The 60,948-nt window shown below is 43.2% G+C and overlaps 1 protein-coding gene and 1 long non-coding RNA gene across 2 annotated transcripts; one reads left to right on the top strand and one right to left on the bottom strand.

Annotated features, from left to right (window-relative positions):
- Positions 1-370: 370 nt before the first annotated feature.
- On the bottom strand, positions 371-24,580 carry LOC143752277 (uncharacterized). The gene is made up of 16 exons (XM_077245415.1): positions 24,366-24,580; positions 22,324-22,722; positions 21,975-22,157; positions 19,224-19,295; positions 19,024-19,114; positions 12,229-12,280; positions 11,834-12,010; positions 3,964-3,982; positions 3,874-3,922; positions 3,529-3,611; positions 2,754-3,152; positions 2,268-2,585; positions 1,857-2,120; positions 1,649-1,763; positions 1,376-1,433; positions 371-755 (listed from the first exon to the last, which is right to left on the bottom strand). Exons 1-16 carry the CDS (start codon positions 24,451-24,453, stop codon positions 483-485), a joined length of 2,640 nt encoding a protein of 879 aa, XP_077101530.1. The 5' UTR covers positions 24,454-24,580; the 3' UTR covers positions 371-482.
- A 33,264-nt stretch (positions 24,581-57,844) lies between these two features.
- Positions 57,845-58,925, top strand: LOC143751479 (uncharacterized). The gene is made up of 2 exons (XR_013207245.1): positions 57,845-58,673; positions 58,749-58,925. It is a non-coding gene; the product is annotated as an uncharacterized LOC143751479 (long non-coding RNA).
- Positions 58,926-60,948: the final 2,023 nt, after the last annotated feature.

Genomic DNA, 60,948 nt, shown 5'->3' with positions numbered 1-60,948 from the left:
CTCTTTTTCCATCATGAATCAGTCACTTTAATTCATATCACAAAAGACTGTGATAAGGTAATGGCGCTCAAGAGTGCTGCAAAAATGTTTCTTAAGTCCTCAAATCTCGATTAGTTATCACTATTCAATTATTAATTTATTTTGGAATATTGTACAGACATTTTTAATAATTCAAATGTTGTATGTAAAAAAAAATTGCAACAAAGTAACAGAAAAATAGGCATATGCCCACTGACAAAAAGTTTATACATTTTTCAGTTACTTTTCATTATTAAAAAAACAAAAATAAACAGGCAAACAAACAATGAAAATAGAGGGAAATGCAGTCACTCATTGTTTTTAATGAAATACTTTTACTCATCAGAAAATATAATGCTAAAAGAGGAATATATTTGTTCACATAAGAAGACATATAGCCTAGCAATATATTAGCATACAGAAATAAAACATTTGTCTTTTTTTTTGCTGTGAGATGTAAACAATTATTTTTTCAACTGAGCATAAATGTCCTCAGGCACAACACGGATGGCTTTTGGTTTTTTGTGTATCATGTGGACCTGAGCATATACTACATCTGAACCTTTTTCATGGTTGTCTTCTTCGGTTTGGTCTTTTCCTGTATTGTGGCCGGTCTGAGTCATGAACTCAGTCTTACGCTCACACACACTATAATCATCAGAGAGCTTGTGGTCCTGGGTGGTTACGGTGTGGACATCATCATATGTGGAATTCCTGTAAATAGTTTCGTCCTGTGCCTGAAAATGAAAACAAACATTTTTGGTGTATATATACTAGCATTTCAAACATGACAACTCTAGGAATAGTTAATGGATATGACTATGTTAATGTATTTGGTTTTAACTGACTAGAACTGCTAAGCATGCAGCTGCTGCTGTAGAGTATGTATGGACTTGCTACTGCTAATAGATACAGACATGCTATATATGAATAAAAAAAGTTACCCGTTTACTGCACTTTGTTATTCTTCTAGCTATTAATGAATTAGAAGTCTTGCACATTCACAGAAAATAGCTTACATCCACATTGCAAAATAAGGTGTATACCAGACTATTTAAATGTTGAGCAAGCTCATTGGCTGCAGAATCTGCAGAGGCCAATCAGTTTGTGCTACTGTAGTAATTGATGTGTTTGCTAGGAATTGCATGTAAAGGACCTATCAGCCTGCACCATCCAGAGTTTCAGTTCTGAACTATGCGATTTAATTTGAAAATTAATAGAATTTAGTTCTATGAAATGTGTATTAGAAAGTACTTATTAAGAGAGGCATACAAAATGGACTTTATAGCAATGACAATGATATATAAAAATGGTTTTGTGGTTGTTTGTGCAGTGGTGTTTGAGGAAGTTCACAAACCTGATTCAAGGAATCTTTGTTTCCAACAGTGTCTCCCCTGAGTGTCTTTGTCCTGGTCCTGTGAGAGGAAATTAAACTGAAAACTTGACTTGTGCATGAATGAAGTGCTTTAATGGCTGATCTGATCACTGTATGAAGTCAAACACTAGCAACTCTCATACCAGTGAATGAGACTTAAACTAAGACAAGCCCAATGCTGAGTACATCTTAAAACTGGCTCTTTCAAAATGACATCAGCGATGATTAAGTAACTGAAAGTGTTACTAAATTTACCTTGCCCAAAACCCAAGAGCAGAGAGCGTAAGCACTGCCACAATTCCTCCCACACAACCAGCAATCAGAGGCATAAAGTGTCCATCTAGTCCAGGATATTGTAGGATGGGAAACACTGATTCACCAGAATGTTGTATTTCAATGTAATCTTCATTGCCTTAAATCTGTAAATGACTTTGTTCTTTACATTTAGACTGCGTAAACTCACCTTCAGCTGTGAGCTGGATCTCTGCTGATGACTGTTTCCCAAGTTTATTCTGTGCCGTGCAGGAATACCATCCTGCATTATTTTGAGTTCCATTGAAGGTAATCTGCTTTCCCTGAGCTATTGGCATCTCTTGTCCACGTTTGTACCAGGTGTAGTTCATTTCTCTTGATGGACTGCCTTTGCTTTTGCAGGTCAAAGTCACATTAGTGTTAACAGAGACTGAAGCAGATGGATCGATGGTGATACGAGTTTCTTTTGGAGAAACTTTGATAGAAACAAAAACATATAAATAGGGAAAAATACCTGTGCATTAGACATTTCTAGGAAGCTAAAGACCAAATTCTGTTTAAGCAACACTTTGTGCATTTAAGCACACAAGGGCTAAAGGAAGTAAGCAGTCAAATCTCTTACACAGGACTCGTAGCATCACGGTGGTCTCCACAGTTGAGTCATTAGATGTTTTTCTTGGATATGTAGCAGTGCAGGAGATGTTCTTTCTGTGATCCATGTATGAAGCTTTGAAGGTCATGTGTGAAAACACTGACTGGGTTTTATCAGGTTTCTCCTGTAACTGTGCTGTAATGTGTGCAGATTCAGGGATGTAAGACCAGGATATTGTAGGAGGTTGTTTGGGGCAGGGGGCTTCAGCAGAGCAGCTCAGATTGACTGTTGTGTTCTCCATCACTTCTTTCAGATCAGTGGGTTTAAGTTCAGGAGGTTGTGGTGAATCTACAGATATAAACGATTGTAGTTCATCACAAGTTCTTAGTGGTGTTAGTTAATTATGTAAATACTATTTACACTTAAATGTATTTATATATTATATTTATCAAGTGATTTACAAGTAAAGAAAAGCATAAGAACCTGTATGGTAAAGACAGTGGAGATGATATTTACCTTTGACAGTGATCCTCACAGTCTTTCTTGAAACGTCTGTATCGGGGTTAAATGTTGCTCTGAACACATGTGGCTCCATTTCCAGTCTGAAGTAATAGAAACCTGAATGATTCATCATGATGTTATAGAAGACAGTTGTGCAGTTCCTCTCACTGAGATTTCCTGTCATCTGTATGTTACTAAATCCTCTTATGATGTTTTTGCTGCTATTAAAAGCTATAAAACTGTCTTCATGACCAAACTGTGATTTATTTTTTAGCCAGATCCCATTAATAGATTTAGCCTTGTAACGTTTTTCCTCAAAATTGGAGATGTTGAATGTACAAGGAATCTGCACACAAGAGCCTGTCAGAGCTGTTACTGTCTGAGGCATCACGGCATAGTAGATATCAACATCAGCTGAAACATAAAAACATATTAGATCATTATAATTTAAACCTTAGAGAGGTAAAATATTTATATTTTCTTAAAATAAAGGTTTTAAAGATCCTTTTCATACTGTTCTTGCATACAACAAAAGAGTACACTGACATATTAAAGTCAAGCAATTATGACATATATGACTTTTGCCCGTAAGTCTACTGTAGTCATATGATAGCTTTAAGGGTCTTTGCTCGATACATGTTCTTGTCCTTTGCCAATTACATGCTTGCACACTATTTTTAATCTTGTATCAGTAGAGGCTTTGCTGGTAAATGTGATTAAGAAAATAATAATAATAATAATAATAATAATAATAATAATAATAATAATAAACTGTGTAATATGGACCAACCTGAGTGAGTGTGTAGAAACACAGAGCTGATGATGATGATGATGATGAAGGACATGATCTGGAACACAGACATCACTGGAGATCTGACACAAACAGGAAATAACCTAAATATACTTGTGTGCCATAAAAACCCCACAACATTTTTTTTACTCTGTCCACAACTGTAATCAATGAATTGTACCTTCAGCTTGTGTGTTATTACTGTGTTTAACTAAAGAGATTTAATCACTGCAGACTCTTCGATTAATATTAATAAGTTTTGTCTTATTATGAACTTAATGTTTACAATATATTTCTTGTGATTTATAGTTTTAAAAATGCCAGTTCACAAGAGACAAGCCTTACCTCAGAGCAGTGCAGTCAAAGAAAAGCAGAAGTTTTTGAAAATGTCTTCCTTTATGCAAGATCTCTTAAACACTTAGTGACGTGATGTACTCTTGACGATCTCCCAGCACTACAGGACGAGATATCACCAATCAGCCTTTGTTCATTCTGTGCTTAAATGTTTGTCACTCATTCAAAGAGGATGGAAGCCATAACACAAAAATATGCAGATAAACTCAAATACAATAATAATGTTTATAGGGTCACATCAAACAAGGAAAGGCAATGCATGAATGTTTGTTTGATATTATTGATCAATGTTAGCATTTGCACACTCATTCATTGCTTATTGTGTACTCTGTTTTTCAGACAAAAAAAACGTATTTTTCAGTGCTCACCAACAAAACTAACCATAACTATACTAACCAACCATGACACGTGTATTGAATGCAGGGGAGCTTCTATGATCAATGTGACTGGTGCAAAAGACTGTGTGAAAGATTCAGTTAAGTGATTGACAGTTGTGGTGTCCTATCAGAGAAGAGTATGTGCTATTTAATGCTGGTTGGCTGTACCCTGAGCCACGTCACGTCTTGTCCCTCTTTGTGCGTCATCCACTAGTGCCTCAGATTTTAGCGCGTACATGATGGGTGCTTCTCATTTCTTATTTGTGCATCCTCGTTTCCTTCCCTCGCTTCCTTTCCTAGCGCCTCAGCTCCTCCCCCTGTAGGTTGTGAGGGAAGGACGCAAGGAAAGAAAATGAGGATAGAGGAATCGAATGAAAGCTTTTTTTATACATTGGAATACTTGATCACTCAAGCGTCACTTCATAGCATCATCAGTAGCGCTCAAGGGATCTGCCCTTATGTTGTTGAAGTTTGTTTATTTAAGAAATTCATAATGAATAATAATAAAGCAAGATACCCTGTTGAAATATGTGAGATGTGTGGTTTATATAAACTGCAAGGGTAAAGAATAAATTCGAATTATTGTGAACGATGTGAAGGGGGAGGAGAATGTATACGTGTGTCAAGTTTAGTCAATAAAACACTTCCGCATAGGATACACCTGTGTATCCTCGCTCATAACTCCTCTGAAAGCCTCCTCACTCCTCCACATAGACATCATATAGATAGACCATAGACGCCCTATCGACCGCTACTGCCAATTGGCGCGGACAAGCCGTGGGGCCGCCATCTTAAACCGGTCACCCGCTCAGCTCAGTGTAATCTGTTTGGCAGGTGCAATGAGCTGTCCGCGCATTTAATTAATCATATCTTCACTGCCACACATGAATGTTTATATATAGGCCTATATATGTCTGATATCCAAAAAATAATACAACTACAATCTGCCATCGTTAAAACATCATGCCAAATGATGCAGATCTGAATTAATTGGGGAAACTAATTAACATTTGCAGGTATGAGAAAAAAGTAGGCTAGGTTAGTCTGAGACATGCAAGTTTGACTATGCCTACTAATAGCCTGTTCAACGGCTTAGGGAAGGTGTAGAAACAGAGATAGTAGCATGTTATTTAGTGCAGGAAAATATAGTGTAAAGGCAGAATTAAAAGATTTGAGAACAGTTCAATTCACAAATGGGAAATAATAAAATATCTATATTGAGGAAGTATCAACATTAAAAAGGCAAGTAATTTCTGCAACATTTACAATTATACACTGAGAATACATCTCAATTTATTCAATAATAAACTGTGCTTGCCTTTCTCTTTTGAGGTGTAACTGTTTTATATAAATCTGTTGACTGTCAGATCGACTGTCAATCAAACTACGGCGAAACTCTAAAATTAAACATTACAAATATTACAAATTACAAATATTATTTATGGTAGTTAAATAACCCCAAATGTTTACAACTACGTTATTTTGTGTTGGTCAAGAGACTCCTAGTGCTGAATATACATACATGCTAGAACAACTTTTTATGATTTCTTCATAAGTATCTGTGGATATGTTGATAAGAAACAATGGCAAACAAAAATTTTAACATGATCATTTGTGTAAATTCATATTTACTATTTGGAATAAAAAGCTATACATGAGCAAGGTAAAATCACTTATTGCTAATAAAATTCAACTGAAGATCAGTGGGGAATAATAATAAAGAATGAATAAGTGTGTGAAATGTGCTGGAAACCCCCTTGCTGCAGACGTTCTGCAGACGCAGACGTCAGGTTCGGCAGACGCAGACGTCACGTTCGGCACACGAACGAGTGTATGGCGAGTGGATAGTGCCACAGATAACCTAACAAAGGAGACTGTCGTGTGACAGCTACGTGTGTGGATGTGGATAGGGTACTCCGTCAGTGCACAACGTCGTCGATAAGCCCATCGCCGTCAGCCTTGATTTTTTTTTCCTCAAATTTCGACTTCTTCTTCATTTTTATTGTCGGTTGGCAAACTAGCTGAGAGGTGCATTAGCGCCACCTACTGGACTGGAGTGTGTACAGGCCTACATGCTCCAGCCTTCATTAAAAGTGTTGCTGTAAAATTTAATGTTACATAGAAATTTAAAAGGACGGTAATCTAATGGATATTTATTCGAAGATATTAATGAGCTTAAATTTGTAAGTTATGTCAGCTGAGAAGTTTGTACTTTAAAAAAACACTAGGCTACTTTAGCTTTGTTGATATGATGTCTATGTCCAAATTTGTAAAAGGCTCTTTTGTAAATCAAACTAAAAGGAAGTGTGAAAATATTCTAGAAATATGACCACTGTTCAATGAACTCCCTGAGGCAAAACACTTTTACATAGTTTTAACCTCCCCTCTAGAAAGTAACCATCAAATCTTCTCTTTTTCATCTTTCCTATTTGCAGTTTGTATTTTTATGCGTTGTAAGCATAGACTATATGTATTCCTGTATGTTGCATTGTTAATACTGTTATACTAATATAGAGGAAAATATTTCCTATTTGTTCTCTTCAGTGGAGTGATTCAATATGTCTTGCTGTTTTGTTATTTCATCACATGATGGCACTGTTGCTTTTTTTTGTCAATTGCACAATTTAATAATGCATTTTAGGCTGAAAAAGTCGATAATATCTCGTGAGTTAATGTTTGAATATCATAAGATTGCAATTGGCATCTAGGGTGCACATTGTTAAATAATGCACAAGTGGTAATTTATTAAAAATATGACATAACGTCACTTTTGGTGATGGGCCAGCGGGAGATTTCATGCATTTAGACAATCACCATCGAGAGAGGACCACACTTTTTGCAAACAATTTATACAGTTTACAACAAATGAAGAAAAAATGTTGCCACTAGTAGGGCCTACATCTTGTAGATTTTTATCAGTAAGGTTGTCCAAATTACTTTTTTCGGTGTTCTGTCTATTTATGCTACCGGGTTCTGCGCATGTGCGTGTTCCACAAGCGTTGTCCATTTCCCTGCCTATAAATCTGTGCAACTTTGCTGTTGGTCATGCCGTCAGGACACTGGCTGATCGTCAAAAATCATAATTAGTCTATCAGAATGCTACCCCTGATAAATTAAATAAAGATGGCATAATATAGTTTATATTTCAACGTGCTCCCCATCTTCAAAAAAAGCATTTTTTCTTTATTGATTTAGGTAACATCAAGAATAATACTACAAATGACAATGGCAGTGACAAGGTGATTTACTTCAAATTTGCAAACAGAATTATAACACTTAATTTTGACACAGGGCTAGTCAGAACTCAGTAACCATTTCTGGTCACACTCAATTCAAACAGTCAGAATGCTGGTGGTGGCTCCACAGCCTCTGTATATTATGTAAAAAATAATTTGAAATGTTACTCTTTTATTGGTTGTGAATAATCAGATATTCAGTGTTACATCAAAGCCTTATCAGAAATAGTATCTATTTTTGGAACACAGACACATGTTTTGTCAAGTGTAAATAGGGTGTGTCCATGAAATGAATTGTTCTGTTTAAACGTAGACATGACTGTGAGGCAAGTAGCCTATAATAGGCCTATTACGCTATAGTCCAGTCATTTTAAGCCAAAATGGGGGTCAACCTTGAACCTTAAACCTTAACCTCTTAAATGAACCGAAACTTAGTAGTCCAGTCATTTTATGAAAAAGGTTGAACAAATTGCAACAGAAGCAAACTCAACTGATTTTGTATCCTCAATATGTCCTGAGTAAGGGAAAAAAGCCCAGAAGAATAAATTGCAATAGCATAGATTATCCAAAATAAGTATACATTTGCTAATACAATTTCTAATAAAAAAATAAAAAACGTTTCATGAAAATGAGCAGCAGCAATTGTTCAGCCAGATGGCAGCTATCACTGTTTCTGTTGGTCTGCTGTGTGAAACTGATACAGGAGGTTGAGACGAGATGGAACAGCACATTCGACATGCTACAACGCTTGTATGAGCAACGTGAGCCAGTGGGTGCTGCGCTTTCCAATTTAAACAGTGATACTGCTCCCCTGACAAGTCTTGAGTATGACATTATTCAACAATTATTGTCACTACTGCAACCATTCAAACTAGCAACAACAGAGATGTCAGAGGAACAGAGAGTGTCTGCTTCAAAGCTTATACCACTGTACAGGATGTTGCAGCACAAGCTTGCACAGACAAAAGGACATGCAACGCAGGCCAATTAGGTAGGCCACAATAACCATATTACCCATGTAATTGGCCATAACTGTCATATTGTTGTCATTATTATAATTAATATGGTTTTCTCCTGTTTTGGCTCATAGGCTCACATCTGCAAGAAGGTCTGCACTCCAGATGTGGAGGGTATGAGACTTTTAGAGCCTTGGCACTGGCTACACTGCTGGACCCAATGTTCAAAAATGTGGCATTTGGAAATCCTGCCAAAGCCCAGGACGCTGAAAAGCACATCACACTGGAGTGTGCTTCGCTGATGCGTTCAAACACAACTCCTGGTGAGCAGTTTCAGTCTATGTTATGTTATGTAATCTGATTCATGTAATTTATACTTATATGCCGTCAGTTTAGGATTAGTTACTAATTGCTGTTTTCATTTTCATTCAGAGCCACAAATGTCAACATCAGGCCCATCATCATCATCATCAACACCAGTAGAAACAAAGGACAGTTTATGGGAACTTTTTGATAATCGTATCCGTGAAACCCAGATGATACACAATGCTGCAGCTGATGCCACAGTGGAAGTGAAAAAATACCTCAACGTTGCGTTTTTGCCCAGAACTCATGATCCCCTACTGGAAAGAGAGCAGTAATCTTTCCTCATTTGTATGTCCTTCCTAAAAAAAATATTTGCATGCCAGCAACAAGTGTCCCTTGTGAGAGGATTTTTTCAAAGGCTGTAGAAATTATCTGTATAAGTAGTCTAAGTCTTTCGACAAAATAAATATATATTTTTGAATAAAAATCTATAAAAAAGTGAGACATTGTGGCTTGATTTCTTTTATTAATATTCATTTTTCATGACCAAAATAACATTAAGCGCAGTGAGGAGCCTACAGGTTACAAGCTTCACATATTAGAAAAATACAATAAAAAAAATATAAATGTTTTTTTAATGGCTCGTTGTCAAGGTTGTTTCAGATCAACACCTGCAAGTGACCACTAGGTGTCACCGTTGAGAAGGGTGTCGGATTGTTTCGAAGCCTCAACAAAATATGGCACATTTGCTTCAACTGTTTCATTGTTTCACGAAGCTTCGATCTGCCCACCATTACCAATAGGTGCGACAGCGTGCAACGCACAAACAGTATGCACTTGACACAAACAATACCAGACACTGAACTGAAGACAAGCAGGAACTTAAATACACAGATGAACAATGAAAATGATATGATAACAGCTGAACACGGTGAGTGATGATCGCTGGCAGGTGCAGGTAATGTAAGGGCGGATTGAGTGCAGATGTGAGCCGGAGAGGATGATGGGATATGTAGTGCAGACAGTGATTAAAATGTGAGAGTGACAGTGACAATAAATTATTTTTTAGAGGCATTTTAGTTACATATTTGCAAATATATGTGGCATTATTGAAAATACAGACACTTCAAAACACTTAAACGAAATAAAAAATAAAATAATATTATATAATATAAAATACTGATTTTAATGTATTTTATGTTTAAAAAAAAAAAAAATATATATATATATATATATATATATATATATATATACACTCACCTAAAGGATTATTAGGAACACCTGTTCAATTTTTCATTAATGCAATTATCTAATCAACCAATCACATGGCAGTTGCTTCAATCCATTTAGGGGTGTGGTCCTGGTCAAGGCAATCTCCTGAACTCCAAACTGAATGTCAGAATCGGAAAGAAAGGTGATTTAAGCAATTTTGAGCGTGGCATGGTTGTTGATGCCAGGCGGGCCAGTCTGAGTATTTCACAATCTGCTCAGTTACTGGGATTTTCACGTACAACCCTTTCTAGGGTTTACAAAAAATGGTGTGAAAAGGGAAAAACAACCAGTATGCGGCAGTCCTGTGGGCGAAAATGCCTTGTTGATGCTAGAGGTCAGAGGAGAATGGGCCGACTGATTCAAGCTGATAGAAGAGCAACTTTGACTGAAATAACCACTCGTTACAACCGAGGTATGCAGAAAAGCATTTGTGAAGCCACAACACGCACAACCTTGAGGCGGATGGGCTACAACAGCAGAAGACCCCACCGGGTACCACTCATCTCCATTACAAATAGGAAAAAGAGTCTACAATTTGAAGAGCTTCCCAAAATTGGACAGTTGAAGACTGGAAAAATGTTTCCTGGTCTGATGAGTCTCGATTTCTGTTGAGACATTCAGATGGTAGAGTCAGAATTTGGCGTAAACAGAATGAGAACATGGATCCATCATGCCTTGTTACCACTGTGCAGGCTGGTGGTGGTGGTGTAATGGTGTGGGGGATGTTTTCTTGGCACACTTTAGGCCCCTAAGTGCCAATTGGGCATCTTATGCCACGGCCTACCTGAGCATTGTTTCTGACCATGTCCATCCCTTTATGGTCACCATGTACCCATCCTCTGATGGCTACTTCCAGCAGGATAATGCACCATGTCACAAAGCTTGAATCATTTCAAATTGGTTTCTTGAACATGACAATGAGTTCATTGTACTAAAATGGCCCGCACAGTCACCGGATCTAAACCCAATAGAGCATCTTTGGGATGTGGTGGAACGGGAGCTTCGTGCCCTGGATGTGCATCCCACAAATCTCCATCAACTGCAAGATGCTATCCTATCAATATGGGCCAACATTTCTAAAGAATGCTTTCAGCACCTTGTTGAATCAACGCCACGTAGAATTAAGGCAGTTCTGAAGGCGAAAGGGGGTCAAACACAGTATTAGTATGGTGTTCCTAATAATCCTTTAGGTGAGTGTATATATATATATATATATATATATATATATATATATATATATATATATATTAAAAAAAAAATTCACAAAATATATAAAAAAAGTTGTGATAGGAGCAGTTAATCAGAAAAAATAATGTTGAGTAATGTTGTGGTAAAAAAGTACCACAAATCCCCCAAAACACAGCACAAATGTATGTATAGTTTAGAAGTAAACAAAAAAATTACATATAAAAAGCTTTGTAAATGTGTGGGGCCCAAAGACCCTCTATGTAAAGTGGAAATGAGGACCGTATGAAGGTAAAAAATATATTTAAAACATCATAAGAGCTTCCTAAAAAACAATTTCTTTTTTCTTTTACTTGGATTAATTTTTCAAAAATGTAAAAAATCTGCTATTTTATCAGAGGTGTGTAGACATTTTATACCCAATGTATATAGGACAACTCACACTGCTCCGACAGACAGCTTCCATCACAGACAATCACCAGATTACAGTACATCACTTCACAAGACATTCCACGACTCACAAACACTGATTGTATGATTGAAAACAAGTGCCGAACAGTAACAGTAACTGTGTCTGTCGGTGAATTGGCTTTAAGTGGACCTACAAACCCTAAGGTACTCTGTACTCTATTTCTGTGTATTCATAATACGTGAAGAGTGTCTCTGTGATGCAGTAGTTCTGCTGCTCTGAGATCTCTGTCTTTTCATAGTAGATGATCAGTGTTTCATCATCAGAAATTTCATTGGTTGTGATGTCACTGGTTGTCTTGACATAATCCACCTCTGTGATTTTAACCTGTTCACAATGAAAACAGATTACAATCATGTTTTATGTGCAAAATATTTTCATATGTAACATCTTTCATATAATTAGCTGGAAAAAATAATTATTGCATTTTTAATAAATTAATGGTCATAAATACAAACAAGCTGATGGATCAATAAATAAAAAATGTCTAGAAATTATACTTTAATGAATCTACACAAAACTATACAAAAATAAACTAAACTTACCTGACCAGAACGATTCTTTTCATTGGCCCTGGGTTTATTGAAAATCTTTCTCCTAATAAAGAACGTCGAAATGTTTTTGAAATGGTTATTTTTGCAGTGGCAAAAATTATATTTAAACGGATCAAGTTTAAATTGGCAATGACAACAGATATATGTTGCAAAACAATGTGTGATTCTTAATACATGTAAAAAAGGATCATCTCATTTCTGAAGAGCAGAAAAAAACATGTTAGGAAAAATACCATATGTTGATGATTATAAGTCATATCTTTACATTTGCCTCAATATTGACATTGAATATTATACACTTGACAATAAACAAAATAATTTGAACATTTGAACTTAATTTTTCACCGTACATGAATCCACTATATTCTCACTAAAGGAAACAATTTTCTATATTCAGGAAGATGAGAAGAAATTAAGAATAATGTAGTATTAATATATTGCATGTGCATGACTGAAGCGCTTTATAGTTTGTTTGTTTGATCAATAAATGAATTCAAACACAAGTGAATCAGTTTTTAACTGACTGATGCTTAAACACAAGTAAAATGCAGAGTACATCTTAAAACAGGATTGTTAGAGACCGCCCTCGCGATCGGAGACATAAATCGACGAGGAAATCCCAGTTGAGGTGAATTTATTGCACAGACAGTGCAATTCCCACAGCAAAAACCAAAAACAAAGAAAAAAATAATAATTTACACGTTTTTGTGGGGACGTAGCCACAACAGCAGTTTTAATAGTTTGGTTAACAAACTTTATTGAACACAAGCTTCTATTGGTTTGCTTCCACTTCACACAACAAACCTGACCCTTTACTCACCGTGTACTAACTCTGGCAGCCATTTATAGTCTAGGCCAAACCCCTGGAGTGTACCATTCTACAGGTAAGTTTTGCTTTCTTACATATGCCCTTCTTATCACCTTATACAAATAAAACAACATCTATCCATGGTTAAATTACACAATAACACAATAAAACAATGCAACTAATGAATTAACAAATTTAAACCTTGTTTTACAGGAATATTGGAAACCCCCAGTTCCCTTTCAGTCGATAACGTCAGACGTAGTCGACGGTCGACTGAATTGGGATCTCGCTAGAGAGCCTGTCTTCTTCGAGTACTATTGAACGAGCCAATGTAATTGGCGTGCGTGATTCGCATCACACACTCCGCCCCCGCGGCGCGGGTATAAATACGGAAGTGGATGCACGCACTAGTTGCCTTTCGCTTCGGAGCCGATCGTTTGATGTCTCTGAGAGTGCTGTTGTCTACAACGAGCGAGTGTGTCGGTGTTCTTCAGGAAGACTCTCCCAGTGCTGGTGTTCTACAGCGCGAGTGCAGCGGTGATCGCGAGCTTTGAGCTCTCAACTGCTGTTTTAACAGCAACAAATTTCTAAATGTTTGTGTGTGTTGATGGCTGGTTAGAGGGTGGAAAAGTGAGTGCTTCACTGTTTCAGTTCTCTGTTCAGTGTTGCCGCGGTCATTCCCCTGTGTGCTCCGGCACTGGTGACGGTCCTATTTTCTGAAAGAGCAACACGGGTGCGTTTGCGTCTTTTTCAAGATGTCATTCCGCCCGTGCGTTTCTGGGTGCGGTCGTTCCCTGTCTCTCTCTGATGGTCACAACTGTTGTGTCACGTGTTTGGCTTACAGCACGCTGAGACAGCTTTTGTGGACAGCTCATGTTTTCACTGTGGGAACATGACTGTCGCAGTGTTGAGGGCGAGACTCGCCTTCGTTCGCGGAGAGCGAGTCCCCATTACCATGCCCCACCCTCGGGTGCTGTGTGGGATGGGTGACCGGAGGATAGTGTTGGATGTCCCGCCCGGTAACCATTCCCTGTGGGCTCCTCACTCCTCCCTTCCACTGCAACCACTGGAGCCTCCTGTGTTGTCTGCTGGTCCATCTGTAATGGGTGGGCCAGCGGTTTCACTCGGGGCTCCCCTGGAGGACAGGACGCCGATTGCAGCATCGGAGGGTGAGCTGACTTCTAGAGATGATGACTCGGCTGCATTGTCTCCCTCCGGGAGTTCAATGTTGCCCGAGCCGGATCCAGAATTATCAGCTATGCTGAAACGGGCCGCCGAGGCTGCCGGGCTCGAGTGGAACCTCCACCGTGTCCCGTTCAGTCTCGGTTGGAATCTGGAGTTTGGTATCTTGGGGCGGGCCGCGCTGGTTCTCAGCTCGCCGCCCCAGTGCCTTTCTTTCCCGAAATGCATGGAGAGCTTATCAGGTGGTGAACAGCATCTTTCTCTGCCAGAAACTGCCTGAATAGCTTTTCCCCCTCATTACCCTTGATGGAAGAACGGTGAAGGGTTGCGAGGTGTCCCTCCATTGGAGCGGTCTGTCGACACAGGTGCACCTGTGTCCGGCGGCCGCTGCCTTTTGGGGGGATCCTCGTCTCCCCCCTAAGGCCTGTGAGTTTTCGTCTGTTCCGACGGGCAGAGCTTACAAAGCCTGTGGGCAAGCCCCTTCCTCTTGCGTGCCATGGCGTTGCTGCAGGCTAGGGCACCCATGCCATGCACGAGGGTAATCCAGACCGTGCGCTCATCAGTGAGCACCGCACTGCATCCGACCTCACCCTCCGGGGTACGGGTGTCGTAGCGTGCATGATCGGTCTGGCGATGTCCACCTTGGTGGTCCAGTAGTGCCTTCGTTGGCTCAGCCTGGTTGGTATGGCGGATGCGGACAAGGTTCGGTTCCTGGTCTCCCCAATTTCCCAGGTTGGGCTGGTCGGCGACGCGGTGGAGAACTGCATCAAACAGTTCTCTGCCGCTCAAGCGCAGACGGAGGTCATCCGGCACATCCTGCCCCGGTGGCCAGCTGCTGCCTCCACCCGCCGCCGGTGGCAGCTCCTCCGCCTGCTCGTCGGCGTGAGCGTTCCCCGGCCGCCGCTCCTGCTGGCCCTCCGCAGCAGCCTCCACCCAGGCCTCAGCATGGAGCCGGCCGCAGTAGAGACGCCCAGCCCGCTCCAGGCGCTGCCAAGCCAGGTGGCAAGCGACAGCGAAAGCATTCCGGAGCGGGCCGCCCAGGAATGGATGAGATGCTCTTGGAGTGGCACGATCACTCCCTCCCCCCGGGTGAGGGCCGGGTGGAGCCTTTGTTTGTGTGTGTGTCTGTTCCGCCGCTGGCTCCCAAAAAAAAAAAAAAAAAGCGGAGCAAGCGGTACCCACACTTCAAAGAGAGAGCAATTTCATCTGTTCCTGGGTCCCAAGAGGGCCAGTCTGGCGGGTGTGACCCTGTATAGCCTTACACCCCTCAGCTCCCCCTTGGTCGCCAGCAGGCAGCCTGGTGCGTTCGAGGACCCGGTCATCCGCCTTCTCACGCGCCCCCTGCCGCTTGTGGAGACAGGTAAGTGTTGCACAGCACACTAACACCACTCTCTCTACTTTGCTGCCCCACCTCAGGCTCGGCTACCCCGCTCAAGTCAGTGATAGTCATCACATTAGGTGTTGAGCAGACGTGCTCCTGAAAATTCAGTGATATTCATCACACCGAGTGTTGAGCAGTGCTCCTGACTTGTGCGTGCTTATCTTATCCTGCTGGCGAAGGATTTGATATAGCCGCTCCTCCAGCCGGTACGAAGGCCAGTTGTAAACTCGTTCTTCGTGCTACTAGGTGGTGGGTCGTGACCATCTTGGCCCAAGATTGGTCTGCAGCTCCGACCTGAAAGACATGTGCTTAAGAACAGATCTCTACCTTCCGCACCGCAGGCCATCCTGTGGGTTGCGTTTAAGGGTGGAGTATCAGTACAGTGTCCTTCCCTTCGAGTGCTCCAGAGCCCGTTGGGTCTTCAGGTCAACTGGAAGAGAGTAATCTCGCCCACGGGCTTAGTATCTCTTTTTCAGTTTTGGAGATGGACTCGGTCTAACACGTTTCTCCAATGAGAATGTGTTCAGCTGGTGTTTGAAGTGAGAAAGGGTCCTACTGGAAGAACTTTCAGAGGCTCCTGGGGTATATGGTAGTTGCAGCCATTGGCTTCCTCCATATGTGACCGCTTCAGCGCTAGCTTCATGATCGAGTCCCTAGGTGACCGTGGCAGAGCAGCTCACCCTGTGTGACTATAGTTCATCCCGGTCTGCTGCCAAACCCTCTTCAACAGAGGGGCCATGTACAAGGGCGTGTTTTAACAGGGGCCTGGGCGACCCCCGACTACACGGGAATTCGTGCCTCGAGTTGTTAGACATTGCGACCGCTGCTGTCACAACTCACCCGTCACCTCCTCCTTGGAGTCAGAAGCTTCTGAGGACGCTTTGTTCCACTCTTCCCGCTTTACTCAATCGTGCCGCCATCGAGCCTCACGACAGTTATAGCCAGGGCAAGTGGAGACTCCATCCCCTGGGTCCAGCTGGGTCATGACCATTCCGGGGCCGCTCAGTTGCCCCCCCGGTTTCATCTTTCCGCCAGTGTTTGTGTAAACCGAGCGGACTACCCTTGGACAAACACTTGGTCTCAGCTGCCCCAGGGGCCCGCAGAAATGCGTTTAACCCCAGTGAGCCTTCTAAAAGTGACTGCGACTCATGGTCGCCTTGCGCCTGCTCAAGTCAGTGAAATCGTCACACTTCATGTTGAGCAGAATTGCTCCTGAAACTCAGTGAAGTTCATCGCACTCAGGTGTTGAGCAGCAATGCTCCTGTAGCTCAGTGAGTTCATCAAACTCAGGTGTTGAGCAGAAATGCTCCTGTAGCTCAGTGAGTTCATCACACTCAGGTGTTGAGCAGAAATGCTCCTGTAGCTCAGTGAATTCGTCACACGCAGTGCTGAGCAGGAATGCTCCTGGTGCTCAGTGAAGTTCTTCGCACTCAAGTGTTGAGCAGAAATGCTCCTGAAGCTCAGTGAGTTTATCACACTCAGGTGTTGAGCAGGAATGCTCCTGAAGCTCAGTGAACTTGTCACACTCAAGTGCTGAGCAGAAATGCTCCTGTCGCTCAGTGAAGTTCTTCGCACTCAAGTGTTGAGCAGAAATGCTCCTGAAGCTCGGTGAGTTTATCACACTCAGGTGTTGAGCAGGAATGCTCCTGAAGCTCAGTGAACTTGTCACACCCAAGTGCTGAGCAGAAAATGCTCCTGAAGCCCAGTGATCTTCTCATGTTGTGTTGAGCAATGCTCCTGTCTTTTGCGTCCGTCGCTTGCACCTACGTGCCAAGTCAGGAGAGGAACAGGTCTTCATAGTTGCCCCTTATTGGCCCAACTAGACCTGGTTCCCATCAACAGCCTTCCTGACTTCCCCTGAAAACTCTTTCGGGGACGGGGCACGATGGCACACGCGTTCTTCCCCCGGAGATTCCGGGCGGTCTTACATCTGAACACGGAGGTTCAGGTGGCTATCACAAGAACATGTGATAGTTACCATCACTTCTGCGAGCACCCCCTAGAATTGGGTAGCGTGCTTACGCCTTTAGAAGTGGAACCTAGTCGTTGAGTGCGTCTTCTCTCCAGAGGAGATCCTGAAAGCTTTCGATCACTTCAGTGCTCTCTTTCCTGCAAAATGGGTTGCAGTAGGCTGTTTTCCTTCACCCTCAAAATGATGTTGCCTCGGTGTTTAAACGACGCTCATCGTGTTGCAGAAGTATGCAGAAGCACGTTCTGATCGTCAGGTTCCTGAGGAGCAAGGTCTTGTAAATCCTTGTGTCCCTCTTTATCCTCTTGGGCCTTGTCCCTGGTGCGACTGCACTGCAGAGACCGCCCCTGAGCCACTGCAGGCAGTGAGTTAAAAAATCTGTTATATCAGTTCTCCTGCTCGCGTGGTCTCTACTAGAGGGTAGGGACTTGCTCGCTTTCGGTCAACGTATTGTGCCTGGAGTCTGGGCCGGCTAACTCTCACAAGTTGAGACCCCGGCTCGGATTGTGCCCAAGGTTCCTACCTCTTCCGTAATAGGAGCAGGTGGTGAGCCTGCAAGCGCTGCCCTGGAGGAGGCAGATCCAGCCCTGGCTTCTCTGTTCGTTCGCTTGGACGTGTACAGAATGCAAGTCATAGACCTCAGACCAGCTCTACAAATATCTGTTGGAATTCAGCAGAGAGGGAAGGCTGTTTCCATGCAAAGTTGCACTTAGTGCTTGCCTTCATTTCGGTGAAAATCCGAGATGCAACTAGTCCACTTAGATGTTGAGCTCCTCTATGATGAGTGTAAAGTGCTTCGCCTGGGTGTTGACGATATGCTTTGCTAAACAGATTCTAGAGTTGGGGGCTGGACGACACCTAGTTGAACCGCTGCTTCCCGTGGGCTCCCTTCTCATGAAGCCAGTTTCACCGTGAGCCCGGTTCAAGTGTCGGCTTGCTGCGCCATTCCCCTCCTACGGACTGGATACGTGCGCCTTTCTACTCCAGTTGAGTTCCCTTAAAATTGAACCCTGTTGAGTTCCTCCACACCCCTTGCGATGCGAATCACGCACGCCAATTACATTGGCTCGTTCAATAGTACTCGAAGAAGACAGGCTCTCTAGCGAGATCCCAATTCAGTCGACCGTAGACTACGTCCTCCGTTCCCTCCTTCAGGGAACGGTGGGTTGCAAACGCAACCAGGACGTTACGTCATACATATATGTCATACTGTGTAACCCAATCTTAAATAAAGATTTCAAATCAAACAAGTCTGAGTATGCATGATATCGGTGTCAGTAAACAGACTGTGTTAATGCTCCGACAATGTGTGTGTGTGTTTGATATGGTGTACGTGCATACAGTCCATTCATAATAACGGGGTTGCACCATGACAAGGATGTTTCAAAAAAGGCATAACAGGAATACAACTACTGTTTAATTCACAATGAAAGTGAATAGTTTTACCTTGCACAGAACCCAAGAGCAGAGAGCGTGAGCACTGTTACAATTCCTCCCACACAACCAACAATCAGAGGCATAAAGTGTCCATCATGTCCTATAGGATGTGAAACACTTGTAATCGACCAGAATGTTGTATTTCAATGTAATCTTCATTGCCTTAAATCTATTATAAAAACCTTTACATTTAGACTGCGTAAACTCACCTTCAGCTGTGAGCTGGATCTCTGCTGATGACTGTTTCCCAAGTTTATTCTGTGCCGTGCAGGAATACCATCCTGCATTATTTTGAGTTCCATTGAAGGTAATCTGCTTTCCCTGAGCTATTGGCATCTCTTGTCCACGTTTGTACCAGGTGTAGTTCATTTCTCTTGATGGACTGCCTTTGCTTTTGCAGGTCAAAGTCACATTAGTGTTAACAGAGACTGAAGCAGATGGATCGATGGTGATACGAGTTTCTTTTGGAGAAACTTTGATAGAAACACAAGCATATAAATAGGGAAAAATACCTGTGCATTAGACATTTTTAGTAAGCTAAACACCAATTTCTGTTTAAGCAACACTTTGTGCATTTAAGCACACACATGTAGCGTTTATACGCCCGTATAAATATAACTAATCATTATTCATAACGGATTATGATCAATAATTAATAATTTAATTATTTTCAGAATTTACTGTAGCAGAATCAATAGTATGATCATTTTATCAGTTCATCCAATGAACAGAAAGCATAAACAATTATTAATTCTAGGAAATATAATATCTTCCTGGCCAAGAAAGACTAATTCCCAGCTAACAGCTAAATTAAGAAATAATCAAGGGTAAAAGCATAGGTAGCTTTAGATCGCAGTTCAAGACAATAAATCTGTAAGCACACAAGACAAGTAATGCTTCTCTTTTCAAATACAAACAATACTTTATTGATTATAAGACTAACACATAAAATAATTGTAATAATAGTAATGGTAATAAAACTAACACACACACATGCACACGCATTCATACAAGTTGAAGAAAGAAAGAGAGTGAGGAAGAATGGGTTTTAGGAGTCAGATGGTGAGATCCCAAGTTTCTATATGCACTTATAAGAGACAACCTGAACGAACCATCAATAATTAATTTCGCCCTTTTGTTTCTTAGGTTACTAAATCTTTATCAAAATACACCAGTTCAGTTTAAGAGTCTGGAGGCAGTACTTGCTTGTTTGCGTTCCTTCTTTTTCTCTTGGGATTCCCTTTCCTCGTAAAAGGGGGTTTCCCGAGCTAGTTCCTTGGCTGGTCTCCTCATGTGCCTGGATAGATCTTGGACAGCCAGTCACGTGGTGTGTTGGCGCGGATGAATGAAAGTCTTTGAAGTTGGAAGCTGGTTTTGCAGTTGAAACGTTAAAACGAAACTTTGCAGCAAAACTTAACTTAGAACCGAGACTTTTAACGAGAAAATAAAACAAAGGAAAAGAAAGGAAGGTGAAACGAGTTAGATGGCTTGAATAAATCTGTTTGAGCCCATGTTCTTCTGATCTTAATTTGGGTTCTTTGTCTCTACGCGTCTACATGGTTACTATAACCATCGTCTGCTCCACCCGACTTGTTGTTCTGCCGAGACCTTTTTCGAGAGAGAGAGCCCGCCCGACTTCTGTTCTATTCTTCTAGCGCATTATTCTACTAAAGTCTTCTCCCTTAACTCTGTTCGGGTTTGAGGATTTAAACTCAAGTGTTTTGTCCTGCCTCCTGGAGGAATTTGGAATTCGGACAATAAGATACTATATGGTTATTTGAGAAGGGGGTCTTTTCTATCCCACCCCCTTTCTCTCATCGTGAATCATGTGTTATCTGTGGTCTGCTTACTCATCAGCTCGAACAGAGGATTCAGTTTAGACATAATTTCCATTTTAAGAACATAAACATTTTTACACAGATTTCAATCAAGCCACCTTCTGAATTAATAATATATGAGCATAATGATAGGAAACATGATACACTTTCATTCACACAGGTAATAGTTACAACAATTAGATGACTTATATGTGATTAAGCATAATAGACACATACAGGGGTCATAGACACAATATAGAATTATGTAGTTGAACGATGTTTGATTATAAGTTCGTCAAGAATTGTTTTGTGATGATTGTATGCATTTTTATATGAAAAGTCTCTTGTCTCTGTGGTTTTTAAGAGGTCTCAACAATGAGGTCATTCAAAGGTCTTCAAGGAGGGGGAAGTCTGTTTTACATCTCTGTCATGGGACCTTGTTCCTTAAGAAAGACGTAGTCTGTTAGTCGCAGGGGTCCGGTGAACTCTTGTTAGGGCCTCTTGTTTCACCATTTCTGAACAGATCTGTTTTGCCAAATTATAAAACATTGACAACGTTCTTCCTTTAGTTAAACAATAAAAGGTCCTTTCGGTTGCAGATTCTCTGGAGCCTATGGCTCTGGGTCTGGTGATTTGATTCTGGAATGTGAAGACTCTTTGTGGGATTATGTATGAACAGTCACCTAAAAGCTTCAATTGTGTTTGGTTCATTCTCATTGTCGCTACACACATGTCATGAAGGTAAGAGGACCAGACAGCAGATGCAGAGAAATAGTATCACTTTAATAGAGAGCTTGCCAGAGAGTTCAATAACCAATCGAAAAAAGCTTCACAAAGGGAAACTTAGCGCTACTAGTAGCAGTGTAATGTTCAAATAAAGTCTTAGCTTGTAGATAACAAAACAGCTGTCAGCCCAGAGGAAACGAAATACTCAGATGAAAGTTCCGTATGACAGGGAAGTGGAGCGGGCTATGTTATGTTAAAGGAGGTAAGCTGTCAAATCTCTTACACAAGACTTGTAGCATCACGGTGGTCTCCACAGTTGAGTCATTAGATGTTTTTCTTGGATATGTAGCAGTGCAGGAGATGTTCTTTCTGTGATCCATGTATGAAGCTTTGAAGGTCATGTGTGAAAACACTGACTGGGTATATCAGGTTTCTCCTGTAACTGTGCTGTAATGTGTGCAGATTCAGGGATGTAAGACCAGGATATTGTAGGAGCTTGTTTGGGGCAGGGGGCTTCAGCAGAGCAGCTCAGATTGACTATTGTGTTCTCCATCACTTCTTTCAGATCAGTGGGTTTAAGTTCAGGAGGTTGTGGTGAATCTATAAATGATTGTAGCTCATCACACGTTCTTAGTGATGTTAGTTAATTATGTAAATAATATTTAAATTTAAATGTATTTATTTATTTATTAAATTGATCAAGTGACTTACAAGTAAAGGAAAGCATAAGAACCTGTATGGTAAAGACAGTGGAGATGATATTTACCTTTGACAGTGATCCTCGCAGTCTTTCTTGAAACGTCTGTATCGGGGTTAAACGTTGCTCTGAACACATGTGGCTCCATTTCCAGTCTGAAGTAATAGAAATCTGAATGATTCATCATAATGTTATAGAAGACAGTTGTGCAGTTCCTCTCACTGAGATTTCCTGTCATCTGTATGTTACTAAATCCTCTTATGATGTTTTTGCTGCTATTAAAAGCTATAAAACTGTCTTCATCAGCAAACTGTAATTTATTTTTTAGCCAGATTCCGTTAATAGATTCAGCCTTGTAACCTTTGTCCTCAAAATTGGAGATGTTGAATGTACAAGGAATCTGAATACAAGAGCCTGTCAGAGCTGTTACTGTCTGAGGCATCACGGCATAGTAGATATCAACATCAGCTGAAACATAAAAACACATTATGCATTATAATTTAAACCATAGAGAGGTAAAATATTTATATTTTCTTAAAATAAAGGTTTTAAAGATATTTTTCATACTGCTCTTGCATACAACAAAAGAGTACACTGACATAGGAAAGTCAAGCTCCAAAAAGGACAAAACAGCACCATAAATGTAATTATTACATATATGATTTGTGCCCTGTATTTAAAGTGTACTGTAGTGATATGATAGCTTTAAAGGTGCTTTGTGTCATATGCGCCAAAAAATCAATTCATACTCCACATTTCATAACAGATGGGGCAGTATACCCCCAGAAAGTGAGTTGGTCTACTCTAGAGTAACAAACGAGAAACGGCATAGTCTCTATGCTATGGCCCTACCTTCACAACGACCCTAGAGCCATAGCCGCAGCCGAGCCAACTCCTAATAGAGGACGTTTTGACTCCAGAGGAACGTTGGTTGATGTCAAGTGATTTTTAAATATGACATCTTCAAGCTACTCCCCTTCACCTTTACCAGTGAATATGTTCATATTCGTTTTGTTCATAGTACATTTTTATTGTTAGTTTGAATTACATTAATTTGACAGACAGCGTTCACTGATGTAGACCAAGCTAGCGGCATTCAGAGCAGCCAACTCTCACGAATTCACCGTGAGACACACACAATTGACACTTTTCACACGCTCTCAGTCACGCCACACATCAATTTTGTCACACACAGAAAAATCGCAAAGCAAAGAGGACACGGAGACCGACAGACTAGACAGAGCAGGTTAGTTATGATATAAAAAAATCTCTGCTCTCAGATTCTGTCAATTTTATCATGCAATTCAAACAATAAATACCGTTTTGGCGTTTGTAAATGTTACACGATAGATCCCTAGCGCACGTGAACCGATCTTCTCTTTACTAGCTAATAGTAAAAAAACACGAACGAACACTGTTGAAAGATACAGTAGGCCACAACTTACCAAAATGTATTCCTCATACATAATATCGACCAATATTTTTTTTAATCAGCGTGGAGAGGTCAATAACATAGCTGGAGAACAAATATGTCAGATTTACCTCAGGAAAGCAATTTAAAAAACATATAATTAGCTAATGTTACATTTTATCATCAGCTTGGTAGAGACGGGTTCTGGTAGATATCAGGTGAAAACCGGATCGGAACTGTGGGTAGAGCTAACTATCAAACACATCAGGTTCAAGTACGCCCACAAGCCGTGCGAGTTAAACTGCAATATTCATATTGCAGTATGGCTGGTGGTTATGTTGCCCTTATACCGCCTCCCATGGCCGAAACTGGTATTATGACACCTGTCGGGCCGTGGCTAGTAATTTAGCATGCTAATTCATGTTGATATCTCTGCAGCACAATAACTTGTCATTTTTTTAATGACATAATCGCCCTTATTTCTTCTCATTCTTTTGATGCGTGTAGCTCATTTTTTGGATATTTTTACCTCAATTCTTACACATGGCACCTTTAAGGGACTTTGCTCGATACATGTGCTTGTCCTTTGCCAATTACATGACTGCACACTATTTTATCTCTTGTGTATCATATCAGTTGTGGTTCTGCTGAATGTGATTGTTTAAAATAAAAAATAAATTTGAGTGTAATATGGACCAACCTGAGTGAGTGTGTAGAAACACAGAGCTGATGATGATGATGATGATGATGATGATGATGATGAAGGACATGATCTGGGACACAGACATCACTGGAGCTCTGACACAAACAGGAAATAACCTAAATATACTTTACTCTAAATATATTTGTACACAACAAATTGTTTTTACTCTGTCCACAACTGTAATCAATCAATTGTACCTTCAGCTTGTGTGTTATTACTGTGTTTAACTAAAGAGATTTAAAGAGTGTTAACTGTCACTGCAGACTCTTCCATGGTTAATATCTTAATAATGTTCAGTTATAAGTTACTTGTAGTTATTAGTTAATGATGAACTATTCATTTACAAAATATGAATAAACGTTCATAAATGATTAATAAGTGATATGCTGAAATGTATTGATTGTTTGTTAATTCAGTTATAAGTCATTTATAAATTCTTAGTTAATGATGAGCTAATCATTTACAAAATGACTACATTCATAAATTATTTATAAGTGGTACTTTATCGATTTACAAATGTGTCATAAGTAATCTTAAAAGATTTTAAATGATTAAGTAAATCAAACAGATCATTAGTAGATGGTTATTAAGTCATTAGTTGATAAATTATAAATCACTTATAAATGTCAACATTGTTTTAGTATCATTATCTCAATAAACAATGGTTAATCATTAACAAATGATAAACGAACCATTAGTAATTGATTAGTATATAATTTATTGATGTATCGTGAAGTTGTAACCTGGTCTGTGTTCAAAAGCACAAACATGCAGGTATGCTAAAGCAATATTTTGAAGAAGGGTCATTTATTTGTTTTGAAGTGGATAAACATTTATAAATGACGTAAGTTATTTAAAATCTTTTCACTCTGTGTGGAGTGTGTGGATCTAGTGATAATGTGAACCTCAGAACCGGCTTTACCTTCAACTGATGCTCACATCATGTGCACAGTGGTTAAAGAGTCCATGTGTGTCAGAGAAGACCGCTGTCTATACCCTCACCAGTCAACATTTACACTGCAGTACACACTACAAAGTGTTCAACACCTGTTACAAATGATGTGTGAACGCATTAATAATGCGTGTGTTTGTTTGGTTTTCTGACATTTTTGATTGAAACATTTTGAGAATAGTTTTAAACTATTTTTGTGTGTTAGTAAACTTAACTTGTGTTCCATTTTTTGAAATTGTAGTAGCAGGACGGAGCACTTGTTTGTTTGTGGATTCTTATGATTTGTACTAATTACCTTTTTTTTCTCTGTTGTTTATAGGGAGTTGGGGAGTAGATTTAGAGCTACCCCGGGGTATACATACATCCCCCGTAGGTATACTTCTCTGTCTAGAAACACCAGCTAGACCTGGGCGGACCACCAGCTGTAAGTTTGGTTAGGGCGCCTTGATCGTGTGCCAGATAGGGATTGTATTTATTTTATTTTTATTTATTTATTTATTTATTTTGTTGGGGATTAGTATAGGTTAGGGGTGTTTTTTTTATTTCTTTGTTTTGGTCTGCCCAGCCCTCCCCTTTTCCCAGAAAATTGTTATTGTTTATTATTGTTTATTATTTTCAATATTTCCGTGGCTAAATAAAAGCTTTGTTTTTATTACGGTATTTGGTGTTGTGTCCTTTTCTCGCACCACGACTCCATACCTCCTTTGCTGGCATTGATGGCCCCGAGCAGTGGGTTGTCAGGCTCTCCTCCCTTTGGGGAGCTAGAACGTAACAAAAGTGTAAACCATTCATCACACGGAAAGCATGTTATAGTCATGTTTTGTAAATAATTAGCTCACCATTAACTAATAATTTATAAATGCCTTTTAACTGAATTAACAAAACTTTCATAAAATGTTACCACTTAATAATCAATTATGAATGCATACTCATGTTTTGTAAATTATTAGTTCATCATTTACTTATTATTTATAAATGACATAACTGAATTAACAAAACATTCATAAAATGTTAGCATGTCACTTATTAATCAATTATGAATGTATAATCATGTTTTGTAATTGATTAGTTGATCATTAAACTTATAACTGAACGTTATTATAAAGGGTTATCCTTTATCAAATAAATAAGTGTTGTCATTATTTTTATGATTTATACTTTTAAAAATTCACAAGAGACAAGCCTTACCTCAGAGCAGTGCAGTCAAAGAGAAGCAGAAGTTTTTGAAAATGTCTTCCTTTATGCAAGATCTCTTAAACACTTAGTGACGTGATGTACTCTTGACGATCTCCCAGCACTACAGGACGAGATATCACCAATCAGCCTTTGTTCATTCTGTGCTTAAATGTTTTTCATTCGTTCAAAGAGGATGGAAGACATAACACAAAAATATGCAGATAAACTCAAATACAATAATAATGTTTATAGGGTCGTATCAAACAAGGAAAGGCAATGCATGAATCTTTGTTTGATAGTATTGATAAATGTTAGCATTTGCACACTCATTCATTGCTTATTGTGTATTCTTGTGTACCTTTTGCTAACTTTTTTTCAGTGCTCATCAACAAAACTAACTATAATACTAACTAACCATGACACATCTATTGAATGCAGAGGAGCTTCTGTGATCAATGTGACTGGTCCAAAAGACTGCAACACCTAACCCTAACCCTAACCCTAACCCTAACCCTAACCCTAACCCTAACCCTATGAGATATGGATGTTGTGTAAAACTAAAACTCGTCACTTCAGTTTCCCGCTAGTGAGGAGCTTTTGGAGGTGCTCACTCGAGCTGTTGAAAAATTAAGTATTCAGTGGCCAGCTGATAGGCAGGAGTCTAGATCTACGAGCAAACTAGACGAAAGATTTTTGGCTTCCTGTACTTTGCCTCCACGCCGGTGTCTGCCTTTCCTCCCAGACCTCCACACTGAGGTGTCGAAGTCCTGGAAAAGACCGGTTTCTTCCCGTATATTTATTCAGCAGACTTCTATATATTCTAATATTGCTGGGGCTAAAATTTATGGGTATGGGGCGATGCCTAAGGCTGAAGAGACACTCGCGAGCCATCTCTCTCCTGAGTTGGTATCGCTTTTAAGACACCAGCATTGCCCACCAAGCCTTTAAGAAATACTTCGGCACTGGTGGGCAAAGCTTATTCAGGCGGCAGTTTAAGCAGCATCATGCCTGCATACTATTCCTATACTTCAGGCTTATCAGGCTGATCTGCTGAAAGATGAGAGTGAAGGGGAGGAGATAAGTGCTGGCGTTATCTGAGAGCTTCGTCAGGCAGCAGATTTGTCTCTCCGTGCCACCAAGGAAACGGCCAAGTCAGTGGGCCGCTCTATGGGTGACTCAGTAAATTCAGCCATCGAGAGGTTCCAGGAAGAAAAAAAGCAGGTGGCGGCACTCCAAAAAAATTTTCCCCTTCGTGTTCACGTCTCCGGGGCTGCTGGGCGGGGGCAGCCTCGGCCGTCGATCAGCTCCTCACACCGGGCGCAACAGAAACAGAGTATAGCGTCTCGTGCTCCTCCTCAGCAAAACTGGGACGAGATGCGGCGCACTCAGGCGAAGTCCTCGAGGGGTAAGACTGATCTGAGGACAGTCATTATCGCCAAGAAGGCTTCGTTGAAGAAGTCCTGACGCCACTGAGGGTAGTCCCCACTGTCAGAGAAAGGAGTTCACCGCATTACACGGTGCTCATTCTCTCTCGGCGCCCTCAGGGGTCCATTCTGCCAACCCCGCCTTCATGCCGGGGCGTAGACGGTCCCAGCGAGTGTTTCCCAGAGGGGCGCTCACTCCCTCTGAAGAGGGATCCGGAACTGTCAGACCAGTTGTTCCCTTCCGGTGTGCCGTTACAGGGCACTGTGTCTGCAGTTCCAAATATTCCAGAGGCCAGCCTCGAGAGGCTGGTACCCTTACTAGATTTTTTGGCAGAGTGGAAAAGCCTTCCAAATGTATCTCAGTGGGTTCTACAGACAATCGAAAAAGGTTACACCATTCAGTTCAGGTCTCGTCCGCCTCGATTCAGGGGGGTCCTGCCTACAGTGGTGGGCCCCGAGCAGGCTCTGGTTATGGAACAGGAGGTAAAAACTCTTTTGCTGAAGGAGGCTATAGAACGAGTTCTCCCTCCCAACAGGAAGTCAGGTTATTACAGCCGGTCCGAAGAAGGATGTGGGGTTGAGTCCAATTTTAGATCTGCGCCTGTTAAATCGTACAGTAGGGAAAGTCAAATTCAAGATGCTCCCTCTCAAACAGATCGTGTCACAAATCAGATCCGAGGACTAGTTTGTCACAATAGATCTAAAGGACGCTTACTTCCATGTGTCTATCCTTCCGCAACACAGGAAGCTCCTAAGGTTTGCTTTCGGGGGCGAAGCATACCAATATCGGGTACTTCCGGTCGGCCTAGCTCTCTCTCCCCGAACATTCACAAAATGTATGGATGCAGCTTCTGCTCTGTTGCGACTCCAGGGCATCCGCATTTTGAATTATATCGACGATTGGCGGATTCTTGCTCAATCGGAGCATTAGGCGGCTCGGCATCAAGATGTCGTTCTCGCTCACATCAAGAAACTGGGGCTGAGGCTCAACGCCAAGAAAAGTGTGTTATCTCTACTACAGAGTACCACCTTTCTGGGTGTAATTTGGGATTCAACGTCAATGCAGGCATGTCTGTCTCCTGCTCGTATCGCTTCGATCCTCATGACCGTCAAACAAGCAAAGCTAGGCCAGTCACTCACTTTGAAACAGTTTCAGAGACTATTAGGTCTGATGTCAGCAGCGTCCAACGTTATTCCTTGTGGCCTGTTGTACATCAGACCGCTGCAGTGGTGGCTCAGGGCCAAGGGGTTCTCCCCGAGGGGAAACCCGCTCCGCATGATCAGGGTCAAGCGATGTTGTCTTCGCGCCCTGGCCATGTGGAAAGAACCTTGGTTCCTATCCCATGGGCCCGTGCTGGGAGCTCCTTGTCGTCGTGTAACGCTAACGATGGATGCCTCCCTCACGGGCTAGGGGGGCGATCATGAGTGGTTGCCCTGCTCAGGGTCTGTGGCAGGACCATCATCTCTCGTGGCACATAAAATTGTCTAGAAATGTTGGCAGTGGTGAAAACACTTCCTCCCAGACCTGAGAGGCCATCATGTTCTTGTCCGGTCAGACAACACATCGGTGGTCTCCGGTGAGTGGGTCGATCTTTCACCCCCGCCCAGAACTGTGGAAACTGTGGGCTTGGCCTCTGAGGGGTCCCAGCTCATAGAATCTGGTCTCTCGACTGTGGGATCCTTCACTCCCAGACCTGAGAGGCCATCATGTTCTTGTCCGGTCGGACAACACATCGGTGGTCTCCTACATAAATCACCAGGGAGGATTGCGTTCGCGCCCGTTATACAAGCTGGCTCGCCAGATCCTTCTATGGTCCCAGGGGAAGCTTCTTTCATTGAGGGCATTAATATCCCAGGGTATCTAAATCAGGGGGCAGACATCCTGTTGAGGCAGGGGCCGAGGCCCGGGGAATGGAGACTCCACCCCGAGGTGTTGGAGCTCCTATGGAAACATTTCGGTCGTGCCGAGGTAGATCTGTTTGCATCCAAGGAGACATCACACTGTCCACTGTGGTTCTCTCTAAGCCATCCAGCCCCTCTGGGGTTGGACGCTATGGTACAGGTGTGGCCTAGGTCGCGTCTGTACGCATTTACCCCGATTGCTCTGCTCCAATGGAGTTCTGGAGAGGGTTCGTCGGGACGAGGTAAGTCTACTGTTGGTAGCCCTAGTATCTCTCCTCGTCGGCTCTCCTCTGGAGATTCCGATCAGGAGGGACCTTCTCTCTCAAGTGAGTGGGTCGATCTTTCACCCCCGCCCAGAACTGTGGAAACTGTGGGCTTGGCCTCTGAGGGGGCCCAGCTCATAGAATCTGGTCTCTCGACTGTGGTCGTGGAGACCATCCTTCACTCCAGAGGTCTGACCACTAGGAAATTATATGCCTTGAGGTGGAGACTTTTCACCTCCTGGTGTTGAGAACACCAGTTGGACCCAGTTAACTGCCCTGTGGGTGCAGTGCTGGAATTCCTGCAGGAACATTTCTCCACAGGGAATCTGCTATCTGCTTACCATGTCCCTTTATGTGGAGCCTCTTTAGGGAGACACCCACTTACATCACGTTGAGGCTGAGGCCAGCATCTCGCACGAGGGTACCAAATATCTGTATGAATGGGAGCATATAAAAACATGGATAAATTAACTCATCAACTTACAAGTGTGTAAGTCTCCTTGTCTTCCATTGTCAATTGCACTCGCTCCTGTTGTGTGTCCTCAATCTGGCAACCTGAGTCGAGTCTGAGGAGGAGTTGGCGGGGAAACATTTTTTTTAATTTGGACTGCAGTACACACTTCAACCGTTAGCTGTCAATATTACATACTGCACCTTTAAGGGATAATTCACAGCTAGGCGTTCATTACACAATTTTAGTAAATGACTTGGAAGCAAAACCCCACCCCGACGCGAAGTGCATTAAAACCATGTAATGCATACCTAGCTGTGGACTGGTTACTTGCCAACGCTTGCTAAATTTTACCAAAAACATTAAAATTATGATTATTTTTGTCAGCCATATGACTCTTTTGTCATGATCGGTAAAGGAGAACAGGAAGCAAATGCAGTACTCAACAATTTAATAAGGAACAGTAAACAGGCTCAGGATAGACACGGGTGTGGACAGGTAACGCAAGGACTTAGAGGTCAGAGTGCGGTGAATCCTCGTGCAGTGAAGTGCCAAGACGAGACGAAACGATCCAACACCAAGACGACAATCCACAGGAACACGATGACGGGAAAACCAGGAACAAGACTCAACACCGACACCCAGGACATCAAACAACGATCTGATAAAGGGAATGAGATGACGGTGAGTATTTAACGAGTGAGGGAGATTAACAGCAGCTGGTGATGAATGATGATGATCAGCTGGAGGGGATCAAGGAATGACAACACAATCACGCCCACTACACACGCGCTTTCATACCACAACATAAACACGAGACGAGAAGGAAACATTGGATCAGTATACCGTGACAGTACCCCTCTCCTAAGAACGCCTCCTGGCGTTCTCAGACCTCCTTACCTGTCGATTGTAATCATCGATCAAGGAGTGATCCAGAATGTCTCTGGCAGGTACCCAACTTCTCTCCTCCGGACCGTAACCTTCCCAGTCCACCAAGTACTGGAATCCGCGCCCCCTCCGCCTAGAATCCAGAATCCGATTTACCGAATAGGTGGTCTCCCCATCTACGAGACGCGGCGGGGGAGGAACCGGGACAGGCGGATTAATGTGAGCATGAAACACGGGATTAATCTTGGAAACGAGAAATACGGGGTGAATTCTCCTATACGCAGGAGGTAAACTAATGCGGACTGCCACCGGACTAATGATCTTGGTGACAGTGAACGGGCCAATAAATTTTGGAGCCAGCTTATTAGATACGGAGCGGAGAGGAATGTTCTTGGTAGAAAGCCACACTTTTTGACCGACGACGTATACGGGAGGCTTCGACCGGTGGCGATCGGCCTTAGCCTTGGTGCGCGCCCCCACTTGGAGCAAAGTCTCACAGGCTTTAGTCCAACTGCGGTGACACCTCTGGATGAAGATGTGAGCAGAGGGGACCGCGACCTCGGATTCCAGACTGGGAAAAATTGGTGGCTGGTAACCTACACTACACTCAAACGGAGAGAGGCCCATGGCCGACACTGGTAAGGTATTGTGGGCGTACTCCACCATGGACAGTTGTTGGCTCCATGAGGAAGGATTCTTGGATACCAAACATCGTAACACTCTCTCCAGATCTTGGTTGGCTCTCTCGGTCTGACCATTGCTCTGAGGGTGAAACCCTGAAGACAGACTAACCGTCGCCCCCAGTAATTTATAAAATTCCTGCCTAAATTTGGACACAAATTGGGGTCCTCTGTCAGAGACCAAGTCCATCGGGAGGCCATGTAAGCGAAAGACGTGGTCAACGACTGTCAACGCTGTCTCCTTAGCTGAGGGTAATTTGGGTAAGGGAATAAAGTGAGCCGCCTTCGAGAACCGGTCCACCACTGTCAAAACGACAGTGTTACCCTGGGAGGGTGGGAGGGCGGTGATAAAATCTAGAGCGATATGGGACCAGGGTCTCGAAGGGACTGGCAGCGGTTGGAGGAGCCCATCTGGGGGTCGATTGGAAGTCTTACCAGTGGCACAAACCGAGCAAGCCAAAACAAAACTGTGAATGTCACGGGCCATAAGTGGCCACCAGAATCGTTTCTTAACTAAAAACTTAGTACGATTAACTCCTGGATGACAAGCTATGTTGGAACAATGGCCCCACCGGATAACGTCTGACCTTAATCTCTCCGGCACAAATAACCGGCTCAGTGGACATTCGGGCGGAGGCGTTACCCCTTCTAAGGCCTTCTTGACCTTCGATTCGATCTCCCATACAAGTGTGGAAACAAATAGGGTCTCCGGTAAAATGCACTCGGGAGTAGACGGGCGTTCGGAGCGATCAAAAATACGAGACAAAGAATCGGGTTTGATGTTTTTAGAACCCGGGCGGTACGAGAGAGAAAAATCAAAACGACCGAAAACAAGTGCCCACCGAGCCTGCCTAGAGTTCAATCTTTTGGCGGTTCTGATGTACTCTAAGTTCTTGTGGTCGGTCCAGACGATAAAAGGTACCCCCGAACCCTCTAATCAATGTCGCCATTCTTCCAACGCTAACTTGACTGCCAACAACTCCCTGTTACAATGTCGTAATTGCGTTCGGCTGGGGATAAACTAAGAAAAAAAAGCGCTAGGATGCATCTTATCGTCTGTGGGAGAGCGCTGGGACAGAACTGCTCCTACCCCCACCTCTGACGCATCGACCTCCACCACGAACTGCCGTGAATAGTCAGGGGCAACGAGGATGGGAGCTGAAACAAAGCGGCTCTTGAGGTTAGCAAACACAGCCTCGGCTGTGTCTGACCACCTGAACGGAGTTCCGGGGGAGGTCAAGGCAGTCAGAGGCGCGGCTAGCTGGCTGAAGTTGCGAATGAACCGCCGATAGAAATTGGCAAATCCCAGAAACCTCTGTAGGGCCTTACGGGAATCTGGACTTGGCCATTCTACCACAGCCTTAACCTTCTCAGGGTCCACACGCATTCCCTCAGACGAGATGATGTGTCCTAGAAAAGGAACAGACTGTGCATGAAATTCGCATTTCTCCGCCTTGACAAAAAGCCCATTCTCTAACAACCTCTGAAGCACTTGTCGTACGTGTTGCACGTGTTCCTGGAGAGACGAGGAAAATATCAATATTTCGTCCAGGTAAACATATATGAATTGATCTATCATGTCTCGCAACACGTCATTGACAAGTGCCTGGAAGACTGCTGGGGAGTTGGACAGCCCGAACGGCATGACCAAATATTCAAAGTGACCCCTGGGGGTATTGAACGCAGTCTTCCATTCATCCCCCTCCCTGATGCGGACCAAATGATAAGCATTACGTAAGTCCAATTTCGTGAAGATGGATGCTCCCTGCAACCTCTCAAAGGCTGAAGACATCAACGGCAAAGGATAAGTATTCTTTACCGTGATGTTATTCAACCCTCGGTAATCAATACAAGGTCGCAGAGATCCATCCTTCTTCCCCACAAAAAAGAACCCCGCCCCCGCTGGTGAAGAGGAAGGCCGGATGAATTTGGTTGCCAGAGAATCAGAAATATATTTCTCCATAGCCTCCCTTTCTGGAATAGAAAGCGAGTATAACTTGCCTTTAGGCAGAGACTTACCTGGCATTAACTCTATAGCACAGTCATAGGGACGATGAGCAGGGAGGGAAGCAGCCCTAGACTTACTGAACACTTCCTTCAGGTCATGATACTCCTCAGGCACGTTAGACAGATCCCCTGCTTCCTCCTGAAACACAAAAACAGGCACAGACGGACACGCAGACACAAGACAAGACTTATGACATTCCTTGCTCCACTCCAGTATAGCCTTGTGCTGCCAGTCCACTCGGGGGTTGTGACACCTATTCGGTTGAATCTAGCTATGGCAAGCAGATAGTTTTGAACACTGGCTGAAGATGTTTTTTTTTAAATAATTATTTTGGATTATTTTTAACTTAAAAAAGTTAAGGACAGCAGCTTTAATATAACTTTGGTTAAAGGAACTTTGAATTTGGACTAACCGTTATATTGTGAAATGATTGATTAAAATATTAACCCCTCACAGTTTTTTGATGATAACGTTACAGGATATCTTTGCTTATGTTACTAACAAAAGGTAATGAAAGGGGGGACTTGCAGAGCGTGATATGTTAGTCATGATGATTCTGTTTTGAGATGTCTGGGTTTAAGAACTTGTGGTTATGAATCATGTTACATTATAAAAACTGTTGTGTTCGTGTTGACTGGTGCGATTCTCAATGGGATTTGTCTGAGATCCACCGGCCTTGCTTCTTCTAGGGAGATTCTCTGAGAACTGCTCGAGAACTCTCCTGGCCGTTATTAAAGCATTTAAAAGACATTTGCTGGAGTCTGTCTGTTATTTTCTGCTGCGCAGCAGGCTAGTTTAGGGTAAGTTAGAAAACAAGTTAGAATTAATACAATGTAAACTCGGCTGTAGTCGACTGTAGACTCGCTGGAGTATAGGACTAGATGAATGCTGTAGTCGACTGGAGACTCGCCGAAATATAGTTGTAGGTAAAATGCTGTAGTCGACTGTAGACTCGCTGAAGTGTAAGTTAGAGTAGTTAGGTTTAGGGAAGAATCCACTACAATGTTCATCAAGTTGTACTGGTTATTGATGCTTCATAGGCGAATTTGCACTGTGCCGGAAAGGTATGGTTTAAACTAAAGAATAGAAAACGTTTTCTTGTGCTGAGAGATAAGCAGGCTATGTGTGGAAATATCATATATTGTGTTAAAATATTAACAGTCCAATATTAACTGTAATATTGTGTCAATAATTGTATCCCTTAACAATTCATCTTTGATCACCAAAACGACATATTTAAACGTTTTTCCTCTGAAACAAAATTCTTCATTCCTTAAAGGGGTGGTAAAACACATTTTTTCGAAGGATTGATTGTGTTTGTGGGGTGCACTGTAACATGTGTTCATGCTTCGTTTAAAAAAAATTCATTATTTTTCATATATTTTACCTTTATTCTACACTGCTCTGTCCCTCCTTGTAAAAACGGTCTGATGGTTTCCGGGTTCTATGAAGCCAGTCCCTCAAAAATACGCAATGGGCTCAGATTGGTTAGCTGGCCCAGTGTGTTGTGATTCGCTAACCGCCCAGTGCACGTTTTGCGAAAACGTCACACCCCGTACCTTTACCGGTACTTTGGTGTATTATAAACAATGGCGTCAATAAAACCTATCGCACCACCGGGGAAACATTAGTGAAGATGATCGAGCAGAACCTGTTCAAGAATGGCTGTTAAACGACGTTTCAGAAAGGTTTGTTTTTTGTTGTTGATGTTGTTGTCTCATTACTGTTTAGATACGCTGTTATTTAATTGTAGCTACTAATTATTATAGTATTACAAAAAATAAGCTTCATAAACAAGAATTTCATATAATCGTTCTAACAAATTATACTACAGTCCTCAAAGAGATTTTTTTGAGTAAAGACTGCGGATCTATAGTGATCGTTACTGATATGGCACCGTTACTTTTGTATTTTTAGAACGAGTGTAGCCAAATATCTGTTGCCAGAACTATTAACCCAAAAAGAACACTATACATTGGCTTTACTACAGTATCCAAATCAAACACAGAACCATGTTTAGCATGCCTGTAGATAATCAATACATAAAAGCTCTAATCAAAGAATAATTTACACTAATTTCAAGTTCGCGGTTGAGATTAAAAACAAGTTTGTAACGTTAGGTGTTTGTCGGATAACGTTAAGTATGAATGAGCTTTTAACAAACTGGTTTGCAGAGCCAAACAGCGTTGTCATTTGTTTACTTGCTTGCTACAATACGAACTAGGCCTATTACAGGAAAACACATCGATAAAAAATAAATCATACTGTTCTTAAAGTTGGAACTGCTCCATCTTTCAGAACAAGCCGATGTGCGAATCCTGCATTGAACTCGCGAAAAAATTAAATTTTTGCTTTTCTCCGTAAAATGTGCAGCACAGAGAGCGAGATTTGGGTAATAATTATGCGGGGTCGAGTTAAAAATAAATTTTAACCATTGATCCCTAACTCCCCCGACCCTAAGTGGCAACAACACTCAACTCTTCTCCAAAGCAATATAAAATGGCCTCGCCCCCCTTATTTAGTATTCTCGGAGGAGGGGTTTATGTAAATTCAATTCAATTCAATTCAATTAAAATGTATTTGTATAGCGCTTTTCAAAATACATATTGTTTCAAAGCAGCTTTACAGAAAGTGCATTTCAGAAATGTACATAGAAAAATACAGTTAGTTAATCATGTATTAATTTAGGGCATAACATATCGCCGACGTTGAGTCGTCTCTTCACAGGTGTCGAGTCATCTCTTCACAGGCATTTAGTCATCTCATCGCAGGTGTTGGGGCATCTGAAGTCTCTGTGAGAGGCTGGATACAAACTGGAGCTGACGAACGCTATTTACCTCGGGACTAGCGTCCCGAGATAACAGCAGAAAAGCAAATGGGAAATAATTAGCATAGCTGCTGTTCATAATATTAATGCATTCGATCTGATTCAACAGTGGTATAAAAGGTAAGCATTATGTGAATGCTTGGCTAAGGAGATGCGTCTTTACTCTGAGCCTCGAACAATATCCGGGTTTACAATATCAACTATTCCAGAGTTTAGGAGCTAAATGTGAGAACGCCCTTCCTCCTTTAGTGGACTTAGATATCCTAGGAATGACCAGAAGCCTTAAATTTAGTAATCTTAAGGAACGCGATGGATTGCATGGCGATAGAAGGTCCATTAAATACACAGGAGCTAAACCATTTAGGGCTTTATAGGTCGGTAGTAGTACTTTGTAATTGATATGGAACTTAATAGGTAACCAGTGTAGAGATAATAAAATTGGTGTTATATGATCATATTTTCTTGACCTAGTAAGAGCTCTAGCAGCTGCATTTTGCACTAACTGTAGCTTGTTTATTGAGGATGCAGGACAACCAGCTAATAAAGCATTACAGTAATCTAGTCTTGAGGTCATTAATGCATGAACTATCTTTTCTGCATCAGAAACAGATACCATGTTACGTAGCTTAGAAATGTTTCGAAGGTGGAAAAAGGCTGTTCTTGTAACATGAAATTTTGATTTTCGAAAGACAAGTTGCGGTCTAGTATAACACCCAGGTCTTTTACTGTAGTGGATAAAGTAACAGGACATCCTTCTAAATTAAAGTTGTATTGTACAAGGTTTTGAGGGTAGTTTTTTTGGACCAATTAGTAATACCTCCGTTTTATCTGAATTTAATAGCAGGAAATTACACGTCATCCAGCATTTTATACCTTTGAGACACTCTGGCAATTTAGATAAGTTAGTGTTTTCATCTGGTCGTGATGAAATATATAATTGAGTGTCATCAGCATAACAGTGGAAATTAATTCCATGTTTTCTTATAATATTACCAAGTGGCAGCACATATATATTGAGAATAGCAGAGGGCCTATCCTTGCGGCACTCCATAGTCTACTGACGTTATCTTCGATTTTTCCCCATTTAGACAGACAAAATGTTAACGGTCTGATAAGTACGATCTAAATGAGCTTAATGCCTGTCCCTGAACACCAGTGTAGTTTTGTAGTCGATCCAAGAGTATTTTTTTATCTATAGTGTCGAACGCAGCGCTAAGATTGAGTAGAACTAGTATTGAGATACAGCCTTGGTCAGAAGCTAAAAGTAATCATTTGTAATTTTAACTAGCGCAGTTTCTGTGCTATGATGCGGTCTGAATCCTGACTGAAATTTTTCAAAGATATCATTTTCTTGCAAGAAAGAGCACAACTGACCCTTCGCAAAGACCTGCCCCCCTTAGTTACTGTCGCTATGTGCGACAAGCTACGCCGCTCTCACGCACACACCATGTTCTCACGCAGTGAAAAATACATCGCGGATCAGAGAGGAGACTGACAATACAGTGACAGACAGGGCAGACCAGGTTACTTCTCGGTTACTTTTGATATTAAACATATTAAACAAAGACTCACCTTTCAAATTTGCTAATTTTTAAAAAGAAATTTAAACAATAAATACCGTTTTGTGGCCCTTTAGGAAACACTTTAGAATACGGTTCCTTCGTTAATGAATAACTACACAAGAACCAATGAGTAACACAATATTAACAATCTAGTAACTATTATTAACTAACAAGAAACTCTGATTAACGAACTAGTAAGTAATAGCGCACAGATGAAAGTGGTAGTTCACTATTAACTAATCAATAACTACTATTTTTTTAATGATTCCCAGAGAACTACTGAAAAAGTTTATTAACAATCTAGTAACTACTATTAACTAAAAAGAAACTCTGATTAACAAATTAGGAAGTAATAGTGCACAGATGAAAGTCATACTTCATACTTTTATGGGGATTACTAATTATTTGGATCCGTATTCTAAAGTGAAATCATGGGAACTAACTAGTAATGAGTTAGTGTTACTACATGATCTAGTCATGATTTGTGCAACCATACACAAAAGTAATTTCAAGCGTTTGAGATTTTTGGTGAACTTTAGTATACTTTTAGAAAATTTCTTTAGAAGTATAGTAACACTTGAGTCATTAGTTAGTTACCATGATCTTCACTTTAGAATACGGATCGAAATAATTAGTAATTCCTTTAGAACTATGTAGTAACACTTGAGTCATTACTAGTTTGTTCCCATGATTCTTACAGTAGTTACTAATGAAAAGCCAATAAAGTGTAGAATCTTCTCACTCACAAGACACACACACACACACACACACACACACACACACACACACACACACACACACACACACACACACACACACACACACACACACACACACACACACACACACACACACACACACACACACACACACACCAGTGGCGGAGCCAGGGGGTGGCCAGGGGTGGCCATGGCCACCCTTGGCTTAAGCTTGGCCACCCCTTTGGCCACCCCTCTCACAACTGCTGTTTCTGTCTCGCTCTTATTTTTACAAGAATTTTGTTTTTAAAACACAGAACTGTCGCTTTAAGACCACAAAAAACGTGAGACTTTTCAGACGCGCACTCCACTCCAATGTACGGGTGCCGAATGAGCTTCAGCAATGATCGGAGCATAGTAAATATAGATTCGATGTTCCTCAACTGGTGGGTTGCGAGACGGTTTTGAGTGAGTCGCATATGTCCAGTCAAAGAAACAACAATCTAATTCTCTTTTTTTTTTCTGATTCTACTTTTATTTTGAAAGATCTGTGTGAAAGCTTATGACACTTCTGTCAGATGCGGAGAAAAGCGCGATGTCCTGAATCAGTAACGTTAAGCCTGGTTCAGACGCCAGGATAATTAGGCCGATTTTAGACCCGATTTACCCCTTCCGACAATCTTAAGGATGCTCCGATTATCGTAAAATAATCTGATGAGATATTCCTGCCGTGTGTGGTGTGTTAAGAGTGCTCTCGTCTGCTCGGAAGGACGTCGGGACCGCTCCGATCTCAAATCGGGGATATCCAACATGTTGGATTTTTTTGGCCCGTTTCTCCTTGTGTGTGGTGTCCCCCGGGGACGAACGAGCACGCAGACTGTGGACTGTGGCGTGTAGCCAATCAGACAGCGAGGTGACGAGGTGCAGAGGAAGCACCGTGAAACAAAATCAAAACAGCCGTCCATGCTCGCGTTGTCTCCACTTCTTTGACCATCGCCTTTTCTTTTGATAACGTTTTTTTTTGTTTTTACAAACTATCGCTGCATCCTCTTCGTCCGCCATGATCGTTTACTCTGAAGTCACGTTTGATCTCGAGGGATTTTGCGAGATTTTCCGTCTGACCTGGGAATGCTCGGGAGTCAAATCGGTTTGTGTGTGATGTGTTGATTTTGGCGTGTGGCTGTGCACCACACACTGTACGACCAAAACTGTTAGACCCGTGATTTTTTATCGCCGTGTGTGGGGTCTCTCAGGTTTGGAAAATCAGCCGACAATTTTAAAATCGTCCCGTGTGAACCAGGCTTTAGGCTATCTGCGGTAAGATGAGATGTTGTAAGGTCAACAAATGTCAGTAAAACTAACTTTCCTGTCCTGACAGCCGTTCTACTGTAAGTTACTTGCACATCACGTGCAATGTGGCGTGCTGTAGCAGTAATTCTGTAGTCAATTAGCTAACTCATGAAATAATCAAAAAGGCGATAAAATCTGTGTCAAAACTGCATGCATGCATGTATTTGTTATATATGCGTCACATATGTCTCGACTAAAACATTCTGCCATGTGAAATCACAATATAAGGCACAAACTGATAGCCTATGTTATTTTTTTTAATGTTCAAATAAATGTGAGCATTGTGGATTTGTAGGCTACTAGAAGATAGGCGGTAATTTTGCGTTAATTTGTAAAGGAAAAACAAAAATATATCATTTTTAAATCCATAAAATAACTAATTTTACATTCTGGTATTTATGTGCTGTTTACTTCCGCCTTGTTCACTTTCTTGCACATAGGGATTCAAAAGAGATGTCCCCCCCCTTTTTAATTTCGGTATGATAGAACGGTTTAGATTCTTTATTTTGACAACTAATATAGAAAGTTGAAGAGTTAATTGATTATATAAAATTCAATGAAGGTTAAATACTCTTCGAACTACAGTAGCTATCTGCATGTCTCATCCATGAAGGTGCAACAATGTTGGGGGTTTTGAGAACCAGAACCAAGCTAACTGAGCAAGTTGAACTTTAGCTATAGTGTGTGTACTCTTTATTAATATGCCTGGAGGTAGTAAGTAGCTAATAATAATAAAAAAGATCAAATTCACTCAGTATTCCATGATTCCTAATTCACTACTATCTCAATTACAATTACAATACTGTATTCAGTTGTGTAGTAAGGCACTAAAACAGTCCAATACATTATTTAAACTAATTTTTATGTTAAAATAATTAAAGGGTCACTCCACCCATTTGCATGAAGAGGTCCATTGTTAGACAACCAGTCATACTATTGAATGGTCGTGCAACATTCTTTCATTTTCCCCTGAGACGAGAGAAATCTACTATTTACCTTTTTCACTTCCTCCTACAATGACGCAAAAATCGTCATTTGACGTCATTGTAGGAGGAAGTGTAAAAAGGGGGGATTTCTGTGTAGACTACAAGCACAAATTCCCACCCTTTCAAACCCGCCCATAGGGGGTTGTGCCTAATGCGCTAACAGAGCTATCACAGATCAGTGGGTGGGACTTCACTTGCAGATACTGAAAGCAATATCAGCCATCTTGTTTATAAGCTAAGCTAACAAGCGCTGTGGATATAGGAAGTTACGACAATGACGGAAGAAACTAAACATGATATGGAAGTAGAGGATTTTGAAATTCTGCTGCTCGAATCCGCTGTTCGTGGCTATCTTTACGAGCCGCAATATAGTGAAGAGCAGCTGAGGCTGATGGAGGATCAGGAGGCGGCTGCCTGTCGCGGACGAGGAGCCCGGACTGGGTCGAGCTGAGGCGGGCTGCTGGTGCGTGTGCTCTCGCTGTGCGCTACGGACACAGATAGAGTCCGTCTGCTGCAGAGAATTTCAACGATCGCAATTTCTCCTTGACGAAATCTCTGAATCAGACGACCACACGGACGTTTGTGTTGTGATGTGAACCATCCTAGTTTCGCCTGACTGAACATCCAGGTATCATGCAATAATTCACCATATAGAAAGAAATACAAACGAGTAATTCACTAATGTTTGCCAATGTAACGGGGTTCGTTGTTGTGGGAAGAAGGAGGCTGGAACCGGCGAACATTTGAACGTTTTAATAGTAAAATAAACAAATACAAAACAAAAGTATAAGCCAGCTGGCCACACACAACAGAAACAAAACATAAAATCAGGCCTGTTCCTTTTGTGCTTCCGCTCCTCCGTGAGAGATATGAGACCGCTGCACAGGTGTCATTCATTATCACTCGCGTCGTCCTCTCACGTCCCTCGCCCTCGTCCTGCTCGCCACAGCCAACTAACTAGACATTTTTTGTGAAATGAATTTCAAACTCATTTGGCAGCTAGCCTTCTTGTAGACGGAAGAGTGATTTCTCTGATGTTTGCGCTGTTCTGGATTAGTGGGAGTGGCTTGCGGAGCTGCATTGTGGGAGTTGTTGTCTTACATACAAATGCGCCCCAAAGTTATTTTCTGTCTTTTCTCGGTCAAGAGGGCACCAAATTCAAACTTTCTTTTACATTTCGACTACATATATAACCCACTTTCAATAAAGATTAATGTTGAAATGGGTGGAGTGACCCTTTAAGATTGATATGCCACCCCGGACTGTTTGCTGGCCCTTGCCTGGCCACCCCTATGAAAAAATCCTGGCTCCGCCACTGACACACACACACACACACACACACACACACACACACACACACACACACACACACACACACACACACACACACACACACACACACACACACACACACACACACAAACACACATATATGTATATATGTATAAATTTTTTTGTGAGGTAAGTTAAATAATAAATTCAATCTATATGGTACTTGGATGGCTGATGACTCAATATGTTCCAGTCATCACCGTGACTCTAGTGATTCAATGCAGGTCCAAAGGAATGCCAGAAAATTGGTCACAGGACAAGTAAGGTCCCGAGTCCCGACAACTGCATTTAAAAATCCATTTCTTTAAAATTATTCAGTTGATAAATAGACAGCATAGGCCAATTATTAACAGCTTACATATTGATCATTTAAACAACCTTGTGTATTCGTTTACGGTAGCAGTTCAAATGTTAATGTAGTGCTAGTCATTTATCCTGCATTGGTTACTGATTAGTTTTGTATGAATTATGAAAATTTTCAGTAGTTCTCTGGGAAGCATAAAAGAATATAGTAGTTATTGAAGTACCACTTTCATCTGTGCACTATTACTTCCTAATTCGTTAATCAGAGTTTCTTTTTAGTTAATAGTAGTTACTAGATTGTTAATAAACTTCTTCAGTAGTTCTCTGGGAAGCATAAAAAAATAGTAGTTATTGATTAGTTAATAGTGAACTACCACTTTCATCTGTGCGCTATTACTTACTAGTTCGTTAATCAGAGTTTCTTGCTAGTTAATAATAGTTACTAGATTATTAATATTGTGTTACTCATTGGTTCTTGTGTAGTTATTCATTAACGAAGGAACCGTATTCTAAAGTGTTACCGCTCTTTAATGTGTCGTGACAGATCGTTGTAGAGCCTCAGTTAAAGCTGCTCGTGAACCGATCATCTCTTCCTTCTAGTTCATTTATAGCATCAAATAAACATGAATGAACATAAAAAGGAATGTTGTTTTAACCTTGGAAAGGCGTCAGTATATTCAGTTTTTCAAGTTCAAATCCTCCCATGTTAATCTACTAACTCTCCTGACTGCTTTGTCGGACAAAATGGCGGATGGCGAAGTATGATTGGTCAGATCACCTGTCAATCAAGCTCCCTGCGAATAATCAATTGAGCGGACAAAACTTTTTCTAGTATTTTAGACATAAATGGAAGATTTGAAATGGGTCTGTAATTTGCTAGGTTATTTGGATCTAATTGTGGTTTCTTAATGAGAGGTTTTATTACCGCCAGCTTGAATATTCTTGGAACATGACCTAAACATAAAGACGAGTTAATAAAATTGAGAAGAGGCTCTTCCACTACAGGTAACACTTCTTTCAGTAGTTTAGTGGGTATTGGATCTAATAAACATGTTGTTGGTTTAGATGCAATGATAAGTTTATTTAGCTCTTCCTGTCCTATAGTTGTAAAGCGGTGTAATTGTTCTTGAGGGGCGATAATTGATGCTGAATCATAAGACACCATAAAAGATTGTACATTTACAATTGTGTTTCTTATGCTTTCTATTTTCTCAGTGAAGAAATTCATAAAATCATTACTACTATACTGTAACGGAATATTTTGCTCTGGTGATGTCTGTTTATTTGTTAGTCTAGCCACGGTGTTAAATAAAAACCTTGGATTATTTTGGTTATTTTCTATTAGTTTGCGGAGATGCCCAGCCCTGGCTGCTTTTAGAGCCTTTTTATAACGTGACATACTGTCTTTCCACGCGATTCTAAAGACCTCTAAATTAAATATTGGGGTTAGTGATGTCAGCAACCCTGGAGGAATGTCGTGTAGTCCCTACCGGCCGTTTGCTGTAGTCCTTAGAAATTGATTTCTTTAAAAGCAAATATCTCCCTTTGCTTTGAACTTCGAGCCCTGTAACTTTGCAGATGTTGTTTATGCTCAAACAGCTACATTACACACTAGCTAAAGTTAGAAAAGTGAAATTGTGTTTTACCACCCCCTTAAAATTGCTAGGAATGTAACTCTACACCCTTGCATCATTTAGTGTATTCATATCCAGTTGGGAGAAATATTTACTTTTTTTAAATAATTTTGGAAAGAATTCTTAGACATCACTATTTTGGCTGTTTACGGCTGCCTCGATGGAAATGTAAAACTGTTCTAAAAAGTATTGTTCTGAGACTTTTTTTGTAAATTGAAATCATTTACACAACAACAATGTATTAAAAACTGAAAAGTTTTTCCTTTGTATTTTTCGTGTACAGACAACAACGTTGTCAAATTGATCCCTGTTCACACGGATCCGCGAAAATTACGGATTTTCCGTAAACGTTGTATTATGCATGTCAGACCATAGTTGCCAATGTTACTTTTAGAGAAACACTATAGACTAAACACATAATACGCATGCACATGACGTCACCATTTTTACAAATTCGTGATATTGTGAATCATCTGTTCATACAAAATTTTACCTCATGGGTTTGACAACATTAGATGGGCTCATATGTTTTTTTTATATATATATATTTGATGTTTGATATTTTTGTTAGATATTCCTGAAGGTCCTTTAATGTTACTGTAAGTCTCTTGGCAGCCTCCTTGATAAGTTTTCATCTTGTTTGTGAATTTGTCATTGTGAAATTGTGACCCTTCTCCTGATTGATACCTCTTCACAATGAGATCCTGCACATCCTTTGTAAGCTCATTGTGGGCCATGGCTTCAGCAATAAGGCCAAGAAGATTTTACAGCACCCAGAAAGAGATGATTGTATTCAGGGTTAATCAGCATCATTAAAGCTGCTGTAGGTAACTTTTGTAAAAAAAAAAAAAAAAAAAGTTTTACATATTTCTTAAAATGTCCTGTTACATCCTCAGGGACGTTTATATTGTTTTTGTTTGTTTTCTTTTTTTGGTCTTCTCGCTCTCTCTCTCTCCCTCTCACTTTCCCTTTCGCAGGTAGTAGATGATTGGCTGTTTCTCTTGTCAGTCATCCATAAGGAGTTGAGTTGGTGGGAGGCGGGATCTTCATCAGCGGGATGCTTGACACCTTGAGAAGCCCTATTTAAGATACATGTTACCGCCAGCAAGGAAGAGAGATTTTTGTTTTTGCTTTGAGATGTTTTTGTTTTCTCTCCGGTTGATGTAGTTCTGGTAAATGTTTGTTTTGTCTGTCATGTTAAGCTTGCCTTTTGTTTCAAGTGCTCCCATCTCATTTGTGAGCTCTGATTCGGTTGAACAGCTTTGCAAAGCTGGGTTAAGCGGGAAGGAGGAAGGCAATAGGGAAGATTGTCACGTGACATACATTTTGCACATGTAGTCGTTTTTGTGTGTCTAGATTCATTAGGTTAGGGATTTGTGCCACCCCCTGTATTTTTGTTTTCATTACTCAGTGTAGTTTATTTACGACGGCGCGGACGTTGAAGACTTTTTCTTTTTGTCTTTTTGTTTTAGTCTAGGTTTAGATTGAAATGGTTTAGTTAGTTTCATTTTGCTTATGTTATTTTCGTTTGTTTGGCACAAATCCTGTTTTCCCTTTCTTCCTTTTTGCCTTGTTCACATGTAATGTAAATTACTTTATCCTTATTAAATTAATTCTTATTCTATCTTGGTTGTGTCTCTCGTGATTCTCAACTCGCACAGTGTTCAATAGAGGCAGATGTCTGAACTGGTTTTGTGTTCACCTGTGGGGGAGGAGCTGTGGAGGGAGAGGCTGTGGGGGAGGAGCTGTGGGGGAGGAGCTGTGGAGGGAGAGGCTGTGGGGGAGGAGCTGTGGAGGGAGGAGCTGTGGGGGAGGAGCTGTGGGGGAGGAGCTGTGGAGGGAGGAGCTGTGGGGGAGGAGCTGTGGAGGGAGGAGCTGTGGGGGAGGAGCTGTGGAGGGAGGAGCTGTGGGGGAGGAGCTGTGGGGGAGGAGCTGTGGAGGGAGGAGCTGTGGGGGAGGAGCTGTGGGGGAGGAGCTGTGGGGGAGGAGCTGTGGAGGGAGGAGCTGTGGGGGAGGAGCTGTGGAGGGATGGCTGTAGCACAGCAGAGAGCAAGGGGGTGGGACCTGTAAGTTGTGCTTGTTAAAATTTTCAGGCTAAGTCAACGTTTTCTCAAAACTCCCTACTGAACTTTGAATGTATTCAGTTAATCGCAAACAGTTTGCACATTTATGCAACCAGGTAATTTTAGGTTTGTGTAGTTTTTGAAGGACAGAAACACAGAAACCGTCTTGCTCCGTACACTTAGTTTACTGAACTACCCGCTCTACCTCCGTGCTCCCTGTAACACGTCGTGGGAGGAGGGGCTGGCCTTAAGGGGACATACACAATAACTCTACATCCCCCCTCTTTTAGTAGAAGCAAAAGACAAAAAAAACTATAACCAAAAAATAACATTGGATGACAAAACCATGTGCAATATGTGCAATAAGAAAGAAAATCTGACTGTACAAAAATCACACATAACATGCGTACCACGCATGAAGAAATATGCGAATGAATAGCACGTTTCAATCACGTCATAACATAGTCTTTGTAACATTGTTCAGGACGACTGACTCTTCTAGAAAAAGTCACCACTGAATGTTTGCCCTATGTGTCAGTGTAACAATCCACTTTAGGGGACTGTGGTTGCTGCATGGGCTCCTCGGTATCGGATGGTGTTGCGAGTGTCTCAGCATTAGTCACCACTGGGAGATCATCGTCAAAGTCCTCAAAGGGGATTCTGAGACGTGGAGTAGATGCCGTCTGTTCCTGATGTACTTGACACCTTGTGATGTCACAACGTAGCTATTTGGTTGCTGGGCAGGGGAATTCACAATTGCTAGCCTGTCAAACCTACGTGCTGTCTGCATTCTGACAGTTTGCCCTGGCTTGAGTCAATGGAGCTGATGAGCTTTTCTGTCATAATAGTCTTTTCCCCTCAGTCTTTGTTTTGTGATGGTGTCCTTTACGTTTGTGTGAAAAACAGGCTGAAGCATTGTCTTGGTCACTGGGAGGAAGGTCCTTGTTTGTCTGGAGAGAAGGTGTTGTGCAGGGTATGGTAAGCCATCTTGGGGAAGATTACGAACATGGAGAAGTGCAGCACGGATGTCAGTATGATCGCGGTAGCATTTTTCCAGAAGATGCTTGGCAGATCTAACTGCACGCACAGCCAGTCCATTGGATTGGGGATAGTGAGGGCTGCTGAGAATATGCTTAAAGTCCCATGTGCGTGCAAAATCTTCAAAATCCTTGCAAACAAACTGAGTAGCATTATATTTCATGGAAACGCAGTGCTTCTTTTGTCTGATTAGGTTTGAGTGCATTGCAGGATGCGCAACGAGAGAGTTCAGCGTCAATATCAGTGTACATCAATAGCCAATACATAATTTCCTTTGCCCTGCATTTGTCCGGGTTGAGATTCATGTTAATGGCACGAATTTTGTTTAGTACCTGTCGCAAACGATCATCATGCGTCCGGCCCCAGAAAATAATGTTGTCAACTACAATTTCACAAGGCTCTCCAGCAAACAATTGCTCCATTGATCTCTGAAAGACCTCACTGCAACCATGTTTTTGTTGGCTGCAACCATGGCTGATACCCACTCCGTTGCCTCAGTTACAGGTGTAATCACACCCAGCTCAGTCATGTGATTCAGTTCTGCTTTTACTTTTTCTTTCATGGCTATTGGTATTTTACGGGGTGCACAGACTACAGGGGTCACTGTGTTCCCTTTCGTAGTCACTCCGAGTTACGTCGGATGACGACGAATGGGGGTTTCGCCTAGAAAGCCAAACATCTTCGTGTATTATAAAACGAGCCAATGGCGATGAAATGCCATGGGTCTGCGGAATTTGCAAAGCGTAACTCCACCCCACCTCGTGGGTATAAAAAGGAGGACGCTCGGCAACATGCAGATATGTTTTCGCTTCGGAGCCAAGAGCTTCTCTTCACTCCACAAGCCAATCCTGACTTCATCTTTGTGACGAGCGAACTCTCCGGTGTTGGTGTTACGGCGGTACCCAGCGAGTTCACATTGCCTGCGATCTGAGCAGTGATCTGCCAGTCTGTGTGTTTCTCCCTGGTCGCCTCAGCATCGCTGAGTTTTTTCTCTAAAAGAGCTGCACGTGGCACGTCTTTTTAAAGATGTCTCGCCCGTGTTCTTCTGGGTGCGGTCGTTTCCTGTCTTCCTTTGATGGGCACAATCGCTGCTTTGCGTGTTTGGGCTTAGAACACGCTAAAGCAGCGCTTGTGGATGACTCATGTTCCTTCTCTGGGAACATGGCCATCGCAAACACTGAGGTCTAGACTCAATGATCTCATTCGAGAGAGAGTCCCCTCATTCACACCCCGATCTACATCCTCCACGAGAGGCTGTACTTCGGCTGGTGGACAGGGTGACTTGAGGGTCACGGTGTGGGACAATCCGACGATGCGTCCTCGGACCACGCCCCCCTCTACAGTGTTGCAACCCGCGAGTGCTGCGGTGATTCTACCGGGTTCATCCTTCGATGCCCCGCGTATTTCATTCGGCGCTCCAGAGGAAGACTCGATGTCGATCGCGGCATCACAAGGCGGGCAAGAGTCATCGGGAAGTGACGATGCGGCTGCGTTGCCTCCTTCTGGAGCTCCAGCGTTGCCCGTATCAGATCCCGAGATGACGGCCATGCTCTCCCGGGCCGCCGCGAGCATCGGGCTTGAGTGGAACCCTCCACCCTGCCCTGAGCGCTCGCGGTTGGATGATTGGTTTTTGGGTACGGCTGCCGCCTCACGGCCACAGCCAACCCCAATGCCATTCTTCCCGGAGGTGCATGAGGAGTTGACGAAATCATGGAAGGCTCCTTTGACCTCCCGTGTACGTTCGTCAGCTTTCTCCGCCTTTCCTCCCCTCGGGTGGGCGGCCGCTCATGGGTACACTGGGATTCCCCCGGTTGAACGCTCTGTTGCCATGCAACTATGTCCTCAGAGTGCTTCATCTCGTGGTAATCCTAAGCACCCGTCCAAAGCCTGTAGATTTTCGTCCACCCTAGTGGCGAGGTCTCACAGAGCTGCAGGACAGGCGGCTGCCGCTCTGCATGCGATGAGCACCTTGCAGGTCTACCAGGCCCAGCTGCTCAGAGATATGCACGAGTCGGGGACTGACCCAGGGCTCTTCAATGAGCTGCGTGCCGCCACTGACCTCGCTCTCCGAGCGACGAAAGTGGCCTCACGCTCCCTGGGTCAGGTGATGGCCACCTCTGTGGTCCAGGAGCGTCACCTGTGGCTGAACTTGGCTGATATGCGGGACGCCGAGCGAACCCGTCTGCTCGACGCCCCCATATCCCAGGCCGGCCTCTTCGGCGGAGCGGTTGAGGACTTTGCCCAGCAGTTCTCAACCGCACAGAAGCAGTCTGAGGCAATTAAACATATTCTGCCCCGACGGCCTGCTGCTGCCTCCACCCAGCCGTCGGTACAGACACCTCAGACTACTCGCCGCCGAGGGCGCCCTCCTGTGGCTCCCTCCCCTCCCGCACGGCCCCAGCAGCAGCCTTCACCCGGGCCGCGTCGTGGAGGAGGCCGCAGGAAGGCGCCACAGCCCTCTCCAGCCCCGCGCCCCGCTATACGCCAGGCTAAGCGGCGCTCCTGAGACGGGCTGCTCAGTGATGGTGTCGGTTTTTTCCCAGGAGGTGGTTGCAGGCCCCCTCCTTCCCCCGGCGGAGGGCCGGGGGAGAATCTTTGGTTCTCCCGCTGCCCACCCACGGGTGGGCAGTACCCTATTATGGTCAAAGAAAGAACCAATACACCCATCACTGAGCACACAGAGCCGGTTGACAGTGCGCGACGCCCCCGGGCCTCGCCGCTCTCATCCCCCTCTGTCACAGAGTTCTCGGAAAGCAGTGTGTGCCGCCTCCGGGCCTCGCCACTCCTGTCCCCCTCTGTCCCGGAGGGTGCGGACGACAGTGTGTGCCGTCCCCGGACCTCACCACTCTCGCCCCCCTCTATCGCCAGACCCCTGGCAGAGCAGACCCCCGTGGAACGCTGGTCCTTCCCTGGTCTCCTCTGTCAGGACGCGGAGCATGACCGCGCCCCCGCACCGGGCCGCTTTGCCACCCTCGCCTGGGCCGGTCACTCCGCTTCGCTGCCCCTCCGGGGGGACGCCTGTGGTTCGTATGACCCCGCTGGTTCAGTATCTGACAGCTTGGTTGGAGCTTCCCAGCCTTTCTCGCTGGGTCGCCCGAACTATCAGGCTCGGCTATGCGATTCAGTTCGCACGGTCTCCTCCCCGCTTCAGGGGAGTTCGCTTCACTATGGTCGGTGGCAATGCCCCTATCATGAGAGCGGAGGTTGCCACCCTGCTGGCGAAGGGTGCAATCGAGACTTTCCCTCCAGCCGAGATGAAGTCAGGGTTTTACAGCCCGTACTTCATTGTCCCCAAGAAGTCCGGTGGGTTACGGCCGATCCTGGATCTACGCGTCTTGAGCCGCTCCCTTCACAGGCTGCCGTTCAAGATGCTCACGGCCAAACGCATTTTCGAATGTGTGCGGTCACGGGATTGGTTTGCAGCGATAGACCTGAAGGACGCCTACTTTCATGTCTCCATCTTACCTCGACACAGACCGTTCCTACGGTTTGCTTTCGAGGGGCAGGCATACCAGTACGCGGTTCTCCCCTTCGGGCTAGCCCTGTCTCCTCGCGTCTTCACGAAGGTTCACGAAGGTCTCGAGACCAGGTTTGCGAACACAGGGATCTTGTGCTCCGGCACCTAGCCCGTCTGGGCCTTCGGGTCAACTGGGAGAAGAGCAAACTCTGCCCCGTGCAGAGGATCTCTTTTCTCGGTATGGAGATCGACTCGGTCGCCATGTCCGCGCAGCTTACGAGCGAGCGCGCACACTCGCTGCTGACTTGCCTTCGACAGTTCGATGGCAAGAGTGCGGTCCCACTGAAATTATTTCAGAGGCTCCTGGGGCATATGGCATCTGCAGCCGCGGCAACGTCGCTCGGATTGCTTCATATGAGACCGCTTCAGCTGTGGCTTTGCGATCGAGTCCCGAGGTGGGCATGGCATCACGGCACGTTCCGAGTTCCAGTGACTCCGACCTGCCGTCAGTCCTTCACTCCGTGGAGGAACCTCGGCTTTCTACGGGCCGGAGTTCCCCTAGAACGAGTTTCCAGGCATGTTGTTGTCTCCACAGATGCCTCTTCCACGGGTTGGGGCGCCATGTGCAATGGACATGCTGCCGCGGGCTCCTGGACAGGACCCCAGCGCCTTTTGCATGTCAATTGCCTCGAGTTGCTGGCAGTACGCCTTGCCCTGCACCGTTTCCTCACGTTGCTCAGGGGTCAACACGTACTAGTCCGTTCAGACAATACCGCGACTGTAGCATACATCAACCGTCAGGGTGGTCTACGCTCCCGCCGTATGTCGCAACTCGCACGTCACCTCCTCTTATGGAGTCAGAAGCACCTGAGGTCCCTTAGTGCTATCTACATTCCGGGAGATCGGAACTTTGCAGCCGACGAGCTGTCACGGTTTCGGCCCATCTCCGGCGAATGGCGACTCCATCCCCAGTCGGTTCAGCTGATTTGGGACCAGTTCGGGGACGCACAGATAGATCTGTTTGCCTCTCACGACTCGACCCATTGCGCCCTGTTCTATTCCCTGACCGAGGGCTCCCTCGGCACGGGTGCACTGGCGCACAGCTGGCCGCGGGGCCTACGCAAATATGCGTTTCCCCCAGTGAGCCTTCTCGCACAGACCTTGTGCAAGATCAAGGAGGACGAGGAGCAACTCATTCTGGTTGCGCCATATTGGCCCACCCGGACCTGGTTCTCCGAACTGGTACTCCTCGCGACAGCACCTCCTTGGCCAATTCCTCTGAGGAAGGATCTCCTTTCTCAGAGACGGGGCACCCTTTGGCACCCTCGACCCGATCTCTGGAGGCTCCACGTGTGGCTCCTGGACGGGACGAGGCAGGTTTGAGTACCCTGCCACCTGCGGTGGCGGCTACCATCACTTCCGCTAGAGCATCGTCCACGAGACATGTCTATGCGTTGAAGTGGAACCTCTTCGTCAACTGGTGCTCTTCTCGTCGAGAAGACCCCAGGAGATGCTCGATCTCAGTCGTGCTTTCCTTCCTGCAAGATGGGTTGGAGCGAAGGCTGTCTCCCTCCACCCTGAAGGTGTATGTGGCCGCTATCGCTGCATTTCACGAAGCAGTTCAAGGTAAGTCTTTGGGGAAGCACGACCTGATCGTCAGATTCCTGAGAGGGGCGAGGAGACTGAATCCTCCTCGCCCTCCTCTCGTTCCCTCTTGGGACCTCTCAGTGGTCTTAAATGCCCTGCAGAGGGCTCCCTTTGAGCCTCTGCATTCAGTTGAGCTTAAGTTTCTGTCTATGAAGACAGCGCTCCTGGTTGCTTTGGCCTCTATCAAGAGGGTAGGGGACCTGCACGCATTCTCCGTTGACGAAGCGTGTCTAGAATTCGGGCCCGGTCACTCTCACGTGATCCTGAGACCCCGGCCTGGATATGTGCCCAAGGTTCCCACCACTCCCTTCCGGGACCAGGTGGTGAACCTGCAAGCGCTGCCCCGGGAGGAGGCAGACCCAGCCTTGGCACTGCTCTGTCCAGTACGCGCTCTCCGTGCTTACGTTGACAGAACGCAGTGTTTCAGGACCTCAGACCAGCTCTTTGTCTGTTATGGTGGGAGACTGAAGGGAAAGGCTCTCTCAAAGCAGAGGTTGTCTCACTGGATAGTGGACGCCATTGCTTTGGCTTACCAACAGCAAGGCCGACCGTGCCCCCTTGGTGTGACAGCCCACTCCACCCGGAGTGTGGCTTCCACTTGAGCGCTAGCGCATGGCGCCTCGCTGGCAGACATTTGTAGAGCTGCAGGCTGGGCGACACCCAACACATTCGCCAGATTCTATAATCTCCGAGTGGAGCCTGTGTCCTCTCGTGTACTCACTTCAGTTAGCTAGTACTGGACCCGCTCAGGTGTCTTCGCTTGCTCGCCATTCCACTCCACGGACTGGATACGTGCGATTATTCCTCAGGTGAGCCTTCCTCTCTGAAGCCCTGAGTTCCTCCAGCACTGTTGACGCTGGCGCCAGTGTCTATTGCCTGGGCGTCGGCTAGGTGCCTCCGTGTGCATGGTTCCTCCCTTAGTAACCCCCACATGTGTATTTCCACTGTAAGCCTCCTTGAGCATGCGTCTTTCCCTTGGCAAGCCACCTTGCCCTCCTGGAGTTGAAAGTTGCCACCCCTCGGGCTGGTTACTCCAGTGTTCCTCCATATGTAGCCCTCCGGCCATATGTGTTTCTTAAGTCCTCCCTACGGGTAGGCATGCTGCGGCATATCTCCTCTGAGATATGCTTCCCAGTGTACCTTGGTATTCCTGTGTTAAGTAGGACTCCTTCGTCCGTGCCAGTATCACGACAGGGGGATCAGACTTTCGCAGGGCACTGGAAGACAGCTGTGAAGGTGGCGTGATTTCACGGGGACCCCCATTCGTCGTCATCCGACGTAACTCGGAGTGACTACGAAAGGGAACGTCTCGGTTACATATGTAACCCTCGTTCCCTGAGTAGGGAACGGAGAAATTACGTCTCCCTGCCACTTCCGCTGTACCGCTGGGTAGACGCCTGAGTTCAGTCTCGGCTCCTCAGCGAAGACATATCTGCATGTTGCCGAGCGTCCTCCTTTTATACCCACGAGGTGGGGTGGAGTTACGCTATGCAAATTCCGCAGACCCATGGCATTTCATCGCCATTGGCTTGTTTTATAATACACGAAGATGATTGGCTTTCTAGGCAAAACCCCCATTCGTCGTCATCCGACTTAACGTCTCCGTTCCCTACTCAGGGAACGAGGGTTACATATGTAACCGAGACGTTTTCCAGTCTCATATGATATACAACTGGCAAGCTGCCAATGACATCACAATTAAAAAGATATCTTCACGTACCTCCGGTGCCTCATTATGCAGCATGTGTGCATCAGGTCCCAGTTGGATGGGTCCCATAGCGATGCTATCCTGTAGACCGAGAAGGGGTTTACTTCACGATCCACTACATGAAATTTAAATTCCCCACGGACACACTGCAACACTGTTGTTTCCTCAGTGTCGATTGTCCCTCCTCCATAAGCCACCAGATTGACTTTCTCTGCTATGTTGGTAGGGGTGGTGTCATTCAAACCTTTCAGCATTCGTTCTGATATTACATTACACTTGGTGCTTGTATCAACCTTACTTTCAGTTGACCATTTCCATTTTTTAATTTCAGAGTTGTGAAAATCTCACACTTCTGACTGGTGAGCTCAACAGGGTCACAGAAAAAGAGTGCCCTGCATACAGTGTTGGGCGTAACTTATTACAAGTAACTTGAGTTACGTAATCAGATTACTTTTTCAAGTAACTAGTAAAGTAACGCATTACTTTTTCAATTTACAACAAAATATCTGAGTTACTTTTTCAAATAAGTAACGCTAGTTACTTTTTCACATTTATTGACTGACAGCTCTCCTGTCCCCATGTTGAGGGAAATAAAGGGCGGTGTTGTGTGCATTTGCATTGAACATGCATTTACTCATCTCACTTGCACTAAAACATTCAGTATTCCTCAAAATGAATAAAAACAGTCAAATGCAATCTCAGAATTTTGTGCAAAAGTTTTATAATTAACTATGTTAAATTACACAAATATACTTTATGTATTTAATCTCACTTTATTAACCAATGTCTTTGCTGCTGACCTACAATGATCTTATCCAACCATACTAATAAGCAAAAATGACTTTAGATTAGGTTTAGAAATAAGAGTGTTGAACTTCCTTCTCCTGTATCCTATTGTTATTTAATCAAGAACAGCAGCAGCTGAAAGGTTTGTTTGAGCGGCGCCCTCTACTGTACAGTAGTAAATATGCATTTTCTTCAGCCTGAGGCTTATTCATTTAACTTTTGATGTGAAAGGGCCTTAACAATTGGCAAAAATAGATTGTTTTAGCTGTTATTAAAAAACAAACAAACAAGCCCATGCAGGTGAGAAAAAGTAACGCAAAAGTAATGTAACGCATTACTTTCCATAAAAAGTAACTAAGTAACGTACTTAGTTACTTTTTTGGGGAGTAACGCAATATTGTAATGCATTACTTTTAAAAGTAACTTTCCCCAACACTGCCTGCATATTGTCATCAGATTGTGCATCCAGCTCATGTACTCTATCCCTTTGCTGGGTTCAAGACTGATAGAATGTTTTAGCACCTAGTTGCTGTGTTTGGTCTGACCTGCAGCATCTCGCATGTGGTTTAGTTTACCACAGTTGTTGCAGCGTTTGTTTTATGCATAGCATTTGTTTTTTTCTGAAGGATGTTAGCCATTACAGTTTGAGCAACGTCTGTTCATTTGTGCTTATTGCAATATTGCTTTTGTTTGCATATTTTTAAACTAATTTATTATTCTAAAGTTAGTGATTTTTTACATTTGGTTTTTAAGAAATATTTTTTTTTGTGAATACAATCGAACTTTTTCTTTTAAAGGCACTTTAGTTATATATTTGCAAATATATGTGGCATTATTGCAAAAACAGACCCTTCAAAACAATTCAAACAACTACAACAAAAAATCAAAAATTTACAAAAATACTGATTTAAATGTATTTTATCATGTTTAAATATATATATTCACAAAATAAATCAACAAAGTTGTAATAAGAGCAGTTGAACAGAAATACTAATGTTGAGTAATCTTGTGGTAAATTGGCAAAAAAGTACCACAAATCCCCCAAAACAAAGCATAAATTTAGGCCTATAGTTTAAAAGTAAAAATAAACCTGCAAAAAACAAACAAACACTTTTTTTTAAGACATTTATTTTTAAGAATGTAAATGCAATTGCTAAACACACTCTTGCATGTTGCACAAATCTAGCCTATTTCTAAGCCAAATGAATGCAGGGCTATTTCTAATGTGCACATAAACTGAAAGCTAAAATTGAATTGACACAAAAATTGTGTTTTAAGCAAAGAACCTCAGCTGAGAAAACAGTTACTACAGACTCTCACAAAAGCTGGCCGTGAAGCCATTACAATAAATATAATATATTTTACCGTGGTGTAGAATTACTGTAGAATGTAGGCTATAGCATGAAAGATGTTTACTACAGAGATTTTTTTTTACAGATAACTTTTATAAAAAATTTATAAAGTAGAGAAACAAATCCTTACCACACAACAGTGCAGTTAAGCAGAATTTACTTTCCATTGCAACACATTTTATACATGATTTTAATGAACATGATATGAAGTAACACTGACTACACCCCAAGTGGCTCTAAAAAATAATCTAAAGCGTCCCGCTCCCTATGCTAGAAATACCACCTGGCCAAAGTGACCGTTGACACGTCACCGAGCAATGTGGGTTGGAGATGTGTGTTCTGACGAGTTGTGTTCAGTAAGTTTTTTTTCGACTGCACGTTGAATGAAATGGCTAGAATTTATTGACATCTCCACTATTGATCCAACGTATCATCAGTGCTCGGATTCGCTTTCATGGTGCTGTCAAAAATGAATGGCCTACAAAAAATAGCTTAGAAATCACTTGTTATGCTATATTATCACCCAATATTGGATTCAATCTTTTTGTCAACCTGTTCACTTTCAATTAGGAATGGTATTATATTTCTATTTGCATCTAATTAATAGTAGGCTTCATTTATCTGAGAGTCGGCATCTCATTTTTTGCTAAATTGTTTTTGTTTGTTTTTTGTTTTTTTACAAATGTTGTCATTTTTTAACTAAATAAAATCATTTTAAAACAAACTTCCCGGTGAAACATTAAAGTAGATTAGTGTGATCAACAGTGCAATTTTTTTCATATATTTTCATATTTCCACAATTATTCGAAAATAATGTTTTTTTTTTACTTAATTAGATGCTTATTCTCAGATAAATGAGCGCTACGATCAATCAGATGCAAATAGAAATATAAAACCCGTCCTAATTGAAAGAGAACAGGTTGACAAAAAGATTGAATCCAATATTGGGTGATAATATAGCATAACAAGAGATTTATATGCTATTTTTATAGGCCGGTCATTTTTGACTGGGAACATCCCAAGTGTTATAGGGTTTTGAACACAACCTGAGGGTTAAAACAGACAGACCAGCACACTGTAAAAACGAGTGTAACCCAGTTTCAAAATGTATGTTCATCTTTCTACCTAACAGTGTCAATGAAAAACAAGGTGACCGGAGAGGTCAGCCCGAGGGCAGTCTGTCATAGATCCATGAGGAAAAATTAAAAGACACGAATTGAGAGTTGGGTGACTAGGGTCAATGTTAGGGTAATGGTTAGGCCTGCTGATAAGTTGCCCATATCAGCTGATAAGTAACATTATCTAAATGTATATGGCTTAGATTCTGTCTACTGTTTATGGACGTGAATGGGTAGGCCTACATTTTAACATAATTATGTGGCTCTCATCTAGAATACAACTGTATGCATTGATTAGTTATATTTTCCTCTTGTTAACAGTTTAGCTCTTAGGAGGTACTTCTCATCTAAGCTTCTATTTCTCCCTATCGTGTTAAAACACTCGAAACCTGTCATTTTGGCGAGCACCCACTGCTCCTGTGTGGTGGGGTGTGCCTTATGCAACCATTTGGTTGCACTGTATCAAACAACAGACTTCTCACAATTAAGCATCCCTGCACAATTGCACAGACACTGGGCAGATCTGGCATAAAGCGAGGACCTTGGCAAGTCATCTGTCTGTCATGTGAATTGTACCTTTGCACATGTAGCTATTGTGATGCCATGTCAAAATGCATCTTTGCTGTCAGGATGTTAGGCCAGGTCCGGTGGGAAACATGGAGGTCCGCAAACCTCAAAATGTAACCGCTGTTTTTGTGAGGTGAGATTATATTACCTTTAGTTTATGTGTTTATTATGTACCCTGAGGTTTTTTAAAAACTTTTTTTCACTTCAGAAGTTCTCTCTACAAAGCACTGGATGGGGTCATGCCAGATCTAGCCACATTGAGAGTGGGAGAGGTATATAAGGACTTTCCCCCTTTTCATGCACCTCTGGTGACCACCATGGGCATGTTAGTGGAAGTCCCATTAGTTCAGTCAGCTTTTGGGGCTGTCCAGGCAGGGAGTGTGCTGTCATTTCAGCTAAAACAACCAGAAATGCGGGAAATCATCAACATCCCAGACACCCATGGCCAACCTTCCATTCCCATCCAAAGCTATAGGCTTGAGCCAACAACATGCGCCTGTGTTATCAGAGGAGGAACATGAACATATGAAATCGCTACAGGTTTCATTCAACATGGCCCAAAGGGTTGAAGCTGCAACACAGGAGCAGAGCTCATGCCAGGAATGGTATCAACTGAGAAAGATGCGAGTCACATCTACACGCTTTCACGAGGCATGCCATGTTCGCTGTCAAACATCAGCTGAAAATCTGGCACACAGAATTTTGAGGGGGAGAGTCATGACGAAGGACATGAGGAGAGGAATCGATATGGAGCCTGTTGCCGTGACAGAGTACTGCAGTTTAAAAAATCTGAATTATTCACAATGCGGGTTCATTATACACTCTGATGCTCCATCGCTGGGATGTTCTCCCGATGGAGTCGTTTTATCAAATCAATATTCAAATCAAAAGTTGTGTCTGCTAATATTATTTAATCTAAATAATTAAATAATTATTGAGCTACGATGATCTAGCTATACATATATTCCCTTTCAGTCGATAACGTCAGACGTAGTCGACGGTCCACTGAATTGGGATCTCGTTAGAGAGCCTATCCTCTTCGAGTACTATTGAACGAGCCAATGTAATTGGCGTGCGTGATTCGCATCACACACACCGCCCCCGCGGGGACGGTATAAATACGGAAGTGGATGCACGCACTAGTTGCCTTTCGCTTCGGAGCCGATCGTTTGATGTCTCTGAGAGTGCTGTTGTCTACAACGAGCGAGTGTGTCGGTGTTCTTCAGGAAGACTATCCCAGTGCTGGTGTTCTACAGCGCGAGTGCAGCGATGATCGCGAGCTTTGAGCTCTCAACTGCTGTTTTAACAGCAACAAATTTCTAAATGTTTGTGTGTGTTGATGGCTGGTTAGAGGGTGGAAAAGTGAGTGCTTCACTGTTTCAGTTCTCTGTTCAGTGTTGGCACGGTCATTCCCCTGTGTGCTCCGGCACTGGTGACGGTCCTATTTTCTGAAAGAGCAACACGGGTGCGTTTGCGTCTTTTTCAAGATGTCATTCCGCCAGTGCGTTTCTGGGTGGGGTCGTTCCCTGTCTCTCTCTGATGGTCACAACTGTTGTGTCACGTGTTTGGGCTTACAGCAGGCTGAGACAGCTTTTGTGGACAGCTCATGCTTTCACTGTGGGAACATGACTGTCGCAGTGTTGAGGGCGAGACTCGCCTTCGTTCACGGAGAGCGAGTCCCCATTACCATGCCCCACCCTCGGGTGCTGTGTGGGATGGGTGACCGGAGGATAGTGTTGAATGTCCCGCCCGGTAACCATTCCCTATGGGCTCCTCACTCCTCACTTCCACTGCAACCACTGGAGCCTCCTGTGTTGTCTGCTGGTCCATCTGTAATGGGTGGGCCAGCGGATTCACTCGGGGCTCCCCTGGAGGACAGAACGCCGATTGCAGCATCGGAGGGTGAGCTGACTTCTAGAGATGATGATTCGGCTGCATTGTCTCCCTCCGGGAGTTGTTGCCCGAGCCGGATCCAGAATTATCAGCTATGCTGAAACGGGCCGCCGAGGCTGCTGGGCTCGAGTGGAACCTCCACCGTGTCCCGTTCAGTCTCGGTTGGAATCTGGAGTTTGGTATCTTGGGGCGGGCCGCGCTGGTTCTCAGCTCGCCGCCCCAGTGCCTTTCTTTCCCGAAATGCAGGGAGAGCTTATCAGGTGGTGAACAGTATCTTTCTCTGCCAGAAACTCCCGGAATAGCTTTTTCCCCTCATTACCCTTGATGGAGGAACGGTGAAGGGTTGCGAGGTGTCCCTCCATTGGAGCGGTCTGTCGACACAGGTGCACCTGTGTCCGGCGGCCGTTGCCTTTTGGGGGGATCCTCGTCTCCCCCCTACTGTGAGTTTTCGTCCGTTCCGACGGGCAGAGCTTACAAAGCCTGTGGGCAAGCCGCTTCCTCTTGCGTGCCATGGC

The sequence above is a fragment of the Siphateles boraxobius genome, unplaced genomic scaffold, assembly GCF_051911475.1.
Source record: "Siphateles boraxobius isolate OS27281-9 unplaced genomic scaffold, OSU_SipBor_1 26, whole genome shotgun sequence".
Classification (NCBI taxonomy): Eukaryota; Metazoa; Chordata; class Actinopteri; order Cypriniformes; family Leuciscidae; genus Siphateles; species Siphateles boraxobius.
The sequence above is the reverse complement of the archived record's forward strand: the minus strand, read 5'-3'. Positions and strand labels throughout refer to the sequence as shown.

Excerpts from the sequence above, each read along its gene's own strand:
- LOC143752277 (XM_077245415.1), bottom strand. The coding sequence starts at position 24,453 with ATGTCTGTGTCCCAGATCATGTCCTTCATCATCATCATCATCATCATC. Across the intron at positions 22,158-22,323 it reads TGCGAGGATCACTGTCAAAG|ATTCACCACAACCTCCTGAA; the intron begins GTAAATATCATC and ends AATCATTTATAG. Across the intron at positions 2,586-2,753 it reads TGTGAGGATCACTGTCAAAG|ATTCACCACAACCTCCTGAA; the intron begins GTAAATATCATC and ends TTATATCTGTAG.